The following is a 72,089-nucleotide window of genomic DNA, read 5'->3' as shown; positions in this document are numbered from 1 at the left end:
ATGAAGACTTCCTTTAGTAGAATGGGCAGATGAGAACAATTTATTTTAATAGCTATGATGTAGCTAAGGTAGGTTCTGTTAAACTCTTCAGTTCTATGTGTTACATTTAAAAATCAAACAGAGAAGCAGACATGCATGCAGAAACAGTATCATACTGACTGTCAGAAACAGTATCACACTGACTGTCAGTTATCAATAACTGATATTTCTCTAGGGGATTTCAAGTTTGCAAAGAACTTTACATATATTCTCAGATTATTTGAATCTTATAATATCCACAGGAAGTAAATGGTACAAGAATTTTGAACCTCCCCCCTCCCTTTTTATCAGATAAAGCACATCACATGGGAATTGGAGAGTTGAAGGATTTTCTTGTTCATGGAATTTTACCCAGGCCTTCCTGCTCCAAATTCCCCATCCTGTTACCTCAGTTTTCCATTTGCCACACTGCTTCCCATGAGGGTGAGAAGATAGGAGAACAGTCCATAGAATGTACTAAAGCTGGAATAGAGAATACTTAAGCACCTTAGCTATTTTATTCAGAGAGCTGTTGCATGAAAGAGAAATTAGACTTTTTCTCTGTGGCCTCAGAGGACAGAATAAGGAAAGTAATAGGTGAAAATTGCAGAGAGGTAGATTTAGGTTTAATTTAAGGAAACACTTTGTAATAAGAGCTGTTCAAAGGCGTAAATGACTGCCTTGGGAGGTAATAGGTGACTTCCCTGAAGGACAGACAAGAGTTGATGATTAGTTTGGGGGGATGGAATTGAAAAAATTCTTTTTCATGTAGAAGCTTGACTAGAAGGCCTCTTTGTACTCTTAGATTATGTACTTTTGTAATTTATGAAGGCATAGAATTATAGAACTAGAAGGATTCTTGAATAATAGCAATAATGGTAATGATTAATAAAATGAGAGTGATAGCTAATATTCATATTGTGTTTTAAGGGCTGCAAACTACTTTATAAATATATTCTTTTATTTGATTCTCAAAACAACTATAGTGGATGATGCTACATTTATTCCCCATGTATAGATGAGGAAACTGAGGGAGGATCACATAGCTAGTAAATGTCTGAGAGAATTAGATCATTTGGGCCACATCTTTTTAGAGCAAGAAACCAACACCCAAATCATATTGACTTGTCCAAGATCACAAAGATAATTAGTGACAGAAGTGGGATAAAGAACCAAGTCTAGTGATCTTTTTCTTTGTCTCTCTAACTAAACTGTATGGTTCTCAAGGGCAGGGATTATGTTTTCTACATCTTTCAGTACAATAAGCATTTATTAATGTTCAACATGCTATACTAGGAACTGAAGATACTCTCATTCATAGACATGTTTGATTTTAGTCAATTTGAATGTTTTCTCTAATAATAAGAATTACAAACAACAACTCCAATCTAATTCCTCAAATTTGCTAAAAGTGGTTTACTCAGAGTTCTGAAAGCTTGTCTCCATTTCTGTTGACATTCCAAAGATCCCAAGGGTAACTAAAAGTATCCATCTGCCATCCTTTTGTTTTCATTGCATGACCAGGTACTCTTCCTACCATACATTTCTGTAATGATCTTTTTTATTCTTGTTTGTCTTCACAATTGCTTATTGATTATATAATGCAGACTGCTCATATCCAGCCTGTATGGACCTTTCCATTTCCCTTACTATGTAATTTTCATTTTCAGTTCTTTGGAGACCATGGTGTTTCATGACTCAAAGACATGCAAAACATCAGAAAAATATTGATGTTAAAGGAAGAGCTTTTTTCTGGGAGAAATTTATATCATTAAAAGAGACATGGAATTTTCTGAAGAAAATGCATTCTAGTTTCCTGCTTCTGTTTTATTTTAGGTTCAATTTTTAGTCCATTTGTAAATGTTCCAGATAAACATACGGAGGGACAAACCATGTAGGTTTTAATCCAATAGCATGTCATAATTTGGGTAGCTAAACATTTTTTAACCACTTGGTCATTACAAGAACACTTGAATGTTCAAGAGAGTCTTTTAAAATATTCTGCAATGTTCTGAAATTTGATCAAAGTAGCACAAGGTCATCTGCAAACAGGAACATCAGGAAGACTTTACCATCCACAGTGAATTCCTCTTCAATTTGGATTCAGTGATGAATCTTCCTCATCATAGAAAGAAATATTTTTGGGTAGCATATTTCTCTCTGTGTGATACTTCTTTTGAGGTTTCTCCCAAGGAGCTTGTTGAATATACTGATTTTTGTTATTATTTTTTAACATTCTTGTGTAATTGTGATGAGAGATACTAGTTTGGAACAGAATTTTAAGGCAAGATTTTCTTCTTCCAAATAATATGCCTTTTTTTTTTCCTGAGGCAATTGGGATTAAGTGACTTGCCTAGGGTCATACAGCTAGGAAGTGTTAAGTGTGTGAAACTAGATTTGAACTTAGGTGCTCCTGAATTCAGGACTGGTACTCTATCCATCACACCACCTAGCTGCCCCAATATGCTTTCTTTTAATAAACAATAAGCATACTTGGAATCTCATATGCTCTACATCTTTCAGTTAATTGCAAGATGGTAAATATGTGGTCCATTGGAGGATGTCACTTGTGAAAGATTTCATATTACTTCCTCATAATATAATAATAATTAATAATATATTCAGTTTATGTACAAATGAATCACATAAAATGTGTATATAAACAGAACTGGAAATGTAAGACAAAAACAAAATAATCTTTACCTTCAAGATGCTACTCTTGTATTCTCCTTGAAATTCTTCAAAAGGATTGAGTATGTAGTATGGATTTTTAAAAAGTATTCAATTTTACCTTATGCTACTTTTTATACAAAGCATTTAAGAGTACAATTTTGGGACAGTAGGAGAGAAAAATTAGTGAATATGTATCTAAGCCTTTTCTTTTAACCTGCCGAATAGTTCATTCATTTATTAACAAACAACATTAATTCAATGCTTACTAATTTTTTCCTATAGTATTCTAAATAGTGTATATATAGGGGGAAATGAGAGTGGGGAATCAGGTACAAAAAAGAAGTTATTCCTTCCTTTTATAACTGAAAGTAATATGTACTAGATGAGAAGATTTTTTGGAGTACAGAGATTTACATATTGCTAGAGAAAAATAACATTTTGGCTCTATAGATGTAATACCTAACCTTCATCTAACCTTCTCCCTTGGTCTTCTTGTTTGAGCAACACAAATAAGCTTTAATTGAATTGGGTTTGAAAGAGATAACATAAAAGAATTTAAAAAGCCATTCTGAATGTGGAGTTCTGGAATTGAGAGCTGAATCATCTGCCCCCACATACTAAAATTGTTTCATGAGCAATTTGAAATATCATGAAGATGCCAATTAAATGAGTGAGATAATGTGGAATTAGGGTGGGGTTTCCTCAGATGAGAAAGTACAAGAGTACTGGTATAGTCATTCTATTTAGAGAAATGGTAATCATTTGGAAACACATACACACACACACACACACACACACACACAATATACTAATTCGCAAAAGTTAGGGTTGTTCTTCGCCAAATTTTTTTGCATTACTGTTTTCTTCTTCTTCTTCCCCTTAAAATTCAGTACACCTGGCCCAGTTCACGTCTTTCCTTAATACTCCACATTCTACTTGTGGCACATATAGTATGAAAAAGAACTTTTTCAATTGCCTTAGCTAATGCATTGTGAAAATAACAGGGAAGGGAATGTTAGTGGAAATCACAAATCCACAAACACAATCTCTAACTCTTAACAGAAATAAATACTGTTGATCAAAAAGGGTTAATATAATCCATTTTTATTAAAATAAGTCCATTTTTTATTTACAAAACATATGCATGTTCAATTTTTCAACACTGATCCTTGCAAAGCTTCCTGTTCCAATTTTTTCCCTCCTTCTCTCAACTCCCTTCCTTAGATGGTAGGTAGTCCAATACATATTAAATATGTTGAACTATATGCTAAATCCAATATATGTATACATATTTACACAGTTATCTTGCTGTATAAGAAAAGTTGGACCTAGAAAGAAAAATAAAACCTGAGAAGGAAATCAAAATGCAAGCAAACTTCAACAGAAAGCCTGAAAATGCTATGTTGTGATCCACAATCAGTTCCCACAGGCCTCTCTCTGGGAATATATGGCTCTCTCCATCACTGAACAATTGGAAATTGTTTGAATCATCTCATGGTTGAAGAGAGCCATGTCCCACAGAATTGATCATCATATAGTCTTGTTGCTGTGTATAAAGATCTCTTGGTTCTGCTAATTTCACTTAGCATCAGTTCATGTAAGTCTCTCCAGGACTCTCTAAAATCATCCTGTTGGTTGTTTCTTACAGAACAATAATATTCCGTAACATTCATATGCCATAATTTATTCAATCATTCTCCAATTGATGGCCATCCACTCAGTTTCCAATTTCTTGCTACTACAAAAAGGGTTGCCACAAACATTTTTTCACATGTGGGTCCCTTTCTCTCTTTTAAAATCTCTTTGGGATAGGGGCAGCTAGGTGGTACAGTGGATAGTACACCAGCCCTGAAGTCAGGAGGACCTGAATTCAAATGTGGTCTCAGACACTTAACACTTCCCAGTTGTGTGACCCTGGGCAAGTCACTTAACCCCAATTGCCTCAGCAAAATAAGCCCAGTATAAACATTGCTGGGTCAAAGGGTATGCACAGTTTGATAACTTTTTGAGCATACTTCAGAATTGCTCTCCAGAATGGTTGGATCCGTTCATAGTTCCACCAATAATGTATCAGTGTCCCTGTTTTCCCACATTCCCTCCAACATTCACCATTTCTTTTCCAATCTTAGCCAATCTGACAGGTGTGTAGGAGTATCTCAGAGTTGCCTTAATTTGAATTTCTCTGATTAATACTGATTTAGAGCACTATTTTGTATGACTACAAATGGTTTTAATTTCTTCATCTGAAAATTGTCTGTTCATATCTCTTGACCAATTATCAATTGGAGAATGGCTTGAATTCTAATAAATTTGAGTTAATTCCCTGTATATTTTAGAAATGAGGCTTTTATCTGAACCTATGAATATAAAAATGTTTTCCCAGTTTATTCCTTCTCTTCTAATCTTATCTGCATTAATTTTGTTTGTACAAAAACTTTTTAACTTAATATAATCAAAATTATTTGTTTTTTGATCAACAATGATCTCTAGTTCTTCTTTGGTCACAAATTCCTTTCTCCTCCACAGATTAGAGAGATAAACTATCCTATGTTATTCTAATTTGTTTAAAATATCATTCTATATGTCTAGATCATAAATCCATTTTGATCTTATCTTGGTATATGGTGTTAGGTGTGGCCCAATGCCTAATTTCTGTCACACTAGTTTCAAATTTTCATAGCAGTTCTTGTCAAATAAGGAATTCTTATCCCAAAAGCTGGGTTCTTTGGGTTTGTCAACCACTAGATTGCTATAGTCATTGCCTATTTTGTTCTGTGAACCTAACCTATTCCACTGATCAGCTATTCTGTTTCATAGCCAGTACCAAATGATTTTGATGACTGCTGCTTTATAATATAGTTTTAGATCTGATACAGCTAGGCCACCTTCATTTGCTTTTTTCTTTTCATTAATTCCCTTGAAATTCTTGATCTTTTGTTCTACCAGATGAATTTTTTTTTCTAGGTTTGTAAAATAGTTTGAGAGTTTGATTAGAATAGCACTAAATAAATAGACTAGTTTAGGTAGTATTGTCATCTTTATTATATTCACTGATCCTATCCAAGAACACTTCATATTTTTCTAATTTATCTTTATCTGTGTGGAAAGTGTTTTGTAGTAGTGTTCATATAGTTCCTGACTTGCCCTTGGCAGATAAATTCACAAATATTTTATACTATCAACAGCTATTTCAAATGGAATTTCTTGCTGTTTGATTTTGTTGTAATATATACAAATGCTGATAATTTATGTGGATTTATTTTGTATCCTGCAACTTTGCTAAAGTTGTGGATTTTTTCTAATATCTTTTTAGTAGAATCTCTAGGTTCTCTAAGTAAACCATCATATCATCTGCAAAGAGTGATAATTTGTTTTTCTCATTATCTACTCTAATTCCTTTAATCACTTTTTCTTCTCTTATTGCCAAAGCTAGAATTTCTTATACAATAGTGAATAGTAAAGATAGTGGGAAATCTTGTTTGACCCCTGATCTTATTGGGAATGGTTCCAGTCTATCACCATTACATGTGATGCTTGCTGATAGTTTTAAATAGATGTTACTGACTATTTTAAGGAAAATTCAATTTATTCCTATACTTTGTAGTGTTTTTAATAGGAATGGATGTTGGATTTATTAAATGCTTTTCCTGCATCTATTGAGATAATCATATGTTTTTTGTTAATTTGGTTATTGATGTAGTCAATTAGGCTAATATTTTTCCTAATATTGAACCATTCCTGCATTCCTGGTATAAATCCTACTTGGTCATAGTGTATTATCCTGAGGATGATTTTCTCTCATGTCTTTGCTAATATTTTGTTTAAGATTTTTGCATTAATATTCATTAGGGAGATTGATCTATAATTTTCTTTCTCTGTTTTTGTCCTTCATCTTTTAGGTACCATGTCTGTTTCATAAGAGGAAATTGGTAGGATGCCTTCAATCCTTATTTTTTCAAATAGTTTATATAATATTGGAATTAATTGTTCTTTAGATGTTTGGTAGAATTCAAATGTAAATCCATCTGGTTCTGGTTTTTTTTTCCTTAGGGAGCTGATTAATAGCTTGTTCTATTTCTTTTTCTAAAATGCAACTATTTAAATAATTTATTTCTTTTCTATTAATCTGGGCAACCTATATTTTTGTAGATAATACTCCATTTCACTTACATCATCAAATTTATTGGCATAAAGTTGGACAAAGCAACTCATAATTATTACTCTAATTTCCTCTTCATTAGTGGAAAGTTCTCCCTTTTCATTTTTGATACTAACAATTTGATTTTCCTCTTTCCCCTTTCTAAACAAATTAATTATTTATCTATTTTTTTCATAAAACCAATTTTCAATTTTATTTATTAATTCAAAAGCTTTTTTACTGTCAATTTTATTAATCTCTCCTTTTATTTTTAGAATTTCATGTTTGGTATTTGATCGGGGAGTTAATTCGTTCTTTTTCTAGCTTTTTTAGTTGCAAGCCCACTTCATTGGTCTTCTCTTTCTCTATTTTATGCAAGTAAGCATCTAGAGATATCAAATTTCCCCTTATTACTATTTTTGTTTCATCTCACAAATTTTGGTATGTTGTGTCATTATTTCCATTTTCTTGGATGAAATTGTTAATTGTGTCTATGATTTGCTGTTTCACTCATTCATTCTTCAGGATGAGATCATTTAGTTTCTAATTACTTTTTAGTCTATTTTCTCCTGGCCTTATATTGCGTGTGATTTTTATTGTATCATGATTTGAAAAAAAATGCAGTTACTATTTCTGCCTTTCTGCATTTGATTTTGAGGTTTTTATGCCCTAACACATGGTCAATTTTTGTATAAGTTCTATGAACCACTGAGAAAAAGTAAACTCCTTTTTGTCTCCATTTAATTTTCTCCAAAGATCTATCATAGCTAACTTTTCTAACATTTTGTTTACTTCCTTAACTCCTTTCTTATTTATTTTGTGGTTCAGTTTATCTAGTTCTAAGAGAGCATGTTGAAATTCTCCACTAATATAGTTTTGCTGTCTATTTCTTCTTGTATCATTCTTAACTTCTCCTCTAGGAATTTCCATGCTATATTACTTGGTGAATATATGTTTACTATTGATATTGCTTTGTTATCTGTGGTACCTTTTAATAAGATATAGCATCATATGTAATGGGGACAAACTGCAACCATTCCCAATAAGATCAGGAGTGAAACAAGGTTGCCCACTATCACCATTACTATTTAATATTGTATTAGAAATGATAGCTATGGCAATAAGAGCTGAGAAAGATATTAGAGGAATAAGAATAGGCAATGAGGAAACCAAATTATCACTCTTTGCTGATGATATGATGCTATACTTAGAGAACCCCAGAGATTCTACTAAAAAGTTATTAGAAATAATCCACAATTTTAGCAAAGTTGCTGGTTATAAAATAAACCCACATAAGTCATCAGCATTCTTATATATCACTAACAAAATCCAACAGAGTTACAAAGAGAAATCCCATTTAAAGTAACTATTGATAGTATAAAATATTTAGGAATCTATCTGCCAAGGGAAAATCAGAAACTTTATGAGAAAAACTCAAAACACTTTCCACACAAATTAAGTCTGAACTAACTAACTGGAAAAATATTAAATGCTCTTGGATTGGGCGAGCAAATATAATAAAGATGACAATACTACCTAAACTAATCTATTTATTTAGCGCTATACCAATCAGACTTCCCAAAAACTATTTTGATGACCTAGAAAAAATAACAACAAAGTTCATATGGAAAACAAAGGTCAAGAATTTCAAGGGAATTAATGAAAAAAATCAAATGAAGGTGGCCTAGCTGTACCAGATCTAAAATTATAAGGCAGCGGTTACTAAAACTATCTGGTATTGGCTAAGAAATAGACTAGTTGATCAATGGAATAGGTTAGGTTCAAAGGACAAAACAACCAATCTTAATTATCCTATAAGGTGAGACAAGTTTGACAAACCCAAAGATGCCAGTTTTTGGGATAAGAATGCATTATTTGACAAAAATTGCTGGGAAAATTGGAAATTAGTATGGCAGAAACTAGGCACTGACCCACACTTAACACCATACACCAAGATAAGGTCAAAATGGGTTCATGATCTAGGCATAAAGAATGAGATCATAAATAAATTGGAAGAGCATAGGATAGTTTACCTCTCAGACCTGTGGAAGAGGAAGGAATTTATGACCAAAGAAGAACTAGAGATCACTATTGACTATAAAATTGAAAATTTTGACTATATCAAATTGAAAAGTTTTTGTACAAACAAAACTAATGCAGGCAAGATTAGAAGGGAAACAATAAACTGGGAAAACATTTTTACAGTCAAAGGTTCTGATAAAGGACTCATTTCCAAAATATATAGAGAATTGACTCTAATTTATAAGAAATCAAGCCATTCTCCAATTGATAAATGGTCAAAGGATATGAACAGACAATTTTCAGATGATGAAATTAAAACTATTACTACTCATATGAAATAGTGTTCCAAATCACTATTGATCAGAGAAATGCAAATTAAGACAACTCTGAGATGCCACTATACACCTGTCAGAGTGGCCAGAATGACAGGGAAAGATAATACAGAATGTTGGAGGGGATGTGGGAAAACAGGGACAATGATACATTGTTGGTGGAATTGTGAATATATCCAGCCATTCTGGAGAGCAATTTGGAACTATGCCCAAAAAGTTATCATACTGTGCATACCTTTTGATCCAGCAGTGTCTCTACTGGGCTTATACCCCAAAGAGATACTAAAAAAGGGAAAGGGACCTGCATGTGCCAAAATGTTTGTGGCAGCCCTGTTTGTAGTGGCCAGAATCTGGAAAATGAATGGATGCCCATCAATTGGAGAATGGTTGAGTAAATTATGGTATATGAATGTTATGGAATATTATTGTTCTGTAAGAAATGACCAACAGGACGAATACAGAGAGGATTGGCGAGACTTACATGAACTGATGCTGAACGAAATAAGCAGAACCAGGAAATCATTATAAACCTCAACAGCAATACTGTATGAGGATGTATTCTGATGGAAGTGGATTTCTTCAACAAAGACAAGATCCAACTGAGTTTCAATTGATCAAGGATGGACAGAAGCAGCTACACCCAAAGAAAGAACACTAGGAAATGAATGTAAACTGCTTGCATTTTTGTTCTTCTTCCCAGGTTATTTATACCTTCTAAATCCAATTCTCCTTGAGCAACAAGAAAACTGTTCGGTTCTGCACGCATATATTATATCCAAGATCCACTGCAATCTATTTAACATGTATAGGACTGCTTGCCATATTTGGGGAGAGGGCGGAGGGAGGGAGGGAGGGGAAAAATCGGAACAGAAGTGAGTGCAAGGGATAATGTTGTAAAAAACTACCCTGGCATAGGTTCTGTCAATAAAAAGTTATTTAAAAAAAATAAGATATAGTTTTCTTCCTTATTTCTTTTAATTAGATCTATCTTTGCTTTTACTTGATCTAGGATCAGGATTGCTACCCCTGCTTTTTTTCTTCACCTGAAGCATAACATATTCTACTCCATCCCTTTATCTTCACTCTGTATGTATCACCATACTTTAAATGTGTTTCTTGTAAACAACATATTGTAGGATTCTGGCTTTTAATTCAGTCTGCTATCCACTTCCATTTTATGGGGCAGTTCATTCCATTCACATTCACAGTTAAAATAATGAATTCTGTATTTCCTGCCATCTTATTTACCCTAGATTATGCTTTTCTCTTTCCTATCCCCCTTCTCTCCTCCCCAGTATTTTGGTTTTGATGACTACCTCTCTCAAACAGTCCTTCCCCTTTAGAGTCCTTCCTCTCTTTTTTACATCTTTCCCCTAATTCTTATGTTTTCCCTTCTCTTAGTCTTTCCCTTTCTTTTCCACCCTTTCCATCCTACTTTCCTATAAGGTGAGACAAGTTTCTTTGTAATACCAAATATTTTTGATAATCTCTCTTAGAGCCAAATCTGACGAGAGTAAGATTCACACAATGCTTGTCCCACTTCCTTCTTTTCCTCAGTTATAATAGGTTTTCTTTGCCTCTTTATGAGATGTAATTTCCCTTATTTTACCTCCTTTTTTTCTTTTCCAGTATGATCCTTTCCCACCTCTAGTTTCTTTTTCATATTATCGTAATAAAATCTAATTATACCCATATTCTCTAAGTATACCCATATAGAAATATAGTTTTCAAGAGTTCTTTCCTTTTTATCTTTTTATGCTTCTCTTGAGTTCTGTGTTTCAAGATCAATTTTTTTTGTTCATTTCTAGTCATTAGAAATAGGTAAAATTAACTTATATCATTGAATGTCCATCTTATTCCCTGAAAGATAATGCTCATTTTAGTTGGATAGTTTATTCTTGGCTGTAATCCCAATTCCTTTGTTTTTTGGCATAGATTCCAGGCCCTTTTTAAAGTTGAAGCTACTAGGTCCTGGTAAATCCTAATTGTGATTCCTTGGTTTTTAAATTGTTTCTTTATGGCTGCTTGCAATATATTTTTGTTGGTATGATATTTTTGAAATTTAGCCATGATATTCCTTGGGGATTTAATTTTGAGATTTCTCTCAGATGATTGGTAGATTCTTTTGATTTTTTTAAACTTCTGATGCTAAAATATCAGGGCAATTTTCTTTTATGATTTCCTGTAAGACAATGTCTAGGTTCTTTTTTTTTTTCATCATGGCTTTCAGGAAGTCCAATTACCCTTAGATTGTCTCTCCCAGATCTGTTTTCCAAGTCAGTTGTTTTTTTCTATGAGGTGTTTCATATTTTCTTCTATTTTTCATTTTTTTGTTTTTGTTTGACTGATTCTTGAAGTCTTACTGAGTCATTAACTTCCATTTATTCAATTCTAATTTTTAGTATATTATTTTCTTCAGTTACCTTTTTTAAAGCTCCTTTTTACAATTGGCCAATTAAATTTTTTTGTTCATTGCATTCTTGTTCCATTTCTTCTTGCACTATTCTCATTTCATTTCCCCAATTTTCTTCTCTCTCTCTTTTAAGATCCTTTATGCAATCTTTGAAGGAAGCTTTGTGAAATGGGGACCAGCTTATGTCCTTGGGGCTTTTTCTGGAGTTGCTTTGCCTTTAGGAATCTCAGGACTTTATGTCTGTTCTTCTCTCTCTCTCCTTAAAAGCTGTCTATGGTAAGAGCACTTTTATGTTTTTTATTCATTTTTTTAAGGCTTGAGGTCAGTTCAATGCAAAGGAGAGAAAGTTGCTTTAATTTCTATGAGGCAGTTCTGCTGATTGATTTCCAGTGCTGGGTAACGGTGGCTAGATATGTCATTCTTCTGGGGCTCAGTGGTTTACAATTAGTCTTTTAAAAAAGGCAAATCTGCCAAACCATCTTGCTTACAACCAGGACAGTGGCCTGAGAGGCTCACAGAAGATTCCCAGGTACGTGGAAGTTACAATGCTCTGACTCTCCACTCTAACTTCTTGCCCTGGTCTCTCTATGCTATGGTCTGAGTTTGGCAGACTGTCCCCCTGCCTGATTGAAACACATCTGTTCTGAAGTTCTTCCAAGGTATCTTCTTCTAGAAATGTATTATACTGAAAATATTTGTGCATTCTTTGACTTCAAAACCAGTTTAAAAGATTAATCTGCTGTTGGTTTGAGAGAAGATTAGAGGTTACAGAGAGTCATATCTGCTCTCCCCCATCTTGGCTCCACTCCTGGTGCTTTCCATTTTGCTATTGACCTCAGTGCTACTTCTTGGCAAAAAAAAAAAAAAATCAAAAATCAAAAATCAAAGTCCTCTGATATTCTTCCACCTCCTCTATCAATTATCCTTCTCTGGTTCTCACTGTTTTCTTTATCTTCCCTCTCCCTGAAAATCTAAACTTCATTTATTCAGAGCTTTACTTTCAGATATTATATTCTAGACCTAGATCTAACCAGGTCAAAACCAGGTTAAAATCAGTAGCTCTTTGTGGTTGACTTACTTTGTATTGTTATTGTGTCATTGGTGTTGTTAAGTTATGCAACCAAGGAATGAACTTCAAACCTAGATCTTCTGATTTTATGGAACTTTTTATTACAATATATTGCCTGAATAATCTTGGATTGAGCCACTCTCAAGTAGTAAATGTTTGTGGATTTGGTACATAAATTGAAGTAGTTAATTCTTGAGGTTACTTCTAACTCAAGGTTGCATAACTCTTTCATTGACTAAAACAAATCATTTCTCCCCTCTCCAACCCCTCTAAAACCATGAATCATCTTATCTTCAAGATGATTTATTTAGTTACAACTATTTTAAACATCTCAAAGACTGGATATCAAACTTAGATCCAAACTAGATCTAAGCCAGAGGAACAACCTTGGTCAACTTCTCAACTTGCACTTGATGAAGTCTGGCAATGAGGAGCAGGAGTGAAAGAAGGACATGTATTAAATACAAAGGATCACAATGTTATACATAGATTTAATAATATTATTCTATATCCATGTAGCTAGTCAAGGTGGATTTGTTATTTTTTTATTGACAGATGGGGAAAATGTGGCCCAGAGTGATAAAATAATTTACTTAACATTATTCAGCTAGTTTGCAGCAGATATAGTATAACAATATTATCATATATATATATATATATATATATATATATATAATGTGTGTGTGTGTGTGTGTGTGTGTGTATATATACACACACATACACATTACTGTTTATCTATCTTTCTACCTATCTTAGTCCTCCTCATGAATGAAGGACAAACACAATGATCTTTTTGTATCTCTGCCTCTGTCTCTCTGCCTCTGTCTCTCTCTGTCTCTCTCTCTCTGTCTGTCTCTCTCTCTCTCTCTCTCTCTCTCTCTCTCTCTCTCTCTCTCTGTGTGTGTGTGTGTGTGTGTGTATACATATATTTTTATATATGTATATAATGTTGATTTTTCTATTTTTTCCATCTTGATTCTAAACTTGATTCTTTGCAGTGTCACTTTCTTATTTTGGGAGCATAAACTTTGAGATTTCATCAGAACCTATCATGATTAAGAGTGTACCAAATTCAAAGAAGTAAAATGTCATGTTTCTGGGGGGTAGTTTTTCAGTAAGACCCTGGGCTTCCCTAGCTGATTGGATAGACATATTCTTCTTTCTTGTTAACATCTGATCTTAACTGACTTCCCCAGTTTTAGATCATAAAATTATTTCACTTAATTTAATTATGTGAAGAAAAAGCATTGAACCGCCTAAGTCTCTTGAAAGATATGCCCTGGAAGGACTCTATTCAGCAAAGATTAAGGGAGCATGATTTCCCAAATTGGAAAGAATAAAAATCATCTTCAGGGAGGTTTAGCTAGGTTATATTTTGTCAATTAAACACTCTACTTATAATAGGTTCCATTTTAAGAGATACTTTGCCAACTTAATGAGAGTGAATCACATATCAAAATGACTTTTAGGTTATAATACATTTCAGTTGAGTCACTCAGGAGTTACTTTGTAAATTCTCTCTCACTCTCCTTTATAAATGTTCCTTGGTGCTTAGAAGAGAGCGGATTGGATTTAGGCTTCTGATCCTCATCACTATATTAATATTCTCTGAAAGCCAGCTTTTACAAGGTATTTGATTTCTCCTTTTTGTATTCCATTTCATCCTTTGCCAAGTCTGTTCCCATCTTGGGTCCCTGATATCATCATCATCATCATCATCATCATCTCCTACTTCTTCAAAATTTGATTTCATTTTAAGTTCTGAATTTTTTCTTCTCTTCTCCCTCTCACTGAGAAAACAAGAAAAACAGAATCTATTATAAATATGCAAAGACATACAAAACAAGTCCTGACTTGAATTGTGTTCTGCCTCCTTCAAATATGTTTCATTCTGCCTTTTGAAGCCATTACCTTTTAAAGTAAGGGAACATCTGAAAACTACCTAACTGAGCTTTTGAAGAGATAAAGTTTAGCTTTTCTTAAGCAGTTACTTTTTAAAAAATTTGAGCCTGGAGAGGACAAAGTTTTCTTCACAATGGATTACTAAGGGTAGAATTTTCAACATCAGGTGGGACAATATTTTGGGGCCAAGGAGGGCCTTGTTGTGTCCTCATATAGTAATCTGCATGTGAACACATCTATCTTTGAATTAGGAGATGTTACTCTAGGGAATATGAACTTTTTGTTTTAAATATTTTGATAATTCCATTTTAATAAAATTGATTTCCTTCCTAATCCAATTATTTTATTCCATGCATTTAAAAACATTCTGGAAAAAGGTCAAAAGCCTTCATCAAACTTCCAAAGGGTTCCATGTTATAAAAAAGGTAAAAAAAAAAAAACAAAAAAACACCTTGTGTGAGGCAAAGAGAAGAGCATTGGCTGCATCAATTTTTTCCTTTTAGAAGGCAAACTTGTCCTTACCTTGAGATTCACATTCTATTAATCTTAATCTTTATGTTTATACTTATTGCCAGGCTGCTTTAGCATATGCCACTGGCTTTCTTGTTGGCCTTTGCTTAATCCCCTTTTCTCCTTTTCTTGACTTTCTAGTTGAATTGTAGTTTCTAGAATGCTTATCTTGAGAGAACACACGAAGCAGGTAAGTCCTTGAGAACACTTACTATGTGACTCTATATTGATTAATCAGTTATACCTTTAGAAAGAATTTGTTCTTTGATTTAGACTTGAAAAGATGGGTAAATATTCAGCAAATTATGTGTATAACTATCAATACTTCATATTTTAATTGTTTTTGGACACTCTCAGTCTTTGATGAAGATTTTTTGCTAGAAATTGGGTAAGTGGTTGATAGTTGCCACAATGAGGAGGCCAAAAGAATTATGAAGCTATCCCAGTCAACAAACTTGATCTTGCCAAAAGGAGAGAGATAGCAGGGCACATAAGCAATCAGTTTATAATACAAGAACAACTGTAAAACAATCTGTATGAAGAAAGACTATTATTTCACAAAACAAAGGAAAATAGTGGGTGGGAAAAGACGTAGAAGGTTTTTCCCAAACTGGATCATGTCAAGAGCATTTATAGATAAAAGTAGAAGGAGAGAGAGCAAAAATACATGGTATGGGGCTTTATAAGAATTTATTCTTGGCATTGATGCCAGTGAAATTTTGTTTTGTTTTGCTTCTGACTTTATCACCTCCATACCTCATATAGTATATAAGGAAGTAGAAATGACACAAAAGAAAATTAAGTCAGGACAATTAGCTGGTCTTAAACAAATCTTATACAAAAGAAGTATATGCTAGAGGTAAAACAATTTTAAAGCTATTCAATAATTAATTTTTAATATATGTCAGAGGGAAAGATGGCAAAATAATGGCAAACACTATAGACAATATTACCATAAAAAAGGCAGCCAAGTAAACATTTATTAGCTACTTTCAATATAGTTCTTTCTTCCTCTCCTTTTTCTTTCTTTCTTTCTTTTGATTTATCTGTCTACTAATCATCTGTCTATCCATTATATGTTCACAAGAAAATATATACAAATTCTATAACTACAGATAATACTTCTATGAGCTTTTTGATTATTCAATTTTATTTTATTCCTTAGTTCCAAATTCTCTTCCTGTCTATATTCATCTCCCAACCATTAAGAAGGCAAGAAGTATAAAACCCATCGCAAATATGAAGTCATATAAAATAAATTTCTGTGTTAGTTATGTTACTCCCTTCTTTCCCCCACAAAAAACAAGATAAAAAGAAACATGATTCACTATGCAGTCTGAATTCTTTAGTTCATTCTCTGAAAGTATATATTTTTTCATCATGAGTCTTATGGAATTGTAGTGGGTTAAGAAGATTTGCTAAGACTTATAATTGATTACTTTATAATATATCTTATTTTGTAAATTTTCCATAGTTATGTTTATTTTACTTTGTATTGATTCACATAAATTTCCATATTTTCCTGAAATCATTCCATTCATCATTCTTGGGACACAATAGTTTTCCAAAACATTTATTTATCATAACTTATTTAGTTATTCCCAACAGATGTGTATTCCCTTAGTTACTAATCCTTTGATACCACAAAAAGAGCTGTTTATATATTTTGGTACATATGGGATCTTTCCTTTTTCATTCAGCTTCTTTGAATATAGATTTCGTAGTTATATTGCTGAGTCCAAAGGTACTCAGAGATTTATAGATTTTTGAACCTTGTTCCAAATTACCTTCCAGAATAAGTTAGACCAGCCACCAATGATGTATTAATACACATATTTTCCCACAAACCTCTGGTATTTGTCATTTTCTTTTTCTGATGGGTATGAGGTGGTATCTTTGGGCTATTTTAGTGAGCATTTCTCTAATTATTAGTTATGAAGAACATTTTTTAAATAACTATTGGTAGCTTTGATTCCACTTCCTCTTCCACTGAAATCTGCATTTTATCAACTATTCATCAATTGGGGAATAAAGCTCCTAAAAATTATCTCAGTTATCCTATATGTATAAGAAATGACCTCCATTAGAAAAACTTATCAAAATTTTTTCCCACCAGTTTCATGCTTTTCTTCTAATTTTGGTTTTGTTTGTAGAAAACCTTTTTAGTTTTTCTAAACGAAATCATCCACTACTATAACATCCATTTCTTATTTGGTAATGAGCTCTCCCCCATCCATAGATCTGATAGATAATTTGTTCCATGCTTCACTATTTTAATAGCAGTGATAAAAGATCTCATCTTTTATGTCTAAATTATGTATTCATATTGATCTTATCTTGGTATACCCTTGAAATGTTGTTGTAGACCCACTTTCTGCTATAGTGGTTTTCAGTTTTTCAGTAGTTTTTGTCACATAGTACTTGTCCAAATAGTTAGGATCTTTGGGTTTATCAAATATTAGTTCACTCTGTTGATTTGTTTCTATATATTATATACCTAATCTGTTCCATTGGTTAACTACTCTATTTCTCATCCAATTCTAAATTGTTTTGATGATTACAGATTAGTAGAATAGTCTGATATTTGATACTGTTAGCATCCTTCCTTTTAATTTGATTTCATTTATTCCTTGATATTCTTTTTGTTCCTTTGGATGAAACTTGCTATTATTTTCTCTAAACCTGTAAAGTAATTATTTGGTAGTTTGATTGGTATGGTATTGAATAAATTAATTTAGGTAATAATGTCACTTTTATTATACTGACTCAGCCTACTCATGAGAAATTAATATTTTTCTAATTATTTAGATATGTATTTTTTGGGTCAAGAGGATTTTGTAATTTTGTTCATACATATTCCTGTTTTTTTCTACACTCTCAAGTACTTTTTACTGTCTGTAGTTATTTTGAATATAATTTCTCTTCCTAGCTCTTTCTAGGTTTGTTGGTAAAATATAGAAATACTGATGATTTGTGTGAGTTTATATAATATCCTGAAAATTTGCTGTAGTTGTTAATTGTTTCAAATAGTTTTTTAGTTGACTCTCTATGATTCTCTAAATTAACTACCATATCATTTTACAGTGATAGTTTTATTTCCTCATTTCCTATGCTTACCATTTTTATTTCTTTTTCTTATCTCATTGCTATAGATAGCATTTCAAGAACAATATTGAATAATAATGGTGATAATAGATATTCCTGCTTTGTTCCTCATCTTATTGGAAAGGATTCTGTTTATCTCCATTGTAGATAATGCTTGCTCTTAGTTTCAGGTAGATATTACTTGTCATTTTAACAAAAGTTCTGTTTATTCCTATGCTTTTTAATTTTTTTGAATATTTTCTTTTATTTTTTTTTACCAAATATATGTAAAAACACTTTAACATTTAAAAAAAACTGAGTTCTCAAATATGGATATCCTAACTTCTTTGTGAAACAGTAAGTATCTTAATGCAGGTTAAACATGTAAAACATTTTCATTTTAGTCCTGTTGTGAAAGATACCATAGATCACCCCTCTTCCCCCCAAAATGAAGAAAAAAATATGAAAGCTTCTTTCCAATATTTTATTTCAATTTTTTTGCATTAATGTTGTATTCAAACCCATAACTATCCCCATTTGTGTGGTTGCTCCCCACCCCTCCTTCTGCACTACTGTTACCATACCATACTCCTGGCCAGCCTCTACTCCAGTGTCCTCAGCTCTGTCTTTTTTTTTTTTTTTTTTTTTTTGTAGAATAGCCTGGGCTGGAAGAAAATGACTTACTGTGACTTTTTCTTGACTTTCCTCAGTTTGGCATACTTTCTAGGACATTGTGGAGGAGTTTGTGGAGGAGATAAGGTAATATTCCTGACCTGTCATTCTGCCAACTTGTCTCTACCTCTTCTTTTATGATCTTAATATATGCATGGGAAATACCTTATTCAAGGAGAATTTTTTTTAAGATTCTATTTTGCTCTACTGATTCAAGTACATTTTCATTGACAATAAAGAGTAAATAGAAGAATCTCGTATTATCTATACTTTTCAGTTAATCATGTGACTGTGGAGATCTATGATAGAAAGGAGTTTGCAAAACTATTTCTTTCCTCATGTCTTGTGCTCCTTATAGGGAAAGGAAACAGATAAGTTTTCATAGGTAGAAGTTTCAATAGATAGTTCTTTATCATAAATTTAATATTTATTATTTCAAAAAATATGTTGCCAAAGTATTTTTTCCTTCTCAAATTTAGAGCAATCACTTCCTAATAAATAACCTTACTCTCTCCAAAAGAACCCTCCTTTCTGACAAATAAGTATACTCAGGAAAAACAAATCAACACAATGATCATATCTGAAAAATTTCTCTTTTTTTCTCCCTATTGTATACTTTTTTTTGGTAATGGCCATTAACATATTTCATGATTAAATTTTTAGAAAAATCACAATTAATCATTACATTAATCTAATCTCTGAAGTCTTGCAATCTTGCTTTCCTTTACACTACTATGGTCATCATGCAAATCATTTTCATTTTGTTTACTTTGCTTTGTAGTCATTCATTTAAATTTTCACAAATTTCTCTCTTTACCGTATTGTTCATTTTTTTGGCGTTCCAATAATACTCATCTTACATTCACTTTGCACAATTTATTCATTCTCAATCAATAGATTCTCATATTCCTTCAATTCTTTGCTAATATAAAAAGTACCACCATAAATATTTCTGTATATATAACACTTTCTCCTCTGTCTTGGTCCTCTTTTGAGGTAGATGCCTAGTAATGGTATCTTTGGATCAAAGGATAAATGCACTTTTGTAAGATTTTTAGTTTAATTCCAAGTTGTTTTTTCAGAGTATTCTAATTTATGTATATTCTACCACTACTGCTTTAGTGTTTCTATGTTCATACAGCTCCTTCAACATTTATCAATTTTGTTTCGTAATATTTGCCATTCTGATAGTTATGAAGCGACTGCTTGTTGTTCTTTTCTTGTAATTTTCTTCTAAGTTTGTATTATTATTATTTGCCACCACAAAAGTGGCTTTTATATTTTTAGTGGTCAACTTCTCTTATTTATTGTTTGCCTATTTCTTTGCTTTGAAATTTATGTTAAACTTGGGCTCTAAACACCAGGGTGAAGAGAGAAACTATTCCAAGTTCTAGGCTTTTTTTGTGCTACTATTTTCACAGCTAGTTCTGGGGGGTCTATAAGTTTTCAGTACTTCCAAGGTTGTGTCATCCAGGGAGAGGTATGGGCACTGTTTTCATTGACTTGGCCACTCTCATTCTGATCTTTACTAAGAAGGGCCCTGGTTTCTCTGCAGCCAGAAGTGCTAGTGCTCCTTTCTGCTTTGGAATTGAGACAATGTTCCTTTTAATCAACCAAAGAACTTCCCTGGAGCTGCAGCCTGGAACTGTATGTGGGCAATAGAGTTGACAAAAACTTCCAGGTCCTGCACCTAGTGCTAACATAGGATCCCCTATAATATTTTTCTGATCAGTTATTCAATCCCTGGGCTAAGAGTTCTGGAAATTCTCTGTAGCAGAATTTAGAAAGAAATCTCAGGTATGGGGGTATCAATGTGAGCAAACAAAACATGGTTATTTTTCTAGATTTCACCTTTTTTTGGAGCATTTTGGAAGTGACTTCAGTATCCAGATCAAAAGAGTTGAGACAAGAATAAGGGACTGGCTACCCCCATAATCTGTGCCCACTAAAGTTGGTTAATTTAGGACAGAAATTTGCATTCTGTTAATTCATCTAATACTTTTGTGTTTAATTTTCAGTTCTTTGTTTCCAAGTTCCTCTTAAAAGATTCTGAAAAACTGATGGTGAAATAAAAAATAATTTCCAAAATTTAGGACAGAGAGGGATATAGAGTTCTCTTTCAAGCTGCTAAATGCAGAATAAGTCAGTCAATAAGAATTTATTATGCATTTACTATCCAGGTACTGTGCTAATGTCTGGGAATACAAATATAATCAAAAGGAAAGTTTCTGTCCTCAAGGAGCTTCCATTCTAGTGAAGAGTTTGTTCAAGTATGTTTGACTCTGTATGATCCAAATCCATAGAGTTTTATTGACAAAGAGACTTGCTATTCATTTTCTTCTCTCATGTGCCCCTAATTTACAGATGGAGAATCGAGACAAATGGGAGTTAAGTGACTTGCCTAGGGTCACACCATTAGTAAGTTTTTGAGAAGGAATTTAATCTTGGATCTTCCCAGTTCCAGATCTGTACTCTATTATTGCATCACTTAGGGGCTCCTAAAAGGAATTTGAAAGGCAGGTGAGGGAAGAAAGTATTCAGCATGGGGACATAATCAAGGAAATCTTGAGAACTGTAGCTTCATTGGAAATAAAGAGATGCCTGGCCTGGTTATCCCTCTTCAGTGAAGAAGAAGAACTCTTTGCCTCCAATTAAAGAGTACTCAAGGACAGAGGATCCTTTTGAGACATGAAATCCAGGGATGAAGCGATATTCCATGATGAAAAAGCTTCTGGGCCATGATAGAGAAATCCAGAGAAGTACAGACTAGTTTGTGATCAAAACTGGAGAAATCTTGAGTAATGGCCCTTATTTTCCTCTTAGTTCCAAGTTTGAATATTAAGTAATCTTTAGTTTCTCAGGAATCTTTCCCATCTCCAGCATGAATCAGAATCAGCCCTCTGGTTCAGGCTCTTCACCCTCTCCCTTCTTTCTGCTCAATCTGGATAAGAACCATATAAAAACCCACTAGATTTTACTAGTTTTGGTGCCCAATTTCATCTAAATCTTAATAGCCTTGGTCTGTTTCCATTGTTTCTGATTTCCCTTATTTATTGTAGGGATGTTCTTTCAAAAAAGATAGCTTGGTATTCTGTCTTTTGTGCTTCATCTTTCCTTGTACCAGACTTTGGGGATGCTAAACCTTACTAAATTGTATGAAGACATGAGATGAGATTCACTGGAGTTGTGAATAAGACCAGGAGTTGGAGGTCTACAGTGGTATTGAATCACCTCCACTGTTAAGACTTTCCTAACCACATTAGTAATACTGACTTTATCTTTCTTTGTTCTCTTCTGTAATTTATCAGCAACACTCATATACTGCCTGAAATCATACACTGAATGACATTCTCCAGCCTATACAGAGATTTATTCTACATTCCATATTATTCTATAAGAAGATTCACTAGTCTGTGAATATCTTGAAGATATTTTTCTTTTTAAAAAGGCAATAATCATGGTTTGATGGCAAGAGTGAAGGGCCTGAATTTGAGTACTGACTGCAGTACTGCTATTTGGAAAAATTATTCAATTTTTCTTTCCATACTATCTACCACACAAATTATAAAGATTGAATGGGATAATGCATGTCCAAGACTTGTGTAACTCTATACAAACCTCAACTCTAATAATTGTTGTAAGCGTCACAATGAAAAGCAGCATGGTAGAGCTGAGAGAAAGTCAACCTCAGTTTTTGTATGACTTCTGACACATTCGGACTAGAATTCTCAGTGTCTTGGACAACTTTCTAAGACTTCAGTTGCAGAGCAAGGGTAAATGTGCAATATTAGGAAGGATTTCTTCTAATCCAGTCACAGATTCACTTAAAGTATTCCAGTGCATCATGGAACAGAGACAACCCTGAAATTTTAAAGTTATATCATTGGAGCATAAACTGGAAAGTTTTGAGCCTGAGCATGATGATGGCTATATGTGTCTCATCTGAGGATCAAATTCAAATACTATCTTCCCCAGAGGGCTGGCTTCTAGGTGATTTTAAAAAAGTATTATTATTTTTTGCTTTTCTTTCTACCTGTAGCACTTTGCATAATGCTTGGCACAAATAATGATCAAATAAATGCTTGTTGATAAACTGGACCTAGTACTTCATTAACACTAGGTACTAAGACATGAAAGGTTGAATCAATATAACTTCTGTTCCCTTACTCTCTACTTCCTCACAGCACTAAACATAAGCCTGGACACCTAGTTATCATGGAATAAATATTAGTTTAGGTGAATTATGTAATAATAACATTGAGCAGTCATCAAGGCCAGCCTCCCATGTCATTCCAGAAGCTCCTGTACAGCATCCTTTATTTATATTCATCTAACCTCCACTCAGCTGTATGTTATGTGACATACATTTACTGCTTTTGACAAGGAATTCATTGCATGTGAGGCAGTCTGTTCTATTAAGATGGATCTCTTTGTGAAAAGTTCTTCCGTATGCTGAGCAGAAATCTACCTATCAGTCAGATACCCCTGACTAGGCATCTGTTCAAGCCTGCAAGACATTATCAATGTGTAACTTTACTACTGCTATGCTGAGGACAGGAATTCAGTATATAACTGGTTGGCTTGGACCTTGTCCAACACTTCTAGGTTTCTGTAGCACCAAAAAGTCTCCTGATGCTTGTCAGGTCTGGTAGATGCTTTAATCTTTCATTAGGCCATAACACTGAACTAGGAGGCAACCTTCTTTCTGTAGGGGTGCCAAGGCCAGCTGTGTTGATAGAGGTCTAATTCTGATGTCTTTTCTTAGTCTTTAGAGCCAGGCGAAGGATTATGTTCTTGGGGAGAGACTTGATGAATTTCCAGTCAATAATCATTTAATTGCTACCTACTATGTGTAAAAAACTGGGTTAAGAGCTGAGTCAAAATACAAAGAGTTCTAAAGAGCTTCTATTCCATTTGAATGTCCCCCTTGCAAGCGGGACTATTTTCATTACTGAATTTATTAGAAGCAGCTACACTGGGGCTGGGCTGAAGTTAGAAAGACTTTTGTCCAAATATAGCCTGTAGACACTTGTTAGCTCTATGACTTTGGACAAATCACAGCCTCTGTTTGCCTCAGTTTTCTCAGCTAGAAAATAGGAATAATAATAGCATTTACCCTCCAGAGTCCTTGTGAGGATAAAATGAGATAATATTTGCAAAACATTTATGAAATAAATAATATTTTTAAATTTTGGCTCTGATACATAAATAGGAGGTACATAAATGTTCTTCTTTCTCATAGAAGTAGTAATAGTAATAGTAGTACTACTAGTAGTAGTAGCAATAGTAGTAGTATTGGTGGATGTGGTGATGGTGGTGATGATAGTAGTAGTAGTAGTAATAGTATACCCAGTACCTTGCACAACACCTGGTATATAGTAGAAACCTAATATATATACTTGCTGATTGAATGATATAATGATTATATTTGGGATCAACATAAGTCAACATAAGATATGTGAAAACTAATACAAATTAATTTTAAGAGGAAAAGGGTATTATAAATAGCCATATCAGGAAAGATATGCATTAGAGATAACCCTTAAGCTTTGCTCTGAAGTAAGCTAAGGATTGTGTTGACTGAGATGAGAATGAGTGTCAGAAATGGGAATTCTGTGTGGAGGTATAGAGGTGAAGTAATATTAACATCTTGGGTGATCTTAAGTAAATTACTTGATGTGAGCCTTAGTTTCCAGTTTCCACACTTCCTATAGGCATTAAACAAAATGTACACAGTGCAGTGAAAAGAGCTCTTGTAAAATAAGTTAGTTGAATTAGATGTTTGCTAAGGTCTCTTCAAATATTTGTCCTAATTTTTTTTTTTGAAGGGTGATTCAAAGGAAATGAATTTGTTAGCCATCTGATCTTTGACAAGTCCTTTTTCTCTTAGATTGCCTATTTTCTCATCTGCAGAATGAGAGGGTTGGACTACATAGTTCTTTCCAACTCTATTAACATGTATGATCACATCTGCTCTGCATGTAGAAGTCTACATACCCTATTTAAAAAATCAGGTTAAGGGTGAGATGGGGAGGGTGGGGGGGGTGGAGTGGGGAGAAAGGGGGGGAGGGGAGACTAGGAAAAAAACCTTATCATCTCTGAATGCTGATTAGATTCTAGTCTCCTCATATCCACAAAGATTGGACATGAGATTCTTTTGAAGACACCTTGAAGTAAAACATGGCCCAGGAATGTAAATCCTGATTATCCATCCAACATCAGAGTAGACATCAGTACATGCAAATGCTACAGCTGGAGGCATTTATTTTTGAAGGTGGGGGAAGGGAAGCAACATGCAAATATAGATGCAAAATAGCCATAGCTTCAAGGTTCTATGCATCTTGTCTTATCAAGGCAGCCCATGTCAGCAGCTTGCCCTGCGGGAAAGAGTGGCTCTATTTTCTGATATTCTGAAAAGTAAGAGAATTTTCTTAACTCTCAAGCTACCAGAGTAGTGATGATAATAACAATACCACATCTCAGTGCAGTACTTTATATTTTTCGTTTTCTGAAAATAGTATTTGAATTTTTAAGCATTTATAAATTTTAAGATTTTAAATAATAAACATTTAAAATTAATTGCTCCCTCCCATTACTCTCTTTCCCTACTAAGCAGCTTAAAAAAAAAAAAAAAAAAAAACAAACCTCTAATCTCTCAATACATATCTACAGAGTCTGAAAGAACAAATCTTTACTTTAATTCAAAAATGTATGTCTCTTTCTATATTTTAAATTCACCCTATTTCTCTCAGGAGATGAGTAATGTGCTTTAGAGTTCTAAAGTCTTTAAATTTTTTCGTCTTTAATATTATCATTATAGAAATTGTCTTGATTCTGCTCATTTCATTCTATCAAATTCACAGAGGTCTTACCAATTTCTTCTGAAATTCTCCATTTCATCATTTCTTATGACACAATTATAACATTCTATTAAATGTATATATTACATTTTGTTTGGCCATTGCAAAATAGGAAAATAGCTCTTTATTTTCTAGCTTCTGGAAACCAAAATAAAAAGCTGCTATAAATCTTTATATGTTATTCCTTTGTATATCTATTTTCCTTTGTATACATATAGATTTCTTCCCTTTTTCTTTTTATACTGATAGTATAATTAGGTCAGCACCATTTGGAGAGGTGGCACATAGCTACAAATTGCTTTCCAGAATGACTAGACAAATTTACAGCTTGATCAAAACTAGCAGTGATTTTTCATGACTCCTATTTTTCCCACTTTCCTTTCAATGTTTATTATTTTCCTCTTTTGTCATTTTTGCCAGTCTGATACCTGTGAAGAGGAATATTAGAGTTGTTTTAGTTCACGTTTCTCTAATTGTGTTTTATTCTTTTTTAAAAATATGATTATCAATAATCTAAACTTCTTCCTTTAAAAAATGCCAGTTTATCTATCATGACCACTTATTTATTGAGAAAGGCTTTTAGTTAGATAAATTTGAATTCATTTCTTTTATGTCTTAAAAATTAAGTTTTATAAAAAATACCTGTTGCAAAGATTTCCCCAGTCATGTCTTTCCCTTCTTATTTTTGCTTTAGATTTATTGGTGCAACATTTTAATTTTACATATTTAAAATTGGTTCATTTTATCTTGTATGATTTATTTATTTAGTCATAAACTCTATATAGACATGAAAGTAATTTCTTCTATGCTCCTTTGTTTATGATGTGACATTTTATATATACCATGTATCAGCATGTAGTATGTAGTGTTGCTCTAAATCTATTTGTTGACCAAATGATATCTATTTTTCCAAGCAGTTTTTGTTATATAGTGAATCCTTCCCCTAGTAAATTGGGTCTTTGCTTTTATCAGATAGGATAATACTGTGTCAATTGCTTCTGTTAATTCAATCAATCAATCAACATTATTAAATATGTACAATGGCCAGATACTGTATTGGATATATTCCCCTGATATTTTTTCCTTCCTTTTTCTTATTTTCTTTTCTTTGTATGTTTGTGTTTGTTTCTTTTCTTTCCTTTTTTAAAAACCAGTACAAATTCACTTTTGTAGCAATCACTACTTTGTAGTACAGTTTGAAACTTGACCTTTTCCTATTTTTCTAGCTCTATAAAATAGTCTTTTAGGAGAGATGGAACCAAGATGGTGAAAAGTAATCAGATCATTGCCTGAGCTCTTCTCAGCTTCCCTCAAAATCAGCACTAGATCAAGCCTCTGAACAGATTTTTGGATTGACAGAACTAACAAACATTTGAAGTATAATAATTTTCTAGCTAAAGGTATCTTGGAAGGACTTTAGGAAAGGTCTTTCAGGTGGGCAGGGAGTAAGAGGCATATCACAGCTAAGGAGTGAGGATTCCCCAGAAGGAATGGGGGAATATGGTGAGAGGATCTTAATCAAAATATAGCAGCATTGATTACTCTATCTTGATTAAGAAGGCCATAGACAATCAAATCAACTATAAGATCACCAACTCAACCACAGAAGGAAATTGTGACCTCCCAAACTACACCATAATAGGCAGGTCTTGGCTAGGCCCACAGGGCAGTGGGAAAGCCTATAGCACCACTCACCCCCTTAGTAAGTGAGAAGCCCAATCACCTTGCAAAAGAAGTTTGGGACAATCTCCCTTGTGTCCTAGGAGCAGAATTCAACTTTTAAAAATGAACCAAAAAGCAAAAAGAACTTTGACAAAGAGAGCTACTATGATGACAGGGGAGATCAGAACACAAACCCAGAAGAGGACAGCAAAGGCAAAATTCCCTCAGATAAAGAGTATACATATGTAGTTATATATAAAAATTAAGAGTTCCTGCCTGTAAGGTTATGCTTGGAATCAGGAAAACTACAAATCTGACCTCAGAATTAATTCTATAACTCTGGACAAGTTACTTAACCTTGTATACCTCAGTTTCCTCATCAGTAAAATAATCTATAGAAGACAATGGCAAACCACTCCAGTATATTTATCAAGAAAAAACCCCAAATTGGATCAATGAGAGCCAGACAGAATTGAAAGGCCTGAAAAACAACAAGGTTTTATTTTTCTCAGATTTTTCTGAAAGCATTCTGCTTATCATTTCTTATAGCACAATAGTATTCCATGGCAATCATATACTACAACTTGTTTACCATTCACCTGTTAATGAGCATCCCCTCAATTTACAATTCTTTACCACAACAAAAAAGATCTTATGAATATTTTTATACATATAGGACCTTTTCCTGAAGAGATAATATGTTAAAAAGAAAATTTTCATTTGAACCTTGCCCTCAAATAATGAAACAAACTCAGGAAGAGAAAGTTAAAAAAGATTTTATTAAGCTGTAGGCAACAATTTCAAAAAGAACTCTAAATTTCATAATAAGTGCAAGACAATCTTGATAAGGGCAAATGGATGCGGGTTAGTATTATTTCAGATCCTCATTACCTCAATGTTATAGGAAAATGAGATTAATAATTAGGATGTAGGATCAAAGCCCATACTCCTGCCCTTTCCTGTGGTCTGCTTAGCACCTATTCAAGTCTGAACATAATTTTAAAGCGATATCCCTTAGATTGAGTCAGCACATATTTCAATAAATACTTATTGTATGAGTTCATAATTTGGGGACCTTGACTTTAAAGAAATTGTGTTTGATAACTGCATTTTGATATGATCAGTTTATTTTGTAGTCCTAAACATTTTATTTCATGCTATTAAAATATTATTTTGAGAATGAGTTTTTTGATCAATAGGATGATTTCAGAGAAGCCTGGAAAGACTTATATGAACTGATGCTAAATGAAGTAAGTAGAACTAGGAGAACATTATACACAGCAACAAGAAGATCCTATGATGATCAATTGTGATGGATGTGGCTCTTTTAAACAATGAGATAATTTGGGCCAGTTCCAATAGTCTTGTGATGGAGAAAGTCATCAGCACCCAGAGAGACGAGAGTTGGGATTGAATGAATCACAACATAGTATTTTCATTTTTTGTTGTTTGCTTGCATTTTGTTTTCTTTCTCATTTTTTCCTTTTTAATCTGAGTTTTTCTTGTGCAGCATGACAATTGTAGCAATGTGTATAGAAGAATTGCATATGTTTAAAATATATTGGATTACTTATTCTCTAGGGCAGGGGGTATGGAGAAGGGCAAGAAAAAATTTGGAACAAGGTTTTACAAAAGTAAATGTTGAAAATTATCTATGCATATGTTTTGAAAATGAAAAGCTTTAATATAAAAAGAAAAAAAATAGAATGAGTTTTTAAGCTTCACCAAACAGCCTAAATGCTCTATGACACAAATATTGGGATGCAACTCCCCTGAGTGTAGACTGCCTCTCCTATATGGTGTTCAGGGCAGCCCCAGCAACCATGTACCACATCTCTTCCTCTTTTCTGGCCCTAATCTACAATATACTAACTTCAGTGTTACTCTTCTGTACTCTTTCTTTCCTATCTTTCCTCACTCTTTTACTTTAGAATCCATGGGAACATGAAATATCATCAAATTAATCGTCATTTTTCCTGGATTGGTCCTATTAATATATCTCTTTAAAATCCCATTCACTATCCCTATAATAAAAACACTTCTCCTTAAAGCTGTTCCTCTATATATGATGTTTCCTCCATTATAATGTAAGTTCTCTGAGGGTAGAGACTATCTTTGTTTTTGTAGTTATATTTTCAGTGCTTAACATGAAGAATTAATTAATACTTTTTCATCTCATCTAATTCACAAAATAAGTCTACAAAATAGGTGTCATTATTTTATTTATACTGAGGAAATTGAAGCTTGAAGAGGCAAGATAAATTACCCAAAGTCACATAGTTGGTTGATCTAGAACTGGTTCCTATGCCTTCTAATTCTTAGTCTCTTGTTTTTGTGAATAGTAATGCTAACTATTGGTTTGACCATTTTCTTCTAGTTTGGTTAAATAGGGAATGAGAAGGAAAGAAAGGAATTAGCCATATTTCTTTGGGTACTTGTTTCATTTATGACCTCAGATTATCTATAGTTTAGTCTTTTCTGTATTTTATCATTAATTTTTGAGTATAACTTTAAGTAGGTATTTTATAATAAAAATATCACTGGCCACTCTAAGAGATAATACTTTTTTTTCATTATACCTTTTTATTTCTAGAACCCAACATACATTCAACACATCGTAGATACTTAATAAATGTATATGCTTTTAAGTTGATTTATTAAGGACAGAAAGGAGCAAAGATTCTAAATGGCATTGTTTGATCCTCATATGGACTGTTTCAATGGACCAGTCAGATAGGTTTTAGTTGTTCTGATTTGCAAACCTAATTCTCTTATAGTTGATAATGCCAGTTTTTTGGCTGATGACTGAGTACCGAATAATGTCCTTAATAAGGAAGAGCAATGAATAAATTCATGAATCAACTTCTTTTCAAAATTTCTGTTATAAAGGATAATCATTTGTTAACTTAACTTGTTAACTAGATTTGTTATTGTAATTTGTTAACTAGATATTTTCATTATAGGTGTCAATATTTGAAAGTATAGCTTCCTCTTTGGTTCCTACTATGAAAGAAAAAACCATATAGAATTCAAACATGTTTAGAGGAATTCAAACATATTATTATTTGCTCCTGGGCAGAGAATCTTTAATTAAGGCAGGGTCTCATATTTAAATAAATGATTTAATTTGATAGGAGAAATGAAATTTGGACTTTAATTGGAGCTTTAAGTTTTTCTTCTTTACTGGTTTGAGTTTTCCATTGATGATATGCGTGAATACATGTTATGGGCCAGAACTTTGAACTTTAAACAAAGGATTTTTACAAGATGCTGAGTCAATGGAATTGATAGAGACAATGGTTGTTTAGCATGGTGCTTAACAGTTCTCTAGTTCAGTACATGTACTTAGTACTTACTATACTTCTACAATGATGTAGATCTATGATAAGAGAGCACATAAGCTCAGACAAACTCAGCCAGAATCAGAACTGGAAGACAGAGACCTTGGTGGCAGTCTTCCTGCCTTCCTTACAGAAACCAAGACACATTCAGGAGGACCTCAAGAAGTTGGCAGAGGCAAAGAACACAAAGGACTGGTGGAAGGAGCTCCAGCTCTCAGAACCAAGAAGAGAGATAGACCTCTAAGAAAACTAACTAGGCCGCAGGAAAGGAGACAAGACTTGGAAAGAGATAATAAAGGATTTGGACTTTAACACCTGGCTGTACTCATGGTGATTACTGAACAACTGAAATGAAGGAAGGCTGCTTCCAGAGACTCCAAGAAAACCTCAACAGAGAACATTACATTTTAGAGAGAACATTATATAGATACTATAGTTAATATTATTTAGAATGTATATTTATTCTTATATTTATATTTCAGCTTTTTTCTAAATATGAAAACCTTGGAGTATCTTTTTTTGTCAACTTGTGTTTATTGTATACTTAATGTGTACTAGGTAGAACTTGGGGGTTTTTAAAGATTTATATTAGAATTCTAAATTTGGAGTCAGAGGACATATATTCAAATCCCAGCTCATCTATTTACCACCCACATGGCCGTGGAAAAAAATTCTTTTGGCTTCACATACAAAATAAGTGGATTGGATCAGGGCTTTTAAAACTGTTTCCATTTGCAATTTCTTTGTGTCTTAGAAATTTTTATGTGAATCTGTATGTGTGTGTGTATACACACATATGTGTATATATATATACACACATATATAAATATATATGTATATCAACCATTTATTGATAATAAATCATAATTTTGTGACTCCCATATAACCCTGACATGGTATCATCACCCACAATTTAATAAGCTGGGGACTAGATGACCTCTTCTTTTCATACTGAAGTCTCATTTTTTTTCCTGCAATCTCTGCTCCCAAAGAGTTTACAATCCACAACAGAAAAGAGAAAAATATACAAAAAAACTAAAATCCTATCAATTTCTTCTTCTTCTTCTTCTTCTTCTTCTTCTTTTTCTTCTTCTTCTTTTTCTTCTTCCCTTCATCTCTTCATCCCTTTCTCTCTTCATTTCTTCATCCCTTCCTTCCTTCTTTCCCTCTTCCCTTCTTTCTTTCCTCACTTTCTCCCTCCCTTCCTTCCTTCCTTGCTTCTTTGCTTCCTCCCTCCCTCCCTTCCTCCTTCCCTTTCTCCCTCCCTTCTTTCCTCCCTTTGTTTCTTCTTCTTCTTCTTCTTCTTCTTTTTCTTCTCTCTCTCTCTCTCTCTCCTTTAATGGCTAAAGTTGAATTTATTTTTTGCATGAATATTGAAGTTCATTTCCAGTATTTTCCCAGAGGCAAGAAACTGCTGACGGTCAAATAGAAACATTAATTTATCCACTCACTTACTAAATGTTGTTGAATTTCTTTAGAATCAAATTGTGTATCTAGATACCAAATAGTCTACAGAGGCTATAAGGATCATGGGATCATATATTTTGAGCTAAAAGAGATGGAGAAAATCAGCCCCTTCATTTTACAGATAAGGAAAGTTAGATCAAGAGATGTTAAGGCACTTGCCCCAGATCAATCAGGCACTAAGTGGCAGAGGTGGGATGACTTCAATCAGAGTCAGCTTTTGGTAAAAGAGTGAAACTGAAAGGGTATTTGACGACTCTCAATCCTAATTTGTGATCCCTCCCCTACTGCCCAAACCTTTACACTATCTAAAACTCAGCCAAACACTTCAAATATTATTACTCAAGGGAATTTTAGCTTGTGGGTATATGAATTATACATACACATATAACATATACATATACATATATTTAATATAATTGATTCCTTACAATCTTATATATTATATTTTATTTTTCTTCTTAGAAGGGTTTCATAGATTTTGTCAGACTGCATAACACCAAGAAAGATAAAGAACTCCTCCCCTAGGAATTCATTCCTTTGAATTAGAGCCCCAGTTTTTAAATAACAGCAAACATTTATGTTATACTTTATAGTTTAGAAAGTGCTTTACCCACAACTGATCTGTGAAGTAAATATTGCAAATATTATTATCCCCATTTTAGAGATGAAGAAACTGAAGATCATAGAGGTGAAATGATTTGTTTATGATTATACAAAGAGGTAATGTCTAAGCTGACTTTAAATCCATAGTTCTTGACCCCAAATTCAAAGTCTTTTCTACTATAGTCAACCACCTAAAAGCATTCACGAAATAAGATCCTAATAGTTTGGTAAGATTTGATTTATCAAATATTGTTGTTTAGTTATCTCACTCACATTTTAATATTTATGACCTAATTTGGGGTTTTCTTGGCAAAGATACTAGAGTGGTTCACTATTTCCTTTCCTAGCTCATTTTATAGATGAAGAAATTGAGACAAAAAGGATTTAGTGACTTTTCCAGGCCCACATAGCTAGTAAGTGCCTAAAGTTGGATTTGAACTCAGATCTTCCTCAGTCCAGATTGGTTGTTGAATCTACTTTGTGCCACCTCCCCCCTAATAGGAGAGATCCAGGGCTTATTGGGTAAAACAATTTTCTGAATGAAAGGAGAGAGAACAAAGTTACAAGATGTATTGAAAAGTAGAGAATGAGACAATGAATATTCACTTCACCAATATTTCCCATTTCTTCTAGGAGCTGGCCTTTTTCTTGCATATATAAGTACAGCTTTGATATTCTTAGGCACATATGTTTCCTTGCATATGCACTTGTGGCAGCACCATGTGAACTCTTGGTAGCTGAGTTCATGGAGATATTCTCCAATTGGATACTCACTTTCCTTTTTCTGTGTTGCCAGTTTTGGAAAATTTCAAAGGAAGCATAGCAGCAGATGATGGAAAGCAAATAAAAATTTCTTGATGTTATTATAATTTAGAAACTAGTAGTGGTTTATGTGTAAAAATTGAAAAATACTAATGAAAAAAGATTTTTCATATTTCTCTATAATATATTTTACTCATCTCTGAGTCAATACCACTTTGCAATCTGGGCTAGAGAATGAATAATAGAGCTTTAGAATTGGAAGCGATTCCTTAGAGATGATCTAATATTGTTCAAACAATCAAAAATGTTTTAATAAGCGCCATACTCTCTTGACAGCTCCTTATTTTAATGTTGGAGAAACTGAGACTCTGGTCATTTTGGAAATGTACACAACATTAGCTTATAGGATAGAATTATTAGATTCCACATTGTCTTAATAACTTTGATTTGTTTAAACTTTAACTATCTATTCTATGCTGGCAAATCCAAGAATGCTATTGCTCATAGGTCATGAAGCAAAGTCATAGAGATTTTAGTTCAGTCACAAAGCACTTTCAACATAATTCAAAATGTTTAAGTAACTGAATAAACTATTGACTTATTTTCATATTATATATTGACCGAGATGTTTAGTTTTCTATGAGCCACAGATCATTAGGAGCTTCTTGTATGTCCATGGGCAAATCCATAAATAAGCAAACATACCTATTAGAGAATGAATAAATAACATGTCTTATATAGAGATTTATTATTATTTTTTGAAATATATGTGGATTTTGTAAATATAGGATCATTGGATCACAGATTTAGAATGGAAAGAAATGTTAAAGGCCATTGAATACAACCCTCTCATTTTGCAGATGAGGAAAATGAAGCTCAGAGAGTTTGTGACTTGTCAAACAGTCCGTAGATGGTGTTAAGGGCCAAGATTTGAACTTAAAGCTTCTTGGTTCCAACTTTAAAACTCTATCCCATTTCTCATGCTGCACAAAATCATTTAATCCAATTCATAGAGGCTTTTTGTTATGAGATTATTTTCTGAATCAACAGAAACTAGGTGTACAGTTATTCTATAGGTGTAGTTGTTCACAGAGCACCTTTTGTTTTGATATTTGATATTAAAAAGGGTTCTTAATACTCCCAAAGTTTGTAACTGATGACTTGAAAGATTTCTGACTGTTTGAAACAAAAAAGATAACAAATAACCTATCAATATTAAGCCCCATGAATAGCTAAGCTGCATGTTTATGGAGCTACATGCTCAAATGAAATAAAATACTGATTTATTCAGATGTTTGATCCCCAGGAACAAATGCATTGTCTATTTTATATTGTGATGAGAAAAAAAAGAGAATAAATTGATTCTCTTTCCTCTTCTGCCTTCTCCATGTGTTAGCCTAAAATTCTACCTTTGTATTCCTTGAATGCTTTAGGGATACTATGGTACAAAAAATGGTGTGATAAAACAAGTATAGTCAAAATTTAAATTTTATAATAATATAAAATCATATAATATATAATGTGATAAAGTTAAAAATATTAAAAATGAGATAACAGAGAGAAAAAACATCCAGATTCATTTCAAGTGGGATATTTGATTTTTTTAAAAATAGTTTTATTTTTACTTGTTCGACATATACATTCATTTAAAAGAAACTTATTTCCTTATGAATTATGTTGGGAGAGAAACATTAGAGCAAAAGGGAAAAACCATGAAAGAAAGAAAAAAAAATAAAAAGAAAAGAAGTGAAGATTGTATATTTTGATTTACATTCAGTCTCCATAGTTCTCTCTCTGGATATAGATGGCATTTTTCATCTAAAGTTTATTGGGAATTGCCTTTCATCACTGAATCACTGAAAAGAACCAAGTCTTTCATAGTTGATCATCCCATAATCTTGCTGTTATTCTTTACAATGTATTCCTGGTTCTGCTTGTTTCAGTCAGCATCAGTTTATGTCAATATTTCCAGGTCTTTTAAAAATCAGCTTGTTCATCATTTTTATAGAACAATAATATTCCATTACTTTCATATACCATAATTTATTGATTCAGCATCCCCAACTAATGGGCATGTACTCATTTTCCAGTTCTTTGCCACCACGAAAAGAGCTACCGCAAATGTTTTTGCACATATGGATTCTTTTCTCTCCTTTAATGATTTCCTTGGGAAAAGGATACAGACCCAGTAGTGGCACTGCTTTTATAGCACAGATTTATAGCCCTTTGGGTATAGTTCCAAATTGTTCTCCAAAGTAGCTGGATCAGGTCACAACTTCACCAACAATACATAAGTGTCCCAGTGTTCCCACATCCCCTCCAACATTTATCTTTTTCTGTCATCTTAACCAACCTGAAAGATTTGAGGTGGTACCTCAGAGTTGTTTTAATGTGCATTTCTCTCATCAATAGTGATTTAGAGCATTCTTTCATGTGTCCATAGATGACTCTTAATTTCATTATCTAAAAATTGTCTATTCATATCTTTTGTCCATTTATTTGGTTGTGGAATGACTTGAATTCTTATAAATTTGATGAAGTTCTTTATATATTTTAGATATGAAGGCTTTATCAGAAATACTGGTTGTAAAAATTTTCCCCCAGCTTTGTGCTTCCATTTTAATCTTGTTTCTATTGCTTTTCTTTGTGCAAAATCTTTTTAATTTAATATAATCGAAGTTGTCCATTTTGCATTTCATAATGTTCTCTAGTTCATTTTTGGTTATAAATTTCTTCCTTGTCCAAAGATCAGATAGGTAAACCATCCCTTGCTCTCCTAATTTGCTTATGGTATCACTCTTTGTTCCCAAATCATATACTCATTTTTACTTTATTTTGGTATAGTGTGTGAGATGTGTGAGTGTGAGATGTGTGAGTTTCTGACATTATTTTTCAGTTTTCCCAATTTTTTTTAGTAATAGTAAGTTCCTAAAGGGATGATATCTATAATTGATTTAAGCAACGTGTTAATATATAGCACATATTAGGTGCTATATCAATATATAATATCTTCCTCTTTCTTCCACCTCCAGAATTACCTACTCAGAAGTAGTGAAATGAAACTTAGGTTTTCCAAAAGTGACTGGATGAGTCATTCTCTTCCCTTCTACTCCATCTACATCCTATAGAAAAACAACAAGATGTTTAATACCCTAAAAAAACACCCACCCACCACCATTTGAATTTCATTTTCATTCAGTTTTCCTATTCCATTCATTCATTCATTCATTCATTCATGTATTTATTTTCTTGTTTTGATTTTCAGCTAAGTGTTTTGATATCCCAAAGATGCAGTCCTATCATTGATGATCATCCAGTGTTGGTGATGTTGTTGTGCCCTAGACTGATAGAGCAATGTACCTGGATGAGAAGGCAGAAATCTGAACAGCTGAATCGTTATAATGACCATTCACGTTTATAGACTATTTTGCAATTTTCAAAGCATCATCTTCACAAAATACCTTGGGTACTACAATAAATATTATTAATTTATTTTAAAATTGAGAAAACAGGTTTGTAGAGCAATGCTTTTCCCTACTCTTGTTGTCTCACGAACTATATACTCATGCAGACATGCAATACATGCACATATGCACACAGGTACATGTGCACATATGTATATCTCTTTCTGAATATATCATCAGCATTGAAATCTCCTATGAAGTACAAAACTAAAAATATTTCTAGTCTGGTAGATATATACTCAGCATTTCTCAGAGGGAACAGGTATCTTCAACATGGCCCTGGTAATGTCTGTTAGAGGTTCAAGCTACAATTTGGGACAAGGAATCATCACAACAGAATGAGGAAGTTAAATTTAAGTATAAACATAGAAATAAGAAAGTTGGAAAGATAATAGAAATCATTTAATCTAATCCCTTCATTATAAACACAATAAAAAGAGCCCAGAGTATAAAGTATAAATGCTTCTATTTCAACTTTATAGAAGGGCTTACAAAGTGCTTTTCCATCATCTGTGAGATGAGGGGATTGATTGTGGTGATTCCCACAATTCCTTCCAGCTCTTAATCTGTGAAGCATATAGCATAAGTATTATTATCTTCAAATTATAGATTAGGAGTGAGGATAAATGAGTTTGTCACTTGCCCACGACTACATGGCTTTTAAGAATTGAATCAAACGTTCTAATTGAAACCTATTGAGTGTGTAGATGTTGCCCCTGACCCTTCTCTACTAGGTGGCCTTTGAATCATACTGCAATTTTGGGACCAAAGACCTTTTTCAGCTCTGTCTCTCTTTTATGCTTACCCTACAGGCAGATCTGACCATATCACTCTCCTAATCAATAACATTCATTGTTTATATATTGTCTTCCTTCAATTTAGCATTTAGAGTCATTAACCCCCAGAAGAGTTTTATCCAACCTCTCCTTTTCAATTTCCTTTTCTCGATCTTCAGCTAGGATACATTGGTTAACTGTGGCTCTGCCCTGAGCCTTCTTCCTTTTTCCTTCTATATGATTTTACTTGATGATTTAATTAATTATCACAGATTCAATTATCATCTCTATGCTGATGTAGCTACTTGTCCAGCTTTTTGCTGATTTATAATCTCTTCACTGACTTTCAGTATCACATCTTTAACTGCCTGTTAGACATCTCAAACTGGATGAACCATAGATAAAATAAATTCAATATGCCCAAAATTTAATTCATAATATTTTTACCAAACCTTCTCCTCTTCTTAACATTTCTGTTACTGTTGATGTTAGCATCATCCTCCCAGTCACCATATTACAACCTCATTGTCATCCTCAACTCCTCATTCTTTCTCTTCCCCCAATCCCATATCCAATCTGTTTCCAAGACCTGCTAATCTTAACCTTTAAACATCTCTTGTATACATCCTCTTTTCTCTCCAGACAAGCAGTATCCTTACTTTGGTAGAGACCCTTATCATTTCAAACCTAACTGCTGTAGTAAGCTGTTTGTGGATCTGGCTGTCTCAAGTATCTCCTTACTTGTCAATTCTTTACTTAGATGGCAAATTTATCTTCCTAAAGCATAGATGTGATCAGCCATTTTTCAGGCATGTCTGACTCTTTGTAACAACATTCGATATTTTCTTGGCAAAAATACTGGAGTGGTTTGCTATTTCCTTCTTGAGCTCATTTTGCAGATGAAGAAGCTGAGGTAAATAGGATTAAGTGACATGCCCAGGGTCACACACTTAATAAATGTCTGAGGCTGGGTTTGATCTCACAGAATGAAGTCTCTCAGACTTCAGGCCTGGCACTCTATTCACTGTGTCATTTTAACTCCAATGACTTTTGACCTATTACTACTGTGATCAAATATAAAGTCTTTTAAATATAAATATAAATATAAATATAAAGACTTTAAAAAACCCTTTATAACCTATCTGCTTCCAGTCTTCTGACATTTTACAAACATTGTATTATGTAATTCAGAAACATTGTTTTCCTTCCTGTCTTCTCATAAGACACTCCAACTCTTAACTTCAGGCTTTTTCCACAGGTTGTTCTTTACATCTGCCACCTTTCCCTCTTTTCCTCTGGCTTCTCTGATTTCTTTCAAGTCTTAACTAAGACTTCACCTTTTTAAAGAAGCCTTTCATTTAATTCTTAGTCCTCATTAATCTTAGCCTTCACTCTGAGATTAAATCTATCTTCAGTTTATCCTGTATTTAACTTTTTTTGAACATAGTTGTTTTCATGTTGCTCCCTCCATTAGACTATGGCCTCTTTGAGAGCAGGGGTCATAATTTACCTTTGTTTGCATCTCTAGCATTTACCATCATGCCTGGAACATAGAAACTTTACAAATGCTTGTTGATTTGACTAAATTTGTAGTTGCTGCAGCTAGTTTGAAAGCAGCCTGCATAGGGCTCTGAAGAGTTACTTCCAGGCATAACCAGAAGCTGTGCCTAGAGAAGAGTCCCACTTTAGAAAGCCAAACTTCCTCATTTTATGGGTGAGGAATCTGGTAGCCAGCAAAATCACACAGTTTGGGATTAGAACTCAGCTCTCCTCTCTAATTTTCTAGTCCACTGTCCTTACCATTGTATCTAACACCTCTTACATATAAGAGATACTAAGTAAATGACAGTGAAATTGAATTGTTGGACCTAATTGATCAAGTGTCTAAGTATATAAAATCTTGACCCTAGGGATTACAAGAAACAAAACAACTAGCCTCAGGTCATTCCCATCCCAAACCTGAATCATCCATCCATACCTAAGCAATAATTTCTCACTTATATGTAGATTCTGACATCACTTTTGGCTCTCTTCCCAGGACTATTAAGATAAAACTTCATTCAGGGATCCTAGCAAGTAAAAAACAATAAAAGTAGATAAAACTTGGAGAGCACTTGAAGGTTTGTAAAATACCTTGCATATGTTCTTTCATTTGTTGGTCACAATATTCTTGCAGGTAAATGCTTATTATGACTTTCAATGAACAGATAAGAAAACTGAGGCTGAGAGATTAAGTGCTCCTAGTATTGAGGGTCATTTAACTATTAGGCAATGGAAACAATTTTCACTTCCAGCTTCGGTTCTGACTTAAAACTAGCAATATGACTGTATATTTCTCTTATTTTTTAAATATATCTGTAAAATGATGATAATAATACTGGCACTATTGCCTTCAAAGAGTCTGTATTGTAATGGAAGAGGCAACAGAAATACATGTGGTATATTGCAATTGTTGTTCAATCATTTTTCAGTCTTGTCAATCATTACTCTCCTTGACCCCATTTTTTTTGGCAAAGATACTGGAGTGATCCACCATTTTATAAATGAGAAAACTGAGGTAAATAGGATTAAGTGACTTTCCCAGGGTCATACACCTAACAAGTGTCTGAGATCAAATTTGTACTAGAGAAGATGAATGAGTCTTTCTAATTTCACTCCTAATACTCTATCCACTGTGCTACCCGGTTATCCTATAGTATGGGATACTATATCCTAGTATATCCTATACTGTTTCTTTGTATGTTACATACAAAGTAGAAAAAAGGCAGTCTTAGAGATGAAAACAGTAGCAGATGGGAGGATAGGCAATGGCCTCCTGAAGTAGTTAGCTTCCCTCAGTGGTTGTGTGAGGAAAAAACATTGTAAACTCAAAGTGTTATATAAATGTAACCTATTATCAGAGGGAAAAAGTGGGGAAATGTAGACTCATCAATAATGCTAGGCTTTTAAGACACTCCAAAACTCTTAAGGCAGCTAGAAAAATATGCTGCTTTAAACTTCAAACTAATATGGGAGTAACAAAAATATAAGAATTCACTGGAGCTTTGGCCTCATGCCATTGCAGTTACTATAAGGAACTTCAGGAATATGAAAAATAATGTTATATTTGTAATAGAGCTGGTAAGCAACCCAATTCCCAAATTTAATGAAAATCAAATAGAAACACTAATATCCCCATTAATCAAGCCCAAAGAAGATATATGGTGTTTAGGAAACAATTGTTCTCTGGGTTACATAGCTTTCATGTAAAATTCCATTAAAAAACAAACCAAATCTTAGTATCCCCTTCTTGGGAAAATGTTATAAATAAATGATTAGATTTATATTATATCATGGGGGCATTGGCATCTATTTAAAAATATTATTGTTTGGACTGATTCTGCAAAGAATGTAAAATCATACTAGATACTTCATTCATTTATTTATTCACTCAACAAACATTTCTTGATCACCTACTATGAATGAGAGTTTGTCCTAATAAACTCAAGAAGGCTTTATGAAATAAGGTTTTTCTCTGCTAGGGTCTACCAGTTTGTTATACAAATAAACAGGTAGGGAGAAAGACCAGGAAAAAAAAAAAAAAAAGACTGGTCTATCACCTTCTACCTTGATTTAAAGAAAAAAAGGTTGCCTTTTACATGTAAATATGGCTAAGAAAACGCCATCCAGACTTTCTACATATGGCTGTCTATATATCCATTGACACATAAAAGTCTATGTATCCTTCAATACATAAAAATGCTATAAGATGGTATAACCCTTAGAAGATATGTGTGTTAAGAATCTGGGGCCAAAGGGAAATGTATTAGTGATAATATAGTGGATGATAAATAAGGAAAATTACAAACTATTTGAAACAGAATTTATATTGGAAAGAAAAAAAGAAGTCAGGAGTCTTGATTTCTGTAGTGTTAGTAATATGTAAATTACTTTGAACAAGCAACAGATAATTTTGATTTGTTTTCATTGTGTAATAGCATTGATCATTCACGTGTGCTTTTACTGACTAGGACAGAAGGTCTGTGACCTTAAACAGATGAAACTGGATGAAGCTCATTTTCCTATATTTAGTTAGGTTTTTTTGTTGTTTTTTTTTTTTGCTATCAAATGCTGGGTTTTGTGCCATACCCACATGTTTCATTGCTATTTTCTTGCTTTTTTATTCAATGTGTTTAAAGAATGGATATTACTCAAAGAAAATATGTAAAAACTTTAGGTCTTAAAGAATACTTTACAATACTTGTGGAAAGAAATTAAGCATTAACAAGAATATTTGAAGCCCATGGTGAGACAGGTTCAGTTGCATTAAATTCAAAGAAAAGCATGGTTAGAAATGAAAGAACTGACAAATTACTGTTGAAATAGAATCTAACTAATCCTCAGAAAACAAATGCTTTCTGAGGGACCTGAAATTCAGAGGCATTCTTAATGATTCCTCTTTAATATGGCAAATGCTTCCTGAAGGTGAAACATGAGTGAGAAGACCAGTAAAAAATTAAACCATTCACTCCAAAATATCTTGAGGTTTGTTTACTTTCAACAGACCTGAAGTTGTCCCCATTGAGCAAGTGAAGAATTCTGTTACAAATATTGATATACTGACAAAGAGAATTGTTCCTGTATTACTGAAATTCCTGAATAGATAGAATACTGATCCTGCATTGTAAAGAATTCATGCAAAAGATGGAGATAAACATGACTCAATGATCTGTGAAATCATCTGATTTAAATTCCACTGAAAATAAAGTCTCTAATCAAGGCTATACTCTTTAATATATACTTAATTAAGGTAAACTTAATACTAACATTAAGATATATCTAATAGTGTAATAAAAGTATGACTTCATGATAAAGAATTAAAGAAAGCATGTCACAACCTTACAAACTCAATTCCTAATCATGTAAATTATGTGATGATGGAAAAGGAGGACATATTGCACATTGAAAGTTGCTTTAAGAATACAAAAAGCTATAAGATTTGTTTTGTAAGTCAATAAATGTAATTATTTTTATTATGTATCTACTAATTCACACAGCATCATAACCCTAGGTTTTTCTGCCCCTTTCCTCCAGAAATGTAATATTAACTTCCTGAAGACTGAGCTTCTTCCCTTCCTTCCCCCCTTTTCCCCCCTCCCCTCCACCCCAGCCACTGCCCATTACAGTGTCTGACACATAGTGGATGCTTAATAAATATACTTTCAATATTGAATTAACTTCACTTCCTTTAGGATCTTGGAGAAATCACTCCATCCCTCAGAACCTCTTTAAACATCTTGATTATCATCACTGGGGCTTTCACTGATATTTACTTAATAGTTTAACATTTGTACAGTGATTTCTATGGATCAACTCATTTTAAACATAGCAACATTCTGAGATAGGAACTAAAGGTGTTTTCATCCTTATCTTATAGATAAGGAAACTAATGCTAAGAAGAATAAATATAGCTGACAACTGGAAAAAAAAAAAAAAAAGAAAATTTCTGTAGTCACTTAGAGTTGAAGCACAGGAACATTGAATAAACTATTGGTATTAACAAGTACTAGCCAAAGAAAGACAAAAGTAGCAGAGCTCTAGTTGGAACTACAGTCTAGGCTTTTTAAGCTTCACTCTACTCCACTCTGATCTCTTGCTGCCTCTAGCTTTACCATTCAGAATGACTTACATGCCTTTGCACTGGCTATCTCAACTGCTGAAGTAAGCTTTTTCCTCATCTTTAACCCTTAGAATCTTTAGTTTGTTTCATAATTCATTTCAGTTGGAAAAGATTCCAAGATCTGGTTTTTAACAACTTTGTCTCTCTTCGTTAAGTAGTCTTTTATTTGCTTCTGTTTACAGGCTGTCTCCAAGTCCCAATCACCCAAGTAGAATATTAATTGCTTGAGGATGAACATCACTTTCTCTCTCTCTTTATCCCTCCCTCCTTTCTTCCCTCCCTCCCTCACTCACTCATTTCCTCCCTCTCGCTGTCCCTCCCTCCTTCCTTCCCTTTTTCCCTCCCTCCCTCTCTCGATCCCTCCCTCTCTTCCTTCCTTCCTTTTCCTTCCTCCCTCCTTCCCTTCCTTCCTTTCTCCCTTCTTTCTCCCTTCCTTCCTTCCTTCCTTCCTTCCTTCCTTCCTTCCTTCCTTCCTTCCTTCCTTCCTTCCTTCCTTCCTTCCTTCTTTTCTTCCTTCTTCCTTTCCTCCCCTTTTCCCTCCCTCCCCTTTTCCCTCCATTTCTTCCTCTCCTTCTTCCTCTTCCTTTCCCTCTTCCTTCCCCCCCTCTCTTTCCTCCCAATCAAGTATAGCAGCTTGTATAGAAAAGGAATTGAATTGAAATGAATCCAGTTTAATGATTTCCTTTTTCATTACTTAAGGAAGATAATTCTGGATTGAATAATAATTGATTAATTATCTGCCACATTTAGAATCATGATCCTTTGGAACTTGATATTATTGTTAAAAGCTCCATATGACACTTTCACTCTCAGAGTTGGACTACATGTTTTCTTATGTCCTTTCCATCTTTATATTCTATATTGTGGGAACAATTTCTTCTTTGGGCAATGAAAACATAAAGCTAATTCATTCATTATTAATACTAAAAGAATATAAAAAAGATGTATTGTCTTCTTAAAGGAGTTCTCCCTTTTATGGAAATGTCTTGCAAGGAATACACATTGAATAGAAAATTTTCATTGATAAGATCCACTGGATATTTCTATTGTGGATTATACTGTTCTGATGGAGAGAACAGAGCTGGTGAATCATTGCTAAAATACTTATTGAGGAGACCCAGTAGCTAGGAAATTCGTTGCAATAGTACCATATCTCTGGTATGGGAACTTTGGTTTTTCCCTCTTGTATCTTCTTTGTGATGGGTCTTTCTTGTTCCTAGGTGATTGTTTGTTCCTAGGCGTTTGGAGTCATAGCTTATTGTACTCTAGAGTGCATCTTTAATGAACACCAAATGGGGGAGATGAATCATGATGGATCTGTGTTACAGATGCTGCCTAGATTTGTCCATCTAATTTTTATCACTGAGATTAATTTTTTCAATGCCAAAAAAGGAATGCTCAGAAATGTGCCCTAAATTCTAGCATAGACTTTTTAAGTGGTTTAGTTTCAATCTCTTATCAGCAACATCTTAAGTCAATATTTTCTTTTTTCCAATAGCCCTTACTCAAAAATTAGATTCTGTCCTTTTGAATTTGTATTTTTTAAATAAAGCCTACAACACATTTAGCCTGATTACATGACACTTCATTGATGCTAGCTATTAGTCCTATAATGCAATACTGTAAATGATTACATTTCAATTTATAATCAATACTCAAACCATATAAGTATAATGATAGGAACTCTGGCCCTGATTTCTTTGGTATGGGAAATTCCCAGAGAAGAAAGTTACTTCTTCTAATGTATTCCAGCTCCTCCTCAGGAGCTTAATCTTAGAGAGTTGCCTAAAGAATTGAGAGGTTAGGTAATATCCAGAATGACACAACCACTAAGTGTCAGAGGTGAGATTTTGTCTCAGGTCTTCCTGGTTTTGAGAGCAGCTCTTCACCCACTACAGTATATCTTATTCAAATTATATATACATGTATAATACATAGATACCTATAAATGACATATCTTTGATTAAAATTCAGCAAAATCCTTAATGTTATTAAATTGTTTATAGAGTTTTAACTAAAGTGGAACAAATGGAGCTTTTGCCCTAGGAAACTACACATGGGAGGGGTTTTTCTTATGACAAATGTCATCCTAAAACCTTTATTTATGGTCCTTGATCCATCATCCGTAGATACAAGCACCCAGTTACTCTGTTGTCTTCCACAATGGCATACTGGACTTCTTCTTCTAGTAAGACTATGCTGACTATAAATAGATTATTTTCTGAGCTGCTGCTACTACATCGTATTATATTTTAGGGAATATGATTCTGTTTGTAGCATATTTTAGTTCACTATTATTTTCATAGTTGGTTCAAATTTAAAGGACTTTAATAGATAATCTAGTTTAATCCCCTGCCTTGAGTAAAGAAAAACAGAATTATCACCATTTAAAGTTGAAAAAAACTAAGTCTCCATGAGAATACAAATTCTGAACACAACCAAAGGTCCGTAGTGACTATGGATTTGGATCTTGTTTAAACTTAACCTGGAGTGTGAAAATCTTATCCCAAATTTGAATTACCTCACCACTAGAATAACTCCATCTGGATTAACTAATAATTTAAATTTTAACTTGTCTGAAGTCCAGCATTTAGCCACATTCTGGATCTTTATATCATCACTAAATGGTTCTTCCTGTTCAACACTCATCCCTCATTTCTGTCCCCCCCAAATTAATTTGGCTGTTTTTCTCTCAAATCTTGGAGGAAAGGATAGGAGATTGGAAAACAAAACAAAAACCTAACTAATAACCTCCCCCCCCCCCCCGCCACCTATATATCCAACCTTGCTTTTATTTATTAATTTATTCATTTTAAAAACAGAGTATAAGTAGTTTATGGCAGAAGTGGCTCTAGAAAACTAACTCTCTTTGTGCAATCCTCTATAATATTATGTTGAACTATGTTACCATAATAAGCAGAGTTTTGCTCTAGTTTCATGCTATTCAGAAAATGATATTGACCTCATCTGATGTTCCATAGGAGAAGCTGGACATTCAGATAAGTGACAGTGCCTCAGTAAAAACAGTTCTTGAGCTTTCAGGACCATCATATCATTTAACAACAAAATCATTTGATGAGTCCAAATCTCCTTGAAGAATATGGACAGCCAGCTATATAGACTAAAAAACTATAAAAAGTAAGAGCCATTAGTCAGCTTGTTAATCGTGGCTGCTTTTCATCAGCATTTCTAAATCCCCATGCTCCCCACTCATTTCAAAATTAATTCCCCACAAGTCTTCTGTGAGGACAATAAATGACACTAGAGTAGTTCTTCATTTTCAGAATCCTGATGATTAAGTAATACATATGATGTCAAGAAGTAATTCATAATGTTTATAAACTGGCATAATTCTTGGCACATAGTAAGCAAATTTGAAGCAGAAACTTCAATTCCTTGAATTAAGAATATCTTACATTTTTAGACTGTTAGACTTCTCCAAGAACTTTCCAATATTTTATTTAAGTTGAGGCTTTTAGAATTCCTGTGAGCATAGTGGGCAGGCATTACTGCTTCCCCCCCACCCCACCCTTGCAGATATAAACTACAAAGCATAGGGACCTCAAATGCCAATAATAACTCACATTTTTATAGCAATATCAAGTTTACAAAATCCTGTAAGTTTGGATATGAAAGCCTTATTAGTTTCTTCTTACAAAGAGGAAATTTAAAGTCAAAGGGGTTGTTAAGTGATTTACATATTCACATTATTACTATAATATGAAGTGGAATTTGATCCCAAATATCCAAATATCTTAACTCTAAATATGGAATGTTCTTTTCAAAGACATTAACAACTAAAATTAGTGTCCAGGACTTTTACATTTCCTCTAATACTAGGGTGATTTAGATTTTCCTTCTGTCTCCTCTTTCACCTGCGTAAAAAAAAAAAAAAAAAAAAATCCGGGAGAAGTACCTTTGGGTTTCTGTCCAAAGCAGAAATGATTGTTACTTACTTTCTCCCCCCCCCATTTTTAAAGCTTTTTATTTTCAAAACATATGCATAGTTATCAACACTTACTCTTGCAAAACCTTGTGTTCCAATTTTTTTTTCTCCCTTCCTTCACTCTCTCCCTTACATGGCAAATAATCCAATATAGGCTAAATATGTATAATTCTTTTATACATATTTCCACAATTATCATGATGCACAAGAAAAATCAGATTAAAAAGGAAAAAAAAATGAGAAAGAAAGCAAAATTTACTTTCAATCTGAATCAATCAGAACTCAATGACCAAATAAGGCTTATAACAGACCAATCAATGAAAATCCCAGTAGTTTTTCTTTGTTTCTATTGGTACCTAGTCTTATCACTGAATGGGTGTGGCTTCAGTCAAACTGAGACCTGTTGAACACCTTAGTCTGGAGGGAAAAATGAGGCAGGTGACCTTACACAATCTTCCCTCACTTAAATTCAACTCACTTGCATGACATGGCATTACCTCCCTAATGTCTTGGTCCTCTTTGAGAATAAAGGACAAAAAACAACAATCCTTATATCTACATTTTTTTTTGGGGGGGGGGAATATGCATCAGCAAGAAATACATTGGTGGAAAGTTTGAGGGAAAAGATATTGGACAAAAGAGTTTATGGAAAGAATACTGGACATGGCATTTCTATTGCAGAAAACACAACTCTGTTGGACTGAGCACGTTGTTAGATTGTCAAATGTATGCTTGGCAAAAAGATTATTTTATGGAGAACTCACACAAGGCAAACACTCAAAAGGTGGTCAGAAAAAAATGATACAAGGACAATCTCAAGGTCTCTCTTAAGAACTTTAGACTGTATTGTATGACATTAAAGAGACACTATTGCAGGACTGTCCAGCATGACATACCTTCATCAGAGAAAGTACTATGCTCTCTGAGTAAAGCAGAATTGAATTACCTCAAAAGAAACACAAGATGTGCAAAATTAAAGAAGCTGTCCAAATGTTCATAAGGGACTATTTGTATCCAACTTATGGCAAAGCATTCTGAGCTTGGATTGATCTGATCAGCTAGTGGAACACACTGTAACTCAGCTCTAATATAGTGATGTCATTTTGGTCCTCTTCTTGAACTAAGGACAGCATCCAACCATACAAGTTAAGTAAAGACTCCTCTGGGGTCTCAACTGTCTCAGTGAAAATAAGAAAAAAAAAAATTCAAGGAGATTGGACTACATATTTGAAGTTTCCTTTGGCTCAGATCCTCTGATTTCATTAGAAGATTTTATATCAGTTCAGAATTAAGACTAGGTTGTTGGTCTTGACTAAGAGTGGGATCAGAGATTTAGAGAAGTGGTGACTGGAAATCAACCATAGTCCAGATAGGACAGAGAAGAAAAGAAATGGATTTGTCAGACGGTGCTCTGTAACTGCCTTTTTGGAGACTTATTCTAATAAGATCTTGGCACACATGTACAATCACTACGTATCTTGGAAAATCAATATTCCAACTGGGATGTCTGTATGAATCAGCATTGAATTTTTCAGGGTCTGCATAAGCCAGACCCACATATATCTGATTAAAGACTGAAAAAAATCAGTGTCTCCATGGAGGAAATGTTCATTTAAGCTCCAGGGAAGGGAAAACAGATGTTGTCTCTGTTCTTTCTATTGTTCTCTCTCCCACCATCCCCCTGTATTTCTTAGTGTGTTGCCACAAAACCCTTAGCATCCTACTGTTGTCCCTGTAGTTTGGCAGTGGTTTCTATTGTCAATAATCACAGTATTCATGCTACCATTTCCAGCAGTGGGTCCTAGGTATGTGTTCATTACTCTGCCCATGAACTCTCAGAACACAAAAGCTCATTCACTTCCAAAGGAGAGCTCAATACAACCTGGAGCAACAGACAGAAAACCCAACAGTTAAGATTCCCTTTCTAGTGAGAATGGCCTCTTAATCCTGGCTTTCTGGCATAAATCAGAGCAACATAAGCTAGTCTTTCATTGAATTCCTTTATGTTGAACTGATTTTTTTTTTTACCTTGAATCTTCTAGTAGTCTTTTAAGTATCTAGTCCATTTTGGAAAAAAAAATGACACAGATAAGTAATTATGGAAACATTATCCACTACCTCCCACTTTCAGTCATTCTCAGAGGACATAATGCATACATTCTTTTAACAGCGTTCAAAGAAAGGAGTTTCAGAGTCTTGGAGTCAGAAAGACCTGGATTAGAATTTTAATTCTAATAGTTTTTAGTTATGTGTTCATTTATTACATTTTCTGAGCCTCTCTGTCTTCATCTGTAAAATGGAGATCCTAATACTCCTAATCTCAACTTCACAGAACAGAGTTGTTTAAGGATCAAATAAGTTAGTGTCTGTAAAGTATTTCATGAATCCTGGATATAAATGTCAGCTATTATTATTTTAATGTTTTGTGTTTGCTTTAGCCTTGTAAAGGTCATTCAAATTCAATTCAATTAAGTTCATTTAATGCCTAAACTATGCTTAGCTCTATGCTATCATGAGGGAGACAACAGATCTGATTGCTATTTTGGAGTTGTTTTATAGTTTAGTTACATAGCCCAAATGAATAGGAAAGGGCCATAGAATAAAAGTTTATTACCTATTAAACTTCTATAATTATATAATAATGTATTTATAAAGAACTTAAACATTTTCCAAGTGCTTTATATGCACGATTTCTCTCAAACTTCACTATGACCTTGGATATTAGATACTACAACTCCCACTGGAGAAATGAGGAAACTGAGACTCGGAGAAATTAAATGTCTTGCTTAGTATCTCTCAGATAGTATCAGTGATCCAATTTAAATCTATTTTTCCTGCACAAAATCTAGCACACTAGTTAGTACTTGACATTGCCCCTTATTGAATGCATTCTTAAATAGTGAGGAAAGTCTATTAAGGGATTAGGGTGAGATGTATTCATCTTTGTTGACTTTTTAGAGAAGATGAATCTTCATGGAAGTTCAAGAGGGAGCAGTGAATAGATGAACATAGATAGCTATGAGAAGGACATTCTATAGAGGAAAATAATTTGAATAAAATCATGGAGATTGGAATGAATATGATATGGAATAAGAAACAGAAGAATCTAGCATTATACAGACCCCCTCCCTGCTAAAGCTTGGTCCTTGTTATCTCTGGGAGGCTCATGATCTTTTTACCCAAGAATGAAATGCATGGATATGGGAATATCACTCATGCTTGCCCACCCACCAGCTAGGGCACTGCTTGCTCTTAAAACTCTCTACATTTATAGAATAAACATAACTATGATTCTAGGCTATAGATGCACTGAATCTGTTTTTCTTTAAGCCTGGAAGCATCAGAAGTCCTCAGGCCATATGAACTATACATAAATAGTACTTCAAAATAGAACAGAACAAAACAAAATGCCCAGAGGGAAATGATTTATTCACATTAGGTTGTAAGGTCTTGACTTTGCCAAACTGTTAAAAACTTGGCCATTCCATCCAAATGCAGGCTGGGTAGGCTTTATTTTGTCTCTGATCGATTTTGCATTAACTCCCCTTCCTTGTCCCTATCCCCTCTCCCCCTGCCTCTGGGTACAAAGCTGGCAGAATGTAAAGTTAATTCTGGCTCACAGGGAATCTATGTTTAATGTCATCCTGTATTCATGGACTGGAGTGTGTTCAAGCTGTATAGGTTAATTCAGATTAGCTCAATGGTTCCAGCCACTGATGTTCACAACTAGGCAAATCTAATTCAGATAGCACAGTGCAGTTCTATTAGTGCGATTGGTGAAGCATAAAATGAACCCCAGCCCCCGCCTGTAAACTAAGACCTGAAAAGAATCAACTGGAAATCCCCCAGCTTGCCTGTTCATTGTGCAGAGAGGGCAGACTTTGTCTCCTTACCTCCCCTCTTTCCTGGGATTCAGGCGGCTGTAAATGAGGGAACAATAATCATATCCAGAAATGGAGAGAGCTGAAGCAAAGTGCCTTAAAACCTTCTTTATTCCTCCCCCCCTTTAAATGTCTTGAAATATGATGGAAAGAGGGAGAACTTAATACACTAAACCAAAGCTATTTTTAGCCACCATAAATATGAACTTCATGGTTGGGCAACACTATGTCAGAGGAGAATATTGCTGAGATTGTGAAGATTTGATTTTATCATTTGGTCCTTGCCCGGTTAAAAAAATGCAATGTTTGTTCATCATTGCTCCTTGTTTTACAGAGTTCTCAGTCTTGGAAGGGACCTTTGAAGTGACCTAATTGGTAATATACCCACACATCTCTAATAAGTAGCCATCTAGAATCCACTAGGGGGCCATCTCTAGACATCCTGATCTATATATGGCCACTTTACTGAGAAAGCTCTAGAAGGGAAAGTGAGGCCGGCGATCTTGCAAGGCTCTCCCTCACTTAAATCCAATTCACTTGCATGCCATGGCATTACCGCTCTGACATCATGGTCCTTTTCCAGAATGAAGGACCAACAACACCAAGAAGATTTTAACGAGATGAGAAGGCTTTCTTGCATCAATTCACCCATGTTTGTTGCTCGAGTAAAATGGACATTGGTTGAGTAAAATCTCACTTGTAAATAATAGGCATAATTCCACTCCAGTTGCAGGAATAGAAAGAATGCTTTTCAGAATAGACTCATGCAGGAAGCAGGGGGTAACTGGATCCTTTTGAGGATATAAAATCATTGGAAATAGACAATGTTAGAGGCCATGCCCTAGAACAATAAGTCATCCTTTCAATAGATAATTTAAAATGCAAGCTGAATGATCAATAAATGCACATTGAGTGAATTTATAGTCTTCAGTATAGTATGTGTGATTATGATAGGCAAATTATTTCATGCCATTGTGATTCAGTTTCCTTTTTTATAGAATGGAAAAAACAATATATGAATTTATATCTCAGCATTGCTAAAAAAAAAAAGCTTTGTAAATTTAAAGCACCATATAAATATAAGCAATTACTTTATCATATATTCCAAATGGACCTTCTTCATTTCTCTCTCCACTATTAATCACTCAATAAATGTTTGTGTAGTATCAATTAATTACAAAATAATATACTATTTATTCATTGTAGATTATTATTGTAAATCTTTGTATTTCCCACAAATACTCAAATTGTAGATGCCTTCAATTCATGTGGAGATGGATTTATAAAGATTGTTTTAGATGGAAAAATAAGCATATAAATCAATAGGTAATATTCTATCAGTTGTTCTTTTTTTGCAGTATTAATAAGGCTTAAGTTTTTTTTTCTTTCTCAAACTTTCCCTATTTAAAATGCCTCGTGAATCAGTGTCTTCACAATTATCTTACCTTCTCTATATATCCTTGATCTAATCTATGTACTTTTAACATATATGTTCTCTTCAGTGCCATTTCTGTATCTAGGATTGTGACAGTAGGGTACATGTGGGGTAGCTCTATTGTTTTTAATATGGTAAAATTTTTCTAATTATTCTTTTTCAAATGCTTTATATTTTTCTTTTGCTTATTGTCTTTTTCCAGTTTTGTCTTTAAATGCTCTTGATTGAACTTGCATGACTTTGTTCAGTTGGAGCTCTTGATAATTCATTTTTATCTGCATTGCTTCTCTGTTTTATAAGATGATATGATTCATAATCACCCATCATCCTTCATAACATTGTACGAGTAAGTTTCTGTTCAAATGTACTGTGATCTTGGTCACCTTTTCTCTCTCTTTTTCCAAGTCTTTGATAATTAAAATATTCTTTGGTATCTTTTGATCTTTTTGTTATGATAACTGCTTTACCCTGGTTAAACTTCTGTAGAAAATTAATATAATCATTACTACTGTCAGTTCTATTACCTATGACCCATTTTCATTATTAATTGCTTATTTCAAAAGTTCAGGATTGAAGTTTTTCAGTTGTTTGTCTTTTTTCTCATAGTGACTTTTTTCTGACTTTTTACTAATTTTGATTTCTTAGTAAACACTTACTAATTAAGTGCATATTGTATGTCAGGTAAAGTGCTAACTCTTCTCTGTAAAGTTACCAATGATCTCCTAAGCTGTCAAATGTAATGGACTCTTCTCACTCCTTAGATTGGCTTCTTTGTAGTCTTTAATAATATAGATCACCCTCTTGATATTTTCTCTCCTGTTTAAGTTTTCATAATACTGTTCTCTCTTTGTTTTCCTCCTACCTACCTGTCTATTTCTGCTCACTCTTCTTTGCTGGATCTTCTGGCTGATGATGACTGACTATATAAGTCCTCATCCTTGTGTCTTGAGTCCTCTTTTATGCTTCACCTATACAAAGCTTTTTAAACTGTTGGTTATGATCCTATACCACATAGGGTCATGTAAATGAATGTAGGGATTGCACAATTATGATTTATTACCAGTAAATGCTTATTTTATATATACATATATATATCCATATACTTATATATCCAGTGTCATTTAAAATTTTGGGGGACAAAAAAATATCACAAGATATTTGGTGATTACTGAACTATACTACCTGAACTGGTGATTGCATCAGCCCACATGATTATGTTTATGAAAATTATTCTCAGACTTTTTTATCTAGGTCTTACCTTTCTTGTGATACCCAGTTTCATATCACCAATTATATTTTCTAAATTTCATATTGGCTGACATATATCATCTTAAACTCAACATATGCAAGGTGAAATTCATTATTCCCTCCCTCCCTCTCTTTTTCAAATTTCTATACTATTGTTGGGGAGACCACTATCCTCCCAGATGGCATCTGTTGTTTCTCACTCTAACTTAATATGTACAATTGGATACCAAACATGTTTCAAAACATCTATCATATATAGCCATTTCTTTCCACTTACAGAGCATTTATCCTGGTGCAAACCTCATGCCTAGAATATTACAATGTTTCTAATAGTTGTTATTGCCTCAAATTTCTCCCTATTCCAGTTCATCATTCAGCTACCAAAGTGATCTTTCTAAAATGGAAGATATGTGTCATCACCAGCCCCCTGTAATTTACAACATCAAATATAAAATTCTCTTTTAAAGATGTTTACTACTTGGCCCTTTTCTGCCTTTTTGGTTTTCATACTTGCTACTCCAATCTCTATGACCTGACAACACTGCCCTTCTTACAATCACTTTGATCTTTCACTCCATCTTGATTCTCTGTCCCTATTTCTATAATGCTATCTATCTCCTTACCTTGGCCATCTTGCTTTCCTAATTTCTTTTAAGACTCATCTCAAATACTACCTTTTGCAAGAGATCTTTGCTGGTCCTCTCTCTGCAAGAGATCTACTCTATAGATTATTTCCCATTTATGCTGCAGATATTACATTACATATGGGCATAGTTACTTGCATGATGCTTCCCTCATTAGATTATGAGTTCCTTGAAGTCAGGGACTGTGCTTTTTACCTTTTATTTGTATTCCCAGAACTTCACATAGTGCCTGATATGTGGTAAGAATTTAAATGCTTTTTTGATAGTAAATAGCTAAATATTTATAGAATATACGAGCAAATGGAGGATTAGGAAGAATCTCCTCTTCAAGATGGGATTCAATTTAAAGTGATTTCAGAAATCAGAGAAACTAAAAGGTAGAGATGAGGGGGCAACAGAAACAGAAAAAAGGTAAGAAGAGAAATTGAGAATTGTGTGCGAGGAATAACAAGTAACCCAATGTATCTCAATCATAGTATGTGTATAGGGAATGTAAGCATAAGAACTAGAAAGGTAAGGGGGGGGGGTAAGATTATTAAAAGCTTTGTATTTGGTCCTGAAAGCCATTGTGGCTTAATGATCAGGAGCTGATATAATCAGATTCTTTTGAAAGACCTCTTGGTAGCTGAGTGAAAGATGGATTTGAATCAATAGAGACTTGAAGTAGGGAGACCAGTTAGAAGGTTATTGAAATAGTCCAAGGAAGATGTGATGAAGGGACCTGGATTGGGTTGGCGACTGTGATTAGAGAGGTGACATAAATGAAAGATGCTATGAAAGTAGAAAAGATACAATTTGCAATAGATTACATATTTAGTTGAGTAGGAGGGAAGACTCAAAGATGGCACTGAGGGTGTAAATGTAAAAGGGTTAATTGGTATGATAGATAATGAGGTCTTAGACAGTAGGAGGAAATTTTGGAGGAGGGAAGACTTCAGAGGAAAGATAATGAGTTATGCTTTTGACATGTTGAGTTTGAAATTAGTAGTTAACATATAATTTGAGATGTCCAAAAGTCAGTTGCAATGTGAGATTCTTGCTTAAGAAAAAGATTAGCACTAGATATAAACATCTGGAAATCATCTGCATAGAAGTGATATTGGATTCCATGAAAGTTTCTGAGATGGCTCAGAAAAGGAAAAAAGAAGAGAACCAGGACAGAAGTTAGGAGAATATCCATTTTAGCAAATTTAATAGAAGAACAATGAAGAAAGGATCCTGAGAAGGTGTATTTTAGTCAGAAGTTGTTTGTCCTTCATTCTCAAAGATGGTCAGAGAAGTGACGCCATGACAAGCAAGTGAATGGGATTTGAATGATGGAAGGTTGTGCAAGGTCACCAGCCTCAATTTTTCTTCCAGAGATATCTGGATCCAGTGGCGAGATATGGATTGGAATGCCTGAAGATGGCCCTGGATGCAATGGGAGACAGAGTTTGTTGTTTGTTTCATTCTGGAAGAGGAGGGAAAGCATTGCAGTGTCACCTCCCTCATTTTCTCCTCTTGGTCAGATACATAAACATGTCAGGAGAAAATAGTCACAAAAACATAGAGAAGAGTGAGTGTCCAGGAGAAGATGCTTCAGAGAAATGAAGAACATTGAGAAGTAAGAGGAAGTCATTAAATTTCCCAGTTTTGCTCTGTAAAGAGGGCAGTCTAACCCAGACAGCTGATGCAGGAGAGACTGTCATATCTCAAACCAATTATTTTCCTATCCTTAAATACACCAGTTTTATTTGGGAAGATATTATTTAATGCTTTCTATGCTCAGTAGCCACAGATTCTCTTCTTAAAAATAAAGCACAGTAAAGTAAAGGGTTTATGTGCATTGCTGCAAGTCTTTGGTCATTCCCTTTCATTCTTGCTGATTCATGGTATCCTTTATATTTTTCACTGGCCTTAAATATTTTTTACCTTTGTAGTGAAGTCATCAAATATCAAAATATATGTTTATCCTATAATTTCTCCACCATTTCATTCTCTGTAACTGATTTTAGCAATAATGTGAAGTAATTTTCATGGACTTGTTTTAGAAATATCCTCTCATAAATTTAACAGTATGAGATTATCAAATGTTCTCTGAAATATTTCTTGTTATTTTTGGATATATGAAATATCTTTTCTAAATCATTTCTGTACCTCTCTTACAAGTACCCATGCACCATCCTCTCATTTAGATGGCTTCTCTTTTTTATTTTATTTTATTTGTAGCAAAAATTTTAAGATTGATATAACTCAGCTCCTCCAGTGTTATGTCACTTGTTTGAGTCATTGGATAAGGATTTCACATTTAGAACAAAAGTGGCCAAGTAAAAGTTTATACACAATCTAAAATCTAGATAATTCTTAGCAAAATTGGGAAATGTAATGACTTTCCCTTAATTCTCAATGTTCTTTACTTTTCGAAGTATTTAACATGGTAGGCCATCTTCTCCTGGATATTCACTCTTCTCTATTTTTTTGGACATTATTCTTTCCTAGTTTGCCTATATATCTGATCAGGAGGAAAAAGTGAAGCAGGTGATTTTATACAATCTTTCTTCCTCTTCCAGAATGAAAGACAAACAAGAAACTCTGTCTTCCACTGCATCCAGGGCCATCTTCAGTCATTCTGATCTATATCTGGTGACTGGATCTAGATATTTCTGGAGGAGAAAATGAATCTGGTAATCTTGCACAACCTTCCCTCACTCAAGTCCAAATTTAGATTCCCTCTGCACCAATAAACTGGTTCTCAGAAAGTAGTCCCAATTTGTTATTCAGTCTATACTTTAATCCTTTGCAGCATTGTGGAATCTGTCAATACTTAAATCTAGTTGACATAATCTTCAAGAACCCAGCATCTTCACCCTGATGCAAGTCAACAAAGTGGAACTTCTTGAAATCCTTTTAGTGCAATTCTATAAAGTTCTGGTTAGCTTTCTGGGGGTCTTTGGCCCAGCCTTCATTTCAGCAGAGTAATCACCACAAGAATAGCCAGGGATAAAGTCAAAATTCTTTATTATCTCCTTCACAGTCTGTCTCCTTCACTTGGGGCTTGGCTAGTTTTCTGGAGGGTCTTTCAATGGGACTTAGTTTCAGTGGAGAAATGAAGGAGGACAGGCCAGACGCTACAAAGGTGGGGGATGGAAAGCAGATCTCTCATGCAGTCCTTATTGGTTCTTATATACTCTATTATAATTACATCATCATAAGTGTTTAGTCTTGTAGAATAGGTGTCAATCTTGTAGAACTATATTAAGTACTAAGTACATGTACTGAACTAGAGAACTATTAATCACCACGCTAAACTAGATAACCATTGTCTTATCAATTCCACTGAGTTAACACCTTGTTGTAAGAATTTCTCCAGAATTCTGACCCATTACACAATTCAATGAAAAAATATTGTTATTGTTTGTCCTTCCTTTCTTTTCTTTTTTTTTTTAGGTTATACATAAACAATCCTGATAAACATATTTCCAAATTAGTCATGTTGTGAAAAAATGAATCAGAATAAAAAGGAAAAACCTTGAAATAAAAAACAACCCCCCCCCAAGTGAAAATATTGCCTTGCTCTGCATTTTGACCCCACAGATATCTCTGCATGTGAACAGTATTTTCCATCATGAAGTCTTTGGAATTGTCTTGGATCATTTATTGCTGAATTAAATCTGTTATAATTGATCATTGCACACTGCTGCTATTACTATGTACAATGTTCTCCTGGTTTTGCTCATTTCACTCAGCATCAATGTACATAAAACTTTCCAGGTTTTTTTTTTTTTTAATCTGCTTGCTCATCATTTCTTATAGTTATATGTAAATATAATATAATATAATATTTCATTACATCCATAAACCCCAACATATTCAATTATTCTTCAATTTATGGGGATCTCCTCAATTTTTAATTCTTTGCACAACAAAAAGAGTTGTTATAAATATTTTTGTACATGCAGAATCTCTGTCTTTTTTATGATGTTTTTGGTATACAGATCTAGTAGTGGTATTGTTGGATTAAAGGATATTCCCAGTTTTATAGCCCTTTGGGCATAGTTCCAAAATTGCTCTCTTAGAATAGTTGAAACAGTTCAAACTCCATCAACAATTCATTGGTCTTCCAATTTCCCTACATCTTCTCCAACATTTATCATTTTTCTTTTCTATCAAATTAGCCAATGGGAATAAGTTGGGAAGTGATTCCTTAGAGTTCTTTGAATTTACAGTTCTCTAATCAATCATGATTTAGAGCATTTTTTCAAATGATTATAGATTCATATCTTTATCTGAAAATTGCTTCTTCAATTTTCTCATTTATCAAATGAGAAATTGTCCTTTGCTTGAAGGGGATCTAAGTATATGTAATTGGATTTAAGTGAATGAGAGTAGCACAAAATTATCAGCCTCACTCTTTCAGAGTTTTTGAAGTCGAATGGCAAGATGGACTTGTGAGTCCTAGTGAGGAATCCAGTGACTCTCAGGTATGCCTTTGTATAAATTTGTTTGCTGAGAACTTTGGAAAAAAGTTATGTCACAGAATCTCAGGAAGTATTAGGAGGATTGGCTGTCCTCCTGGTTTCTTAAATAATGAATATTTTTATAGCAGGCCTGTGTTTCCTGGAAAATTTGGTCAGTTCCTGGAGTAAGCATAATCCTCCTAAAGGAATGAACAAAAATTCTACTTGGTGGGCCTCTTGCAACAGAATATCCCTATACCTGAGGGGAGCGGATTTCTCTGTCTCAAGGGTCACAAATCAAATGAGAATACTTACCATAGTGTCTTCTTTGTTCTCAGCCTATAAAAATCCATTAGTGGAAAGGAACTTAGAGAATTCAGTTAGGAAGCTTGATGCCACTAGCCTAACAAAACCTCCCATTGGAGACTTTGAATAGCTGTGACCTGGATTCTCTAGCTAAGGAATTTGGATGTTGGTGCTTCCTTATTGTGGTGATGATGTATGCTGTATGTTTGTTTCTTATATTGTCTTGTTAATCACTGTGTTGTCAATTGTACATTAGTTTTATGTTATGTTTCTTCTTTTCTTATATCTTGCTCAAATCAGGGTTCTGAGCAGTACTAAACTTGTAACCACCTTCTTTAAGACTGTGTCTATTGAGTGCAAATTCTGAATCTAGGTTAATCCTATACAAAAGTTTAGATCTCTATTCTACTTGATGATGTTTTCACATGTTTGAGGTATACATTTCCCTATCTCACCAATGGGATTAAGATTTAGTGGTGACACTCAAAGTGGTTTAGTCTATCCGCTGAGATAACTTTATCACTGTGCATACTACAGCTTCTTGGAGTCACAGATAAGAATTGACACCAAAGGTGGATGAGCAGCCCTGAAAATGGCTCAGTAAACTCTCACATCAGAAGTACTAGTTCTCCCTAAATATCCCATAGACATACTGAAAAATAACTACTCTGCTTATTATTTATTGATATGTAAAAATCAGTTCATGCAATGTAAGACACCACTATCTTAAAGGATCTTCCAACAAGATGTCTCATCCATCCATCAAAATCATTCAATATCTCTTATAGATGTAACAACATAACCTCCCCTATAACTTATCCTCTGGTTACAATAGCTGGGAAAACACAAAACAAAGAGATGTATGGATGGGAAAGTGTTTGGCTCTATGCTTGAGGACATATAGAACTGAGTCCATACTGAAGAATAAATTCCTTTGGATGGTGAGATCCCCTAGGTGTCCCTCTTCACAGTGTGATATTGTGCTGGACTTATCAGATCCAGATACATATTATTATGCATCTTCCCAGCTTCCCAGCAAATTCCTGTATTCAAAAAAGTATTGTATGACAATTTTTAGACAAAAACAAAATGAAGAGTGAATATGTTATTGATTATCCTATGAAATTGAAGTGGCAAGCTATAGACCTTGTCTATTCACACACACACACACACACACACATATAATATGTATATATGAGTGTGTATATATGTATGTATCTATATTTATATATCTATATCTCTGGGATAAGCAGTATAGATGGATGAAAAATTGGCACAGAATGAAAAAGGATGAGGAGAGTGCAATGATTTGCTTTCAGAAAATTGAAAAGATTTTTTGAATACCCCTATCTTTTTTGAGAAATTAAGGAATATGGTTTAATACCAGTATTCTAATGGGTTGCCATATAGCTGTGAGACTATAACACTGGAACTTTGAGACAAGAACAACCATAGGCAGGACCAAAGGTCATTGGAGGATTTATGGAGGATTTATGACACAAAAAATGATTATATAGGATAAAAACATATGGATAGAAAAAGATCTGGATTGATGGAAAAACGAACCCATACTGTTTCAGTCACAAATCTAGCCAAGCATTGAGCAAGTATAAAGTTGGGTAGAGAAAACAAAGCAAGACTGTGAAGAACTCAAAAGCAAGGCAAAGATTAAATGGAAGAGACACTTGCTAGTTTTCACAAATGAGTTTAGTAGAATACTAAACTCTGAACTTTTATTTCTATATTAAATATATATGGAAAGGAGGTTCATTTTATTCATTCATCTGCTGATGTCTATAAAAAAAAGAACAAATAAGTATTTACTAGGGATGTAAACATATCTACAGCCTGTGAGAAGTGTTACAATATTTTTCTTCACACTTCTATTTTTGCGCACTCTGCTATCCTATTTAGTCTCATAGCACAGGCAGAGAAGACAATTTGTGGATATAACATCTTCACTAAATTCTTAATGCTGGGAGAGATGGAGCAAGCTGAAGTGGAAGCATGTACTAAGTTTGGTGGTTGTGGGAGTTAGTGGGAAGAGGTGGTGAGAGAATTCTACCTTTGTTGTTAATTTCATGTCACAACTAAAATTTGCTAATACTATAGAAGATTCAGGCTGTGTGATGTAGGGGTGAGGTTGGTGAATAAATTGATTATTCTAAGTAAGAATTTGTTTCAATAGTTTCACAAATTCACCTTACTTCTTTCTGTCATGGACAGAAGTATTCCGACCATAAAGCCCTTCTGAAGCATAACTTAGCTACTTTATTTTTCTTTATTTCTGGTTAAAAGGAATTATTTTTTTTGTCTAATTACAAAATATATCTGTGAAAATAAACAAATAGGATATAATTTTTATCATCCCAGTCCTCCACTTCAACTTCCTTCTTATCATGCAACATGCATAGTAGATAAAGTACTGGCCTCAGAGTCAGGAAGATGTTAGTTCAAATCAGTAAAATGCCATCACTGTGATTACTAAAAATTATATTAACTAAATATATTTACATTAAGTATTATTCATAATCATGTAAATATGTGGAATATTTAATTCCACATTCCATTGATGTATTAATTATCATTATATGATCATGACTTTAGTATAAGGAATAGTAATAGCAATAGTAAGTAAATATGACACAGTGTTTGAGAACTGGCCCCCAAAGTCAGAAAGACTTGGTTTGATTTGCTATATATTGGCTTTATTAACTTGGACAATTCATTTAATCGCTCAATGCCCCAGGCTAGTGTCTTAAGACTAAGTTTCAGAGAATGCTATATGTAGACATAGATCTATATATAAATATAGATATAGATAGATGAGGAATTTCCTAATAATATTTCCCTTAAATCAAAGAAATCAAAGATCTATTTTAAATAAAACATGTGTATGTGTACATATAATCTATTATTTACATAATAATTTAACAGTTTCAAAGTTTTTCTATATTGGTTTCCATTTGATCCATATAACAACCTTATTAGGGAGGTGTTATTTTTCTATTTGGCAGATGAACAAACTGAGGCTTGGCAAGGTTTTTTCCTAGGTCATACAAATAGAAAGTGAAAGAAAAGGCAGTGTTCAAATATAGGTACATTTTAATCTACCATAATATCCATTATGACACACTGCCTTTATCCTATGCTAGAAATCTAAGAGTAGCAACTAGAAGACACAATGGATAGAGTACTGGTCCTGTACTGAGGAAGAATCATCTTCCTCAGTTCAAACCTGGTGTTAGACATTTACTACCTATTCAACCCTGGGCAAATCACTTAACACTGTTTGCCTCAGTTTTCTCATCTGTAAAATGAACTGGAGAAGAAAATGGCAAGCCACTGTAGGATCTTTGTGGAGAAAACCTCAAATGGGACCACAAAGAGTTGAAATGATAAAACAATAACAAATCTTTAAACTTTTTTCCAAGTATTAAACCAAAAAATAGCCCATTTTTTATGTGCTTGATCCATTGATAGGCCCTATGAGAGATTATACAGGCTGATGTTACAATTCCTACTCTAAAAGGATTTACAATTAAGTTTATAAGATAAGAATAAAACGTAAAATAATAAGAAAAAAACAGAAAACTGAATGTGATGGTGTTGAATTATGTGGTGCAGGTGGTAAGCAAATATGATTTCAAGAAATGGAGAAATCATTTTGTATTGTACTAAGCTGTGGAAGGTTTCATGGAGGAGGTGGGATTTGAATTTGGGTCCTGAAGGATAAGTAGAAAAGACAGAAAGGAGAAAGGAAGGCATTTTACCTTGGAGTGACAAGAGAAAACATTGAATGGAGGAGATGGCTCAATAGGAAAGTAGAAATAAGGCTAAAAATGAAAAGACCTTAGACTTTATTATGATCCTGTTTTTACAAATTAAGATACCTAGATTGAGAAAGGCTGTAAGACTGATAGAACCAATAAGTAACATATTTGAGGTTTGAGTCTATGACCTCTGACTCTAAATCAAATTCTATTTCCATTATGCAATCCTTATATTTTGGGAAAGATTGTAGAAAAGTCTGGAATGTCAGGCTAAAAAGCTTGGGCTTCATCTTGTAGACAGTAGGGAGCCATGGAAGATTTTGAAGCAGAGGAATGCTATGATAAAAGCAGTGCTTTAGGAATATTGAGTCGGCACTACTGTGTGGGAGGGAATGGATGTAGGAGATACAGTTATTTGGAGGATATCTTTTAGCAATTCTTTGGCTCAGAACTGATGTCTTCAGAAATCAAATTTTATAGGAAAATATTTTGCTGTATGTATCCTGGTAAACTGACATTGATATTCATGATATATTTTTTTCTTTCTAAGGAGAATAAAGTAGAATTCTGAGTTTTGGAGGGAGATTTGAGGGATGACTGGATATAGGATGATGATAGAGTCTAGCTTGTTTGAGATTAGACTCTTCTTACTGAGAGGGATGAATGGATGAAATTTTAAACATTTAGGCAGGACTGAGATGATTTTCACTTTTGAATTTGTGACACAAGATGGGTTCTACTTGCAGGATATGCAGTAGGCTCAAAACTATTCCTTCAGAATAAATAGTCAGGATGAGCTTTCCTAAGATAGTTTCTCTAATTAATGACATTAACCTGATTATTAAAAAGTAATCATAATAGAATGTAGGAAGGGATAAAAGAATGAAGGAGGAAAGCAGAATGAGCTGAAGGAAAGATAAAAGAAAGAAAGAAGGAAGGAAGAAATAGAAGGAAAAAAGAAAAAAGAAAGAAATGATGGAAAGAATAAAGGTGGGCAGTAAAGAGAAAAAAGAAGGAAGAAAACAGAAAGAAAAGGAAAGAGAAAAGAATGGAAGCAAAAAAGGGAGGAAGGAAGGACTTTGAATTAGAAAGTTTTGGATTTAAATCCCACCTCGAATCCTTAGTAACTTAATGGTCTTGAGTAAGCCAATAAACCTCTTTGGATTTCATTTGCTCATCTTTAATAGGACTAGGTTTGAATAGTTATTCTTTAAAGTCCTTTTTGGTGTGAGATCTAAGACCTGATGATCTAGAAAGGATGGAAAAAGGAAGAATGAAAGAAAAATGAAGAAAATAAAGGAAGGAAAAAAGAAAGAAAGAAGGAAAGGATGAAGGAAGAAAAGAAAAAAAGGAAGAAAGGAAGGAAAGAAGGAAAGAAATCAAGAAAAGATAGAAGAAAGGAGGAATTAAAGAAAGAAAGAAGAAAAGAAATGAACAAAGGAAGGACGGAAGGAAAGTGGTTATGGTGACTATTGTGGAAATAAACAAATAAATATGGTAGAAAAGCTGAAAGAAAAGACTTCTATGCACTCTCACAGCTTGGAGGCTGAGTCTGACAGGAACTTATTGTTCTGATCAATACAGAAAGCAAGCTTGTCACTTAAAATTTCCTCCATATTGTCAGTTCTGGTTAAACTTCTAAAGAAATTTTAACTTCTGGTTGTATTGGGCATGAGGTCAGGATTTTTATTAGCTTCAGGTTATTATAACTAATACAGGAGTAGTGTTAGAATTGCCAAGGGGCTATGTTCCAATCATCAATTTGTGCATGTATTATTTGGAATTTTGAACTAGTTTCCACATTAATAACTATAGTTATAATAAACTAATAATAATAACTGGCTTGTATGAAGTACTTTAAAGTTTTCAGAACACTTGACTTGCATGGTTTCATAGGATCCCCACAACAACCCTGAAAGAGAGGTACTGTGAGTATTATCCCCATTTTACAGAGAAAACTGAAGGTTGGTGAGATGCCTTGCCTGTGTCTTGCAGCTAATATCAGAGGAGAGTTTTGAACTCAGAATATTTTGTTTCTAAAATCAGCTTTTTATCAACTATACATACATGCCTGCTATAAGACACAACCTAAGAAGTAGTTAGTAGTAGAATCTCAAGGTAATCCACAAAAGCATACTTGAATAGTAATAAAGTGAAAGTTTAGTTTCATAAGAATGTTAATAACATGTTTAAATACTGCTCTTACTCCATCATTTTGGTAGAACTAAAGGTAATGTCAGATTCCATCATCAACATTTTACTAGTAAGGAAACTGATATAAAAATTAAAAGAGTTACTTAAGGTCATGCAGTTAATAAGTGGCAGAGTTGGGATTTGAATGTATGTTTTTTAATGCCCAAATCTAGTGCACTGTCTATGGCTTGTTGCAATGCTTCTTAATATTAATAGTTTAGAACTCAGCAACAATAGGAAGATGAATTTGCAGTCCTAACCAGGGTTTCTGAAGTTGCATTTCTCCTGAGGTATCCTTGGTAAAGGGAGAAGTAACTCCCCCACCTCTAAGCCTTTAGGGGAGGTTTCTCTGGCTCAGGGAGGGGATTTCATCAGAGAACAAAGCTGGAATCATTGAACTAAAGTGAATTAACCTATACAGCTTGAATACACTCGAGTCCATGAATACAAGATGATATTAAACATAGATTCCCTCTGAGCCAGAATTAACTTTTTAGTTTTATGACTGTTGGGAGGAACTAAGAAGTGTGGAATGAAACTGAAGCTACATAGAAGGAAGTAGAATGGGGCTTAGGACAGTGGCTCTGGAGTGAGAAGTAAGTTGGGAGGCCTCCAGTTTGGCCAGAGTGGGGAGGTTGGGGAAGGAGGAGGAGGAATACATATTCCTTTTTTTTTCCTAACTTCTCCACCATACCTATTTTTTTTTTTTTTACTTTCCCAGCCCCTGAAGTTGCTTCTTTTCCTCCTTCTCCTCTTCTTTCTTTATTTCCTCCCTTCCTTAGATGATAAAGAGTTTGCATTAGAGAATAAGGGGTCTTGTAATGGTGAGGGAGGACTGGAGACTGGATGGATAATAACTAATAGGTGCAAATGAGTTTTCTCTTCCTGTTTATCTTTCCCCCTTTTTTATTTCCTTCCTCTTATTACTGTCTATACTTGGTAAAGTATGGGTCAAAGGCAAGGGGAATTTGTGGGAATGGTAGGAAGGGGGAAGAATAGGATCTTCTCTGTTTCTTTGATGCAGTCCCTTGCTTCTTTATTCTTCAGCTTCACCAGTACCAATCCACAATCAGAGACTTCACTCCTCTGGTATGGTGAGATTTATATAAGATTATAGAGTTAGATGTGGAAGGGATTTTAGAGGCTATCTTTTTTCATTTTCTCCTCCTATAGGTGAAGAAAATAAGGCACTTAGAGTTTAAGCAACTTAAATAAGACCATATATAGATAATAAAGTGATAAAGTCAGATTTCAAAGGTAGGTCCTCAGCTTGAAATTCAACTTTCTTTTCTCTGTGCCAGAAAAATGAGGAATTAAGCCCTGAGGGGATCAGTGGCATCAAAATAAAATCTAAATGGAGGGGGGAGCCTCAGTATACTCATCTAAAAGTCAGGGCCATATTATTTACAATATTTAATCACAGGATTATTATGGAAAACATGATTTGTAAATTATAAGGTGACAGAAAAATAAAGCAATTCACAAGGAGTCTTTTGAATATAACTATAAAATGTATTTTTAAATCAAAAAATGTGATAAAACAGATAGGAAAGCCCAGTCTTCTCAGTATATGCTTTTCTTCCATATTGTGTGATTTATTGTTATTGTTCTCGTTCAGTTGTATCCAACTCTTTGTGACTCCGTTTGGCTTTTCTTGGCAAAAATACCAGAGTGCTTTGCTATTTCCTTCTCTAGCTCATTTTACACATGAAGAAACTGTGGCAAACAGAGTTAAGTGACACATTGTTAGTAAGGGTTTGTGTCCAGAAGTCTTTGAAGCCAAATTTAGACTCAAGAGGAGCCTTCCTGATTCTGGGCCTAACACTCTTATCTACTGAGTCATCTAGCTGCTCTTTGGTATTGTACCTGCCTTATTGTTGTTGTTGTTGTTATATCTTAATAATTTTCCACTTGAGTGACTTGGACTCAGAAAAAGATGCATAATAATCCTGAGAGAAGAAAAGAAACCACTGTGTCCCCTGATGAAAGGTAGAATCTCGCCTGCTTTAATTAGCCCTCAGATAATAAACCAGCCACTGTGTTTTCTTGTCATTTTCTTTGAATGAAAATGGCTTTATCTAGATGTTTCAGATGAATCCTGGACCAGTCTGCCTTTTACCTTGGGGACCTGGTTAATCACTGGGGCATTTCAACTACGTCTGCCTCCTTGGCAAAGCCCTAAGCTGATTACATAAAGTACAGAAAATTAATGCTCTTGTGAAATTCCAAATAGAGATAAAAGTTTGCCAGAGATTGGCTGTGATGTGAACTTGATGTTCTTTCTCACCTTTATCAAAATGATATCCCATTGACCCTTCATTCCTTCTGACATCGAAGGCATGTGGAAATGATGCTTGCCCTGACACCATTTTATGCTGGAATACACAGCTTCTTCTTGTTTTCTCAAAATACCATTTAACTGAAGACAATTAGAAAGTCAGTATGGTGTCCAATTCAATCCAATTCACTTGGACAAATATTTATTAAGCATTTACCATGTGCAAGGTAATAGGCTGGGGCACACTTTAAATGTGTGATCTCAATTGATCTTCACAACAACTTTGAGGAAGACTCTACACTATATATTATTAACATTTTTAGGTAAAGAAAATGAGGTTAAGTGACTTGCCCAATGTCCACAATTTTAAAGACAGAATTGAAATTTAAGTCTTCTTGATTCCAGAGTCAGGGCTCTATCCACTTAGGCACAAAAGAACACAATATACAACAATCTCCTTTCTTTTAAAAAATCTCTAAGAACAAAACAATCTTAAAAAAGGAATCACACAAGAAAACAAAATTAGGTGGCATGCTCCCATATTACGATGGGGAAAGCAACTGGGCAAAGGAAAAATCAGACCCAAATCTAGTTTTAAAGGCTGAGTAGAGACATCTGCTTGATGGGGAGAGGATTGAAGGAAAGGGCATCACAAATAAGAGATTGGGTCTCTGCCCAAGACAGTAGACAAATACATTAATTTATGTTTGCAGAAATAGGAAGGAAAGTATAAGTGCAGAGCCAGGACAAGTGCCTAGATCATTGGAGGAAATAGAGATCACTTTTACCTGGAGGCAGGCAGAAAGGGAAACAGAAGACAGCATAGGAGGTACTATTTGAATTTTGTTGTCCCAGGAAAGAAAAGAACTCCAACATTTGGGGAGGAAAGAAGTCTGTTTTAAGTTTGGGGGAAGACACAGCACAGGTAGATATAGGAGTGAGGAATGGGAACAGGTCAGTTTGACTGGAAAGTGGAATACACAATGGGACAATGGAGATAAACCTTGACTTGGACCCAAAGAAACCTGCATTCTAAGAACCACTGAGTCCCCAAATGTTTCAGTTAGAAAGGTCATTCAATACCAAGTCCAAATCCCTTACTTTATAGGGGAAGAAATTAAGGTTCAGAGGGTGGGGGATACTGAAGGCTCCATAGCCCTTTAAAGACAGAGCCATGATCATGGCCCAGGTATCCCTACATTCCCTTTCGCCCTCACCCTCACCCCAAATTCTTCCTTTTTTGTGAGGCAATTGGACAGGATCATACTACTCTTAAGTATTATGTGTTTGAGTTCAGATTTGAATTCAGGTCCTCCTGACTTCAGGGCCAGTGCTCTATCCACTGCATAATCTAGCTGTCCCCCTTACCACAGTATAGTATAGCTTACATTATACCAGTGCCTATTTCTGTGCCAAAAAACCCAAAACCCAAACTATGGCCCCAAAGGGCATTTCCAGATCATTCTCTTGTTTTCCTGGTTGAATGATCTAAGGGCAAGAAGTTGACAAGAAAAAGTGCAATGTAAAACCTCTAAATTTGGAGAAACTTAACATTATATAGTTTTATAGCACTTTAAAGCTTTTTATCCAAGTTTTCTTGTTTAAATCTTATCATAATACTATGAACAAAAATTAGGTTTCAGTTTAATTTTACAGGTAATGAAAGTAGAATTAAAAAGAGTAAGCAGTGTGATCATGGCCACAAAGCTGATAAATTTTAAGGGTAGCATTTGAACCCATGACTTCTTGATTTGAGTCCTGTACTATGCTATGTTGCTTCATATAATCCATATAAAACAGATTAATAAAGAATAAAAACAGTAATGGATGAGGTCTCACAGGAACTCTCTCATAAATCTCAAATTTGCAAGAATCTTTATGCCTCACTTGTGTTCATAATTTCTAATTTATCCTGTATATAGTTAGTTTGTAAATAGTTTGTGTATTGTCTATTCCACTAGATAGTGAGATCTATAATCAAGAGACTGCCTATGTCTTTCTTTGTGTTCCCAGAACCTAGCACAATTTATGGCATATAATAGGTACTTAATAAATGTTTGTTTTCTAACTGATCTACTAACTTTCGCTTGAACAAGAGTAGAATAAACAGATTAATAAAACAACAACAACAACAACAACAAAACAACACACACATACATACCTCACAGTCTGCTATATAGCTGATTAGTTTGTTTTAAAAGAGTACTAAAATTACATCACTATGTGGGTTCAAGGTACAGTATGTCTTAGTGAGAGTGATCAGACTAAGAGCACTGAAGATTCTACCACAGATCAGACGCAAATTGTTCATGTAAGCATTAGGAATGGAGATATCTCTAAAATGGCGCATCTCACATTCCTTTTGAGCTACTGACATTCTATTTTGTTTATAGAGCACTGTGTCTTCTTGATATGAGCATGCTACAGTAGGCAGACCTTTGCCAGAGCCTCCCATGTTATGCAATCAATTTAATAATAATCACTTAATAAATTGTTGTCTGATGGATTTACAAGCATAGCTTGAAGACCTTCAATGACCTTTCTATAGTTCCTAAGGCAGTTCTTTCCATTTTTAGATAGTTTTAATTATTAGAAAGTTTTTCACTGCATCAAGTCTAAATTTGTAATGTTCAACTGGTTCTACTTTACAGGGTCAAATAGAATAAGTCTAATCTTTCTTCTATATATCACCTCACTGAATACTTGAAGAAAATCATCATGTGTACCCTAAGTCACATCTTTTTATAGAGTAAGACACTTAGCTTCTCCAATGGATTATTAAATTCCATGACTGTTGTTCTCTATCACCCCAGTTCATCTTATATGGTTGGTATAAGTGAACAAAAAATCTACAATGAAACTATTAATATTTTGATTAAAAGAAAAGTAACATTTTTTATATTATAGGCCCCCTTTGGACTCAGGGGACTGACTTAAATGGAAGCTTAGTGGGTTATGGGGTGACCCCAAATAGTTGAGGAATGGTATTAAATCTCCAGGTATATGGATAATAGGATGCTAAAAGAAACAGATAAATGTTAAAAGGGCAGGTATAAGTGAACTATATACTTCAACTCTGCCTTGGGCAGCCTTTTAGTTGTGTCTTTAGTTCAGTTCAAGGCTGTTTTTCTGAAGCCTGGCAGTTTCAAGACCCATGGGAAGGAAGGGATATATGAGACAAAATCACAGCCCCATCTGCTGGGTTTTCCAAGGTGGGGACCAAGACACGTGCTTTTGGAGGCTGCCAGAGCTGAACAGTGTGAGCAGAGTCTTGCAGATTAGATACTTAAATATTTATTACAAGCAGAAATTGATGTTGGGGAACTAAATTCCAGAAGGGAAATTGAAAGGAGGAGTACAGCTGAATCTCAATTTGTACAGCCTGGCCCCTGTACATTTCGTTGACTCCTTGGCGTTTGGTGAAACCAGATGTTTGGGATGTGAGAAAGCTCTGCTATTCAGATTCAGACACTAGTCCCAGGATAGAGTTCTATTATTCAGGAGCTATGGGGGAATAGTCAGATGCAGATACATTTGTGAAAGGCACAATGAGTGAAATTGTGATGGACAGGAGTGAGGGTACTGAAAAAGTAGAAAGAAGTGAAAGGAGTTGAGATTTTATTTTAAAAAAAGACATGCTTAAGAATAACTGATGACCCTTAGGCAAGGAGATGGAGAGACTGAGACTCAGAGAGAGTCACCCAGAAACTAGTTTCAGACAAATATTTCAGGATGAGGATCTAAATTGGGAATGAGAACTCTCTCATTTAATCAATTTTTTTTTAATTTTTGAACAATGTTGTTATGTTTGACTCTGTACCAGGCATTTGAATTCATAACAAGTAAAAGTCTTGGTCTAATCCTTGGAGAAGATAACAAATCTCTTTGGGACTACCGCATGCATGGATGAAATAACCATAGAGAAAAAGGAGGCACATGAAAATAATGTCTGGGGGTCTCAAAATGAATGTTTAAGTTTATAATACTCATCAGTTGATATGGCAATCTCTTTGTTCTTCTTCCTAGTGGAATTTGATAGCTGATGGGCAAACATTACATGATAAAACTTGGAGTTTGGAACTGAGAGCAGTCCCAATTTGATGAAGGGTAGGGTTGATGTGGAAGCAGGGAGAACTCTAAAATATATATTTTTAAAAGCTTTTTGTCTTTATCCTAAAAGCAAAAACATATTTGTACCCCCAGATTGAATTTTCCTTTTTAACAAAGGAAAACAAAAGCACAAATCTCTGATACAGAGAAAAACCATCTGACACAAGATAATACTCTGGCCTATACATTGACTGGGGCAGCTATATAGTGCAGTGCAGAAAGCACCAGATCTTGAATCAGGAAGACCTGAGTTCAAATATGGCCTCATACACTTATTAGCTGCATGGTCCAGGCAAGTCACTTAATCCTGTTTGCCTCAGTTTTCTCGATTGTAAAGTTAGTAGAAGAAGAAATGGTCAGATCTGTAGGATTTTTGCCATGAAATCCCTAAATGGGGTCAGTTAAAGTAGGA

The sequence above is a fragment of the Sarcophilus harrisii genome, chromosome 3 (genome assembly GCF_902635505.1).
Source record: "Sarcophilus harrisii chromosome 3, mSarHar1.11, whole genome shotgun sequence".
Taxonomy (NCBI): Eukaryota; Metazoa; Chordata; class Mammalia; order Dasyuromorphia; family Dasyuridae; genus Sarcophilus; species Sarcophilus harrisii.
Note: the sequence above shows the minus strand (reverse complement) of the source record.